At 49.4% G+C, this 57,047-nt stretch overlaps 1 protein-coding gene across 1 annotated transcript; it reads left to right on the forward strand.

Moving 5' to 3' along the window:
* Positions 1–13,573: 13,573 nt before the first annotated feature.
* Positions 13,574–56,604, forward strand: LOC142590804 (prolyl 4-hydroxylase subunit alpha-1-like). Its single transcript, XM_075703210.1, has 2 exons — positions 13,574–14,589; positions 55,691–56,604. Exons 1-2 carry the CDS (start codon positions 13,600–13,602, stop codon positions 56,183–56,185), a joined length of 1,485 nt encoding a protein of 494 aa, XP_075559325.1. The 5' UTR covers positions 13,574–13,599; the 3' UTR covers positions 56,186–56,604.
* The last annotated feature ends 443 nt before the right edge of the window (positions 56,605–57,047 follow it).

A 57,047-nucleotide genomic window follows, 5' to 3' on the forward strand; every position in this document is an offset into this window, starting at 1 on the left:
TTATATGGACACTCGAGGCGCATTCGTTAGGTCGCCGTCTCCTTCATTTCCGTATATTTCCAAGGCTGATAACATCGGGACCGCGCGCGGCATGCTGTATGTGCGAGTAAAAGCGTAAAGGAGGGGGCGGCATGGGTGAGCCGACGGTGGTGGCTCAGCCTTGTGTGCACAAGAGAGAAAAGCTGGGAGGAAACGCACGCCTTCCGCCGCGCGCGATACATCGGGGGGTGTGGAGGGACGGCGGCGGGGGGGGGGGGGGTCGAGAGGAGGAGGGCTGTGATCTCTGAATCTGTGGTTGCGCAACATGTTCATTTGCCTTGTTTGACGCTGTTAGGATCAGCCTGCAGCTATTTCAGCCCGCTGCAGGTGCGTCGATCAATTCGGGGTGGCGGCGTCCTTCGGAGAACGAGCGAGGACGACGACGCTAACCGACCATGCGCCGCCTTGGCAAAAGGGTGCTTTGCAGTACGGGGGCCCCAAGATTCGTCACAGTCTGCCGACACACGAGGCGACCAAGGAGGAAGGCAGCTCTCAAATGTAGAGGCGCCGAATGAGCTCGGCGGGCCAACTATTGTTACCCAACTCCCCAACGCGGACCTGATCTGCTACGGGTGAGGGAGTTGCCGCGGGAACGTCGTCGTAGGCTCCTTCCCACGCGCCGACCAAGACGTAAGACAATGTGCTACTCGGACGCGCTACTCGGGGCGGCTCAGAGTTCTACGAAGCCCCTCTGACGTCGGCTCCGGACCATTGCACCTGTGTGTGTGTGTTTGTGTGCGTGTGTGCGTGTGTGTATGTAACCCGTCCCGGGGAGAGGCGGCCTGTTTACAATAACTGGACGAACGTTTTCTGTCCCCTTGGAATCAAGGGGGGACCAAGTACTTATAAGCAGCGATTGTCGGCTGCTAGTCGTCGTCGTCGGGAGCTCGTCGTCGCGCTCTGTGCTCGTCATTGTACTCGTGAGCTGTGTGCTCGTTTGCTGTATGTTCGTCTTGCGGGCTCCGTTTGGGAGCCACGCTAGAGTGTCGATGTATGTCTTGTTTAAACTGTAAATAATGTAAATAAACCTTGCTCGCCTAAGCCCCGACGAAGAGTCAAGTGCATCCCTACGACTACCACGACTGCCAAATCTTACAAATGGTAGCAGCGGCGAGATCGTCCGACAAATCTAACAACGCATATTATCTACAGTGACGTTTTTTAATATGTAGCTTTATTAGAGCCTTATGGCTATACTTAAATATCTTGTTGTGAGGCTAGTGTATATTCAGTGAACTTTGTTTCCAGTGACACTTTTTTGCCCTTTATCAAGCTATATTTTCGCAATATGTATGCGTTAAGAGACAAAGCCGGCAATATCATTACTAATATCGATGAGATAGTTTAAGTGGCTGATGAGTTCTATAGTGATGTATACAGCATAAGTGGCACCCACGACGATAATGGAAGAGAGAATAGTCTAGAGTAATTTGACATCTCACAAGTAACGCCGGAAGAAGTAAAGAGAGCCTTGGGAGCTATGCAAAAGGGGAAGGCAGATGGGCAGGATCAGGTAACAGCAGATTTGTTGAAGGATGGTGGGCAGATTGTTCTAGAAAAACTGGCCACCCTGTATACGCAATGCCTCATGACCTCGACCGTACCGCAGTTTTGGAAGAACGCCAACATAATCTTAATCCATAAGAAAAAGGACGCCACAGACTTGAAAAATTACAGACCGAAAATCTTACTGTCCGTTGCCTATAAAGTATTTACTAAGGTAATCGCAAATAGGATAAGGAACACCTTAAGCTTCTGTCAATTAAAGGACCAGGCAGGATTTCGTAAAGGCTACTCAACAATAGACCATATTCACACTGTCAATCAGGTGATAGGGAAATGTGCGGAATACAACCCTTATATCTAGCTTTAATTGATTACGAGAAAGCCTTTGATCCATTCGAAATCTCAGAGGTCATGAGGCATTACGGAATCAGGGTGTAGACGAGCCGTATGTAAAAATACTAAAAGATATCTATAGCGGCTCTACAGCCACCGTAGTCCTCCATAAAGAAAGCAACAACATCCCGATAAAGAAGTGCGTCAAGCAGGGAGATACGATCTCTAATGCTATTCACAGCGTGTTTACAGGAGGTATTCAGAGATCTGGATTGGGAAGAATTGGGTATTAGAGTTAATGGAGGATACCTTAGTAACTTACGATTCGCTGATGATATTGCCTTGCTTAGTAAAGCAGGGGACCAATTGCAATGCATGCTCACTTATCTGGAGAGGCAAAGCAGAAGGGTGGGTCTAAAAATTAATCTGCAGAAAACTAAAGTTATGTTTAACAGTCTCGGAAGAGAACAGCAGTTTACGACAGGTAGCGAGGCACTGGAAGTGGTAAGGGAATACATCTACTTAGGGCAGGTAGGGACCGCGGATCCGGATCATGAGACTGAAATAACCAGAAGAATAAGAATGGGCTGGGGGGCGTTTGGCAGGCATTCTCAAATCATGAACAGCAGGTTGCCACTATCCCTCAAGAGAAAAGTGTATAGCAGCTGTGTCTTACCAGTACTCACGTACGAGGCAGAAACCTGGAGGCTTACGAAAAGCGTTCTACTTAAATTGAGGACGACGCAACGAGCTATGGAAAAAAGGAATGATGGGTGTAAAGTTAAGGGATAAGAAAAGAGCAGATTGAGTGAGGGAACAAACGCGAGTTAATGACATCTTAGTTGAAATCAATAAAAAGAAATGGGCATGGGCAGGACATGTAATGACGAGGGAGGATAACCGATGGTCATTAAAGGTTACGGGCTGGATTCCAAGGGAAGGGAAGAGCAGCAGGGGCGGCAGAAAGTTAGGTGGGTGGATGAGATTAACAAGTTTGCAGGGACAACATGGCGATAATTAGCACATGAGTGGGGTAGTTGGATAATTATGGGAGAGGTCTTTGCCCTGCAGTGGGCGTAACCGGGCTGATGATGATTATTATTATGATGATGATGATCATCGCATTTGTATATTCCATTGTATCTTCGCATTTATAATGTGCGAAGGCGAGTCAATTGAAAATGAGGAAACCCACCTTGCGCAGTAATGGTTTGGTTCCTTATCTGCGAGGCATGCGCGTGGCACAGTGGCATCTCTCATTTACATAAGTGACATGCAGGTGTGAGCAAAATGTTCTTTAATGCTCTGATACATTGGGTTGAACTTGGTTGTGAGACATAACGAACACTCCTAAAGTTGAACAGCGTGGTGTCGGGAGGTTTTTGACAGATGGCGACGTTTCCCAAAAGGAAATTGGTCGTCGTATGGTTGCCGTGTTCATTGAACATTGCATTTCATTGGCCACTGTGAAGCGTTGGAGCAAACGGTTCAAAGAAGGACGTGAAAGTTGCAAAGGCGATCTAAGACCGGGCTAAAGCCACCGTGGAATCACCCCCAACACAATTGCAAATGTTGATTAGGCAAGAACAAAGGCTAAGCATAGATTAATTGGCAGGCCGTGTGAACATCAGTCACAGTTCGGGTCTCACCATAATTCATGAACATCTCGATTATCGGCTCGTGTGTACCCAATGGTTGCCCAAGAATTTGAACCACCGCCAGAAGACGGAGAGGTTCGGCGCTGTCTTGACTCATCTAATCTGGCTTCACGATGAGTGTGACGACTTTTTGTCTGCAATTGTGACCGCGGACGAATCATGGTGCCACTACTACGAGCCTGAAACACGACGGCAAAGCTTACAGAGGAAACATTTGAATTCGCCACTCCCAAAGAAAGCAAGGGCCGTCATTTCTGCCGGAAAGGTGTTGAATTTTTTTCGATCGTCAGGGGCCATTATTGATAGAATTTCCTAAACCTGGAGAGACTATCAATCGTTTCCGATATTCTGAAATGTCGGATTGGCTGCGTGTCGTAATCAAGAACAAGCGACGTGGAAAATTGAGGAATGGGGTCATCTTGCTCCACGACAATGCCCGTCCCCACGTCGCTGACGTGGTTAATACAAAACTGGCAAAGTTGGAAACGCTGCAACATCCGCCATATAACCCAGAGATGTCGTCTTGCGACTTCCACATTTTGGAGCATTTGGAAAAAAAAAACAGCTCAAGGGAATCTGATTCGTGTCGGACGATAACGTGAAGCAGACAGTTACAGTCTTTTTAAGCAGCAACCCAATGAGTTTTAAGAGACTGGAATCACGCGACTCGTTAGTCAGTGGGACAAATGTCTAAATGCCCATTGAGGCTACTTTTAAATAAAGTATCCAGTTGGTCACATATTCGCATTGGCTCACTTTCATTTGACTCGCCTTCGTATATTTTGCAGAACTCCCGCTTTTTATATGTGCCCTCTGTTGCTACTATAATTTGGCAGCAATTATTGACAAAACCGGACCGGTGACAGCTGCTCCTGCGCAATAGATTGACAACGTCATTGAGATTTTTCCGTGGTCGTTGCACATGTAAAAAAATGTAAACAAGGTTCTTGACTCACAGATATATATATATATATATATATATATATATATATATATATATATATATATATATATATATATATATATATATATATATTCATTGTTACGGGAAGGAAGAAGCGTTCGTCTATTTACAAGTGGCTTTTAATGGCTGAGCCAACAAGCGTAGAGCAGCGATTATGCTAAACTCTTCTTCGTCGTCTCTAAGACCACCATCAGCGTCGTCTTCTTTCCACATTACCGACTGTGACATCACCCCCGTCGGAAAAAGCACCTGATTGGTGCGGCTCAGCTGTCCGAGAAAGGTAAGGTTTGAGACGGCTGACGTGGATGATGTCAGAGAGAGGTGAAGGCATCGTGGCATCCAACGGAGACACTTCATACCGGACAGGGGTCACCTGGCGAAGGATGCGGTAAGGGCCATGGTATCGCGAGAGGAATTTCTCCGAAAGACCAACATGCCGAATTGGATACCAGGCTAGCAGAAGGGCACCTGGTTCATAATGCACGTCGTGATGGCGCTGGTCGTAACGGCACTTCTGGCGTGTCTGTGAAGCAGAAAGACGAATGCGGGCAATCTGGCGTGCTTGGGTCGCTGTGGTTATGACATCCCGAGTGTACTCTGTCGGCGAATCGAGCGTGGTCGAGAGGAGGGTCTCGAAAGGCAAAGTTGGCTCACGGCCGAAGAGGAGATAGAAGGGGGAATAGCCAGCTGTGTCGTGGCGCGAGGAATTGTAGGCGAACGTGACAAATGGTAGAGCAATGTCCCAGTCGCTATGATCGGAGGAAACATACATTGCGAGCATGTCAGTTAATGTGCGGTTCAGGCGTTCGGTAAGACCGTTAGTTTGAGGATGGTAAGCGGTAGTAAGTTTGTGTTTAGTAGCACATGATCGAAGTAGCTCGCCTATGACTTTGGAAAGAAAGTATCTGCCGCTATCGGTGAGAAGTTGACGAGGTGCACCGTGGTGCAAGATGACGTCGTGAAGCAAGAAATCAGCGACGTCTGTAGCGCAGCTGGTCGGTAGGGCTCTAGTAATGGCATAGCGAGTTGTATAGTCCGTAGCGACGGCAATCCACCTATTTCCGGCAGTCGACATAGGGAATGGTCCGAGAAGATCAACGCCAACGCAAAAAAAAGGGTCGGCCGGTATATCCAAAGGCTGCAGCAGTCCGGCAGGAGGCACAGCTGGTCTTTTCCGGCGTTGGCACGACTCACACGCGGCAACATAGCGGCGAACGGAGCGGTTGAGACGGGGCCAGAAGAACCGTCGCCGAATTCGGTCATAGGTCCGCGTAACGCAAAGGTGTCCAGCGGTGGGAACGTCGTGCAGCTGCTGCAGTACAGTCTGTCGCAGATGAGACGGAATGACGGTCAGGAGCTCGGGCCCGTCGGGGTGCATGTTGCGGCGATACAGGATGCCATTTTGTAGCAGGAACATGTGGAGGGATGGGTCAGACGGATCAGAGAGCAGGCGTTCGATAATTGGGTGTAACGACTCATCTCGTCGTTGTTCAGCGCCAATGTCTTGCAAGGCAGAGAGCGAAAGAACGCAGATCGGTGCGACATCCACTAAGCCGTCCGGTACATCGACGGGATTTCGAGACAGGCAGTCGGCGTCCTGATGTAGACGACCCGACTTGTAGACCACAGTGTATGTGTATTCCTGCAGCCGTAGGGCCGAGCGACCGAGGCGTCCGGTGGGATCCTTAAGGGAAGAAAGCCAACAAAGGGCGTGGTGGTCGGTGGTAATTGTAAATGGCCGACCATATATATAGGGTCTGAACTTGCCCACCGCCCAAATGAGGGCGAGACACTCGAGCTGAGTAATCGAGTAATTGCGCTCTGCGGGAGAGAGGAGGCGGCTGGCGTAGGCGATGACGCGGTCGTGCCCACATTGGCGTTGAGCTAAAACTGCGCCGATGCCGTAGCCACTAGCGTCAGTGCGGATTTCGGTCGGAGCGGAGGCGTCAAAATGGGCGAGAACAGGAGGTGTGGTGAGCAGCGTGATGAGCTGCGAGAAAGCAGACGCTTGTTGAGAGCCCCAAGAGAAAGGAACGTCTTTCTTCAGGAGGTCAGTCAGGGGACGGGCAACATGGGCGAAATTTTCCACAAACCTGCGGAAGTACGAGCATAGGCCAATAAAGCTGCGAACATCTTTGGCACAAGTTGGTACGGGGAAATTCTGCACAGCGTGAACTTTAGCGGGGTCGGGGCGAATGCCTGATGAATCGACGAGGTGTCCGAGCATAGTTATTTGGCGGTGACCGAAGTGACACTTGGACGAGTTGAGCTGCAAGCCAGCGGTGCGAAAAACAGAAAGAACAGATGAAAGTCTTTCAAGATGAGTCGCAAAAGTCGAAGAGAATACGATGACGTCATCCAGGTAGCACAAACAGATGGACCATTTCAAACCACGCCAGTCACGCAGTGCTTTGACGATTCCCGGCCGCTTGTGTCCCTCATTCAGTCGGTCATTCGCCAAGAACTTGTCAATGTAGGTCTTCCATCCATCTGCTCCGCCAGCCGTCCTGACTTTGCTTCGTCTACTGCCTCTGCCCCTGTTCACCGGAGCCAATACGGTCCATATCCGAGCTATCGCAACCCGGCCGAATGGCGCACCCATGACGATAGACCCATCTGCTTTTCCTGTGGACGTGTGGGCCACATCTCTCGCCACTGTCGAAGTTCCTGGCCAGCCCACTCACGACCAAGCTTTCCCGCCTACCGCCGCTCCCCACTGAATCCTCGCCCGCCATCACTCTCCACCGAGGTTGAAGACGCACCTGACAACGCTCGAGCCACCGCGACCAGCCGATCGCCATCACCACATAGTCGCCGCTCCCGTTCGCCCCAGCTGCGTCGCTCTCCATCCCCAGCTTACCGTCGCCGCTCTCCGACGGGAAACTAACTGGGGCAGCTCCTGGAGGTGACGCTGCTCTAGAACACCGGCCTGAAATTCCTCTGCTGACCCTGCCTACTAATCGGAACCTTCTGGACGTGGACGTGGATGGTTTGCCCGTTACAGCACTCATCGACACTGGAGCCCAAATTTCCATCATGAGTGCGGAGCTTCGAACGCGCTTGAAAAAAGTACTTACCCCTGCTCCGACTCGACTGCTCCAGGTCGCCGATGGTGGTACTCCGGCTGTGCTTGGAATGTGTACTGCTCGTGTCAGTGTCGCCGGTCGCCACACGTCCGTTTTGTTTAGTGTGCTTGAACATTGCCCTCATAATGTGATCCTCGGACTCGACTTTTTGTCTGCCGATTCTGCTCTGATTGACTGTTCCGCCGGTGTTGTACAACTTGACCTACCCCTACCTGTTCCCATTGACCTTCCGGCTCAAGCTCCAGCTCAACTTTGTTCCGCGGATTTTATACGCCTGCCATCTCTTGCAGCAACCTTCATCCCTGTTTTAGCCAGCCCACCTGTACCTGACGGAGACTATGTCCTTACTCCCTCGACGTCAGTCCTGCTTTCTTACAATGTCTCCTTCCCACACACCATCGTTTCTGTTACGGCCAATCAGACATGTCTTCCCATCCTAAATTTCGGACAGAGCCCACAAGTAGTTCCTCGAGGCATGTCTCTTGCCACGTTGTCTCCAACGCACGAGTGCCACATTTCTGCTCTATCTGTTGCGCCGTCTTCGACCACTGCTCCTTCTGCGCCTTCTGCATCAGTACCGACCGACGACTTCACAAAGATGATTGCACCGCACCCCTGCACCCCGCACCTCCACCAATGATGTTACGGGAAGGAAGAAGCGTTCGTCTATTTACAAGTGGCTTTTAATGGCTGAGCCAACAAGCGTAGAGCAGCGATTATGCTAAACTCTTCTTCGTCGTCTCTAAGACCACCATCAGCGTCGTCTTCTTTCCACATTACCGACTGTGACAATATATATATATATATATATATATATATATATATATATACTTGTTCTTCTATATGTACTTGTTATATAACTTGTTCATTTCATTTCATGGCCTTTACATTTTTCACATCAGCGACATGCCCTGCTTTGCTGGTTTGAAACTGATCTAGTTCTAAAGTTGGTGTGATATTTGCTTTACTTACTAAATATAGAGAAAACATGGAAGCATTGATATCAGTTATTTCGGGCAGAATTTTTGAGACATACGAGTGTATTCGTTTATGAAAAAGTACATATTTTTTTTGTCTTGGCAGCGCGTAGCGTTCAAAATTTGTTTGCAGCATGTTTGCCAATGGCAACGCAGTTATTATTAAAGTTTAATCTATTTGATTCCTCGGCAATTTCTACAAGGAGGAGGCCGAGCTGCAAAGTGGTTTCCCCCCCTCCCACCCCGAACGAAATTTCTGGCTACGCCACTGGTCCAGGATACTAGAAAAGTGGAGTGACGACGATGGAAGGACCACGATGGCATTCCAACGGCAGTATGGCAACGAAAGTATGATGACTGTATGCCGACGATGACATGACAACAGTATGGAGACAATGGGATGATGACGAAGGTACGAGATCGATGGCGTGACGAGAGTCGAATGACAAAGCTGGGATGAGCATGATGCAAACTCTACGACGGCATAGCCTGGACCACATATCTAGTGGCCCAGGCTATTATACAATTTGCCCAACCTGGTCGGCGTAAAAGGCGCGTAGACGATGCCATGACGACATTCAGACAACGAATCTGAAATGACGATGGTTGAATGACTACGACGGTATCGCTACCACGAACGCAAACCTATTGGCCCAAGCTGATAGACAACTTGCGCCACTGTGTCAGCGTAAGGGGCTAGATAGATAAATACAACTATAAAGCCAGAAGGTATTGATGCGAAGAAAAGCGTAGGATTAGCTGCAGTTGAAATTTAATTTGAAATTTTAAAAAATTTAAACAAATAACGAAGAAAATGGAAATGGAGGAAAAGATAACCTGTCGCCGGTGGGCACCGAACCGACAACTTTCGCATTGACCGTGCGCAGCACAGAGAATTGTGCTACTAGCGGTGGCAATAAATCCGTCCACTAACTTAGGCATTTATGCAAGAGCATCTAGCCTTGGGACTTCGGACTTAGAAGAGCAGACGCGTGAATAATAAACCTTATAATACCTTAATGGCATCGAGGCTGCCAGGTTCGAGACGCTCGCTATGAATGAATCATGCATTCATTCACAGCTAGCGTCTCCTATCTCAATGAATCGATACGTTCATTCATAGCGAAGGTCTATAACATGGTAGCCTCGATGAACTTAGATATCATACGAGGGTTTCTTAGCCACGTGCCTGCTTTGCTAAGTTCGCGTGTTACATGACGCTGTCGGGCAAGAAAGGGTGTTCCACATAGGCCCGCCATGGCTTTGAGTGGCGTTGGCTAACGCTCCTGGGGCTAGATGTAGCACACACAAATACCGAAGTATAGCGACGGATTGATGGCCGTCACTGTAGCACAACTGGCAGTGCATAGCACGTGTAGTGCGAATGTTGTGGTTTCGCTCCCCACCGGTGACAAGTTATCCGAGTCCAATTTCATTTCCCATTTTCTCCATTATTTTTCTACACTTCAAATTCAACCAGCGCTAATTACCCCCATATCCTTTCGTTAGCTGAACTACCTGCTTGCTTTCATCATCATCATCATCAGCCTGGTTACGCCCACTGCAGGGCAAAGGCCTCTCCCATACTTCTCCAACAACCCCGGTCATGTACTAATTGTGGCCATGCCATGCCTGCAAACTTCTTAATCTCATCCGCCCACCTAACTTTCTGCCGCCACCTGCTACGCTTCCCTTCCCTTGGGATCCAGTCCGTAACCCTTAATGACCATCGGTTATCTTCCCTCCTCATTACATGTCCTGCCCATGCGCATTTCTTTTTCTTGATTTCAACTAAGATGTCATTAACTCGCGTTTGTTCCCTCACCCAATCTGCTCTTTTCTTATCCCTTAACGTTACACCTATCATTATTCTTTCTATAGCTCGTTGCGCCGTCCTCAATTTGAGTAGAACCCTTTTCGTAAGCCTCCAGGTTTCTGCCCCGTTGGTGAGTACTGGTAAGACACAGCTATTATATACTTTTCTCTTGAGGGATAATGGCAACCTGCTGTTCATGATCTGAGAATGCCTGCCAAACGCACCCCAGCCCATTCTTATTCTGATTATTTCCGTCTCATTATCCGGATCCGCCGTCACTACCTGCCCTAAGTAGATGTATTCCCTTACGACTTCCAGTCCCTCGCTGCCTATTGTAAATTGCTGTTCTCTTCCGAGACTGTTAAGCATTACTTTAGTTTTCTGCAGATTAATTTTTAGACCCACTCTTCTGCTTTGCCTCTCCAGGTCAGTGAGCATGCATTGCAATTGGTCCCCTGAGTTACAAAGCAAGGCAATATCATCAGCGAATCGCAAGTTACTAAGGTATTCTCCATTAACTTTTATCCCCAATTCTTCCCAATCCAGGTCTCTGAATACCTCCTGTAAACACGCTGTGAATAGCATTGGAGATATCGTATCTCCCTGCCTGACGCCTTTCTTTATTGGGATTTTGTTGCTTGCTTTATGGAGAACTACGGTGGCTGTGGAGCCGCTAGAGATATCTTTCAGTATTTTTACATACGGCTCATCTACACCCCGATTCCGTAATGCCTCCATGACTGCTGAGGTTTCGACAGATTCAAACGCTTTCTCGTAATTAATGAAAGCTATATATAAGGGTTGGTTATATTCCGCTCATTTCTCTATCACCTGATTGATAGTGTGAATATGATCTATTGTTGAGTAGCCTTTACAGAATCCTGCCTGGTCCTTTGCTTGACAGAAGTCTAAGGTGTTCCTGATTCTATTTGCGATTACCTTAGTAAATAGTTTGTAGGCAACGGATAGTAAGCTGATCGGTCTATAATTTTTCAAGTCTTTGGCGTCCCCTTTCTTCTGTCCATCCACCATCTTCTGTCCAACAATCTGTTCACCATCCTTCAACAAATCTGTTGTTACCTGATCCTCCCCAGCTGCCTTCCCCCTTTGCATATCCCCAAGGCTTTCTTTACTTCTTCCGGCGTTACCTTTGGGATTTCGAATTCCTCTGGACTAATTTCTCTTCCATTATCGTCGGTACTGGTATATACTGGTATATCGTATCGTATCGTATATACTGGCATTATCGTCGGTACTGGTATACTGGTACTGTATAAATCTCTATAGACCTCCTCAGCCACTTGAACTATCTCATTCATATTAGTAATGATATTGCCGGCTTTGTCTCTTAACGCATACATCTGATTCTTGCCAATTCCTAGTTTCTTCTTCACTGTTTTTAGGCTTCCTCCGTTCCTGAGAGCATGTTCAATTCTATCCATATTATACTTCCGCCACGTCAGCTGTCTTACGCTTGTTGATTAACTTCGAAAGTTCTGCCAGTTCTATTCTAGCTGTAGGGATAGATGCTTTCATACATTGGCGTTTCTTGATCAGATCTTCCGTCTCCTGCGATAGTTTGCTGGTATCCTGCCTAACGGAGTTACCACCGACTTCCATTGCACACTCCTTAATGATGCCCACAAGATTGTCGTTCATTTCTTCAACACTAAGGTCCTCTTCCGGAGTTAAAGCCGAATACCCGTTCTCTAGCTTGATCTGGAATTCCTCTATTTTCCCTCTTACCGCTAACTCATTAATCGGCTTCTTATGTACCAGTTTCTTCCGTTCCATCCTCAGGTCTGCTTGCTTTATATGGTCGTAATTAAAGAACACCGAGCCCCCTCTGTTTCCCTTACAGCCACAGGCCAGCCACACGCCAGCCAGCCACAGGCCAGCCACAGGCCAGCCAGCCACAGGCCAGCCAGCCACAGGCCAGCCAGCCACAGGCCAGCCAGCCACAGGCCAGCCAGCCACAGGCCAGCCAGCCACAGGCCAGCCAGCCACAGGTCAGCCAGCCACAGGCCAGCCAGCCACAGGTCAGCCAGCCACAGGTCAGCCAGCCACAGGTCAGCCAGCCACAGGTCAGCCAGCCACAGGTCAGCCAGCCACAGGTCAGCCAGCCACAGGTCAGCCAGCCACAGGTCAGCCAGCCACAGGTCAGCCAGCCACAAGTCAGCCAGCCACAGGTCAGCCAGCCACAGGTCAGCCAGCCACAGGTCAGCCAGCCACAGGTCAGCCAGCCACAGGCCAGCCACAGGCCAGCCAGCCACAGGCCAGCCACAGGCCAGCCAGCCAGCCAGTCAGGCTAAATATGCCTGAAGTAGGTGAAGAATTCTAATTGCATTATAACGGTGAGGTCGTTCTAAATTTTTCCTCTCCATCTTCACTGTTAGGGACATGAAATTCAGGGAAATGCTCGTGCATCTTTGAGACGAATTTGAGTACGCCATCGGTCTGCAGCGTTTTCAGATTACTATCAGGTGTTAAGATGGATGCCTGCAGCATATCATATGCATCGTTTTTCAGCAGCAGCGTCAGTCACAACACAAGGTGACGCAGCAGGAAATGTGCATAGGCAAGCGCTGTCAGCGCCAGCAAAATGCTGATGCTATAACCAAATATGGTTGACCAAGGCTGGTAACCCAGGCAAGGTTAACCCTAACCACCATGAGATTCGGCAATTAAGAGAAATAAAAAGGAAGAGGACAGATTGTAAAGGAAATACGAAAGTGGAAGATTGAAGAGTTCGATAAGAAAAAGTGGCTACCGATTTACCCAGGAGTGTCAATCCGGGGCTACGTGAAGCCGAGACCAAAGAAGTGTGCTTACTCCGCCATGGGCAGTAATGGTCCGAAATCTCAGTTATTACTGCCAGAAAGATGCCTAACCCCTGTAGTGCGTTATTTCATTCCATAAAGGGCCAAGCAGCCATTAAGATGATGACCGACATGCACTGTTACATCCAGCTGCCTTAAGGAGTTCAGAGCCGGAGCAATCGTGCAAATCCGTTTATTTTCAACAAATTTTCTGCTCTCTTACAGCAGATTGCTTGTCTAAATCATTCCTTTTCGTAAGACACATCTTTTATATGCATTTGTTTCGCTTTCCCTCTACGACCCGATTTTTTTCTTTTTTTCTTTTTTTACCCATCCCCATAGTGGGCGCATGCCATTTCACGATTCATCATCATCACCAGCTGGGATGGTCAACAACAATAATGTGGTCCACTTTGCGAAGTGTTCTTTCTATCACGTTTGCGTTCAACGTCGCTTCAGGCACCTCGGACCTGTTCACTGCAACGCAAGACATGCAGGAGTCGATTGGAACAGAAAACACAGCTCTTGAAGACGGCTACTTGTACCTGGTGTTGGAACAACGGCGGCTGGAGAAAGCCATAGAACACTATAGAGTACTCCGGACTGCGAAGTCGCTGCGAGATGGCCTCAATACATTGGGAACATTCATCTTCATCAGCCGTCTCGCCAACTCATACCCCAAATTCAGTGCTCCTTGTCCCAGCCTATGTAGCCTTCCTTCGGCTTTCCTGCCGTCTTATTCCCGACGTTGGTGGCCCACGGTCGGCGATCTCAGTGGCGCCGCTGCTGGAATCTGCAAGTTGCAGCAAGTCTACGACATTCCGGTGGATACGATAGCATCCATGCATTCTCGCCTACTGCCAGCCGTTTCGCCCGAAGACTTGGCACACGTTGCCAGGGGTTGCTTTACAGATGGAGAGTTTGGGAACACTTCCGCCTGGAGCCAAGCAGCGCTTGCAATGACGTCGTCCATCACTGGCGGCGCATTCAAGAGGCTTGAGCTTGGCCTCAAAATACTGCGGACAAACGACGAGGTCAGGTGGCAGTTGGGACAGCGAGCGAAATATATGTCGCTAAACCACTACCCTTCCTCGCCGGAGTCAGATGTCAGCCAGTACAAGTCTGTCTGCGTTCGACAGGGCGCCGTGAGATCATCTGGCAGCAGACTCGTTTGCAAGGTGTCTACGAACTTCGGAGATCCGCGCTTGATTCTTCAGCCGCTCAAGTTAGAGGTGCTGTCGCTGAAGCCACGAGTAGTGCTCATCGGCGACTTCCTCTCACCATCGGAAGTGAATTACATCCGATCGGCGGCGCAGAAGGGATTCAAGCGTGCAGGCGTCTACTCCCCGACTGACACTGCAGGGATGCCAAGCTGGAAACGAATCGGCAAGGTATGCGCGCATATGTTCCGTCGTGCTCTGGCCGTGAAATATATATATATATATATATATATATATATATATATCGTCACGTGGTAGTGACGTTGAACACAGTAGCAATACTGTGAAGGACAAAACTAACTTTTATTGGGCAAGCCTGTGCCCACAAAAGCAGGCTACACTTATAGCACAACGATAGCGGCGAACACGGTCGGCGATCGTCGAAAATCTGATCAGCGGGTCAAGCGCGTCGGCTTTTATAGAGCAGTCGTCGAACGTTCCAAACTAATCGTTCGGACCCCCGTGCCTTCCACAAAGTTCTACACCATTCGCCTCGGGTGATGAAATAAGATAACATAAGGTTCGGCGACAACAGACAGCAGATAGAAACATCGATAACTTTCCAGAAATTTCGGATACATGCAGGCGCGTCCCACGCTGTGCGATTACATTTGTTAGGCGGCGAAACGTGGTTGCCCGATAAAGATAAGTACATGCGTCAGTACTCCCCTCTTAAAAAGCATCGTCCCGATACTACAAATATAAGAGAGCGAAACACAAAAGGACACTTATTAAACATAAGTAACAAAACAACGAAAAGAAACAAAGTCCAAAGGTGAGTTACGCGAAGCCCCAAAGTTCATTAACGCTGGCAGTACGGCTTGAGTCGCACAACGCGGACTATTTCAGGTCGTGAGCGGCGCCGCTGTGATAGCGAAATGCCGTCTGGCACGACCTCATAGTCCAGTGCGCCAATACGTCGGATGAACTTGTACGGTCCGAAATGGCGACGAAAAAGCTTCTCGCTCAGTCCTCGTCGGCGTATAAGGGTCCAAACCCAAACACGGTCACCGGTTTGGTACTCGACGAAGCGTCGTCGGAGGTTGTAGTGTCGGCTGTCGGTCCTGTGCTGGTTCTTGATTCGCAGGCGGGCGAGCTGTCGGGCTTCTTCGGCGCGCTGGAGATAGGTAGCGACGTCAAGATTTTCCTCGTCAGTGACGTGTGGCAGCATGGCGTCGAGCGTTGTCGTCGGGTTCCTGCCGTAAACCAGCTTAAATGGCGTGATCTGTGTTGTTTCTTGCACTGCCGTGTTGTAAGCGAGTGTTTCGTACGGCAGGACCGCATCCCACGTCTTGTGCTCGACGTCGACGTACATTGCTAGCATGTCGGCGAGGGTCTTGTTGAGGCGCTCCGTGAGACCATTCGTCTGCGGATGGTAGGCAGTTGTCCTCCTGTGACTTGTCTGGCTGTATTGCAGAATGGCTTGCGTGAGCTCTGCTGTAAAAGCCGTTCCTCTGTCGGTGATGAGGACTTCTGGAGCACCATGTCGCAGCAGGATGTTCTCGACGAAAAATTTTGCCACTTCGGCTGCGCTGCCTTTCGGTAGAGCTTTAGTTTCAGCGAAGCGGGTGAGATAGTCCGTCGCCACGACGATCCACTTATTTCCGGATGTTGATGTCGGAAACGGTCCTAACAAGTTCATCCCGATCTGCTGAAAAGGTCGGTAAGGAGGCTTGATCGGCTGTAGTAATCCCGCTGGCCTCGTCGGTGGTGTCTTGCGTCGCTGACAGTCTCGTCATGTCTTGACGTAACGGGCGACATCGGCGGTTAGGTGCGGCCAGTAATACCTGCCTTGTATCCTCGATAGCGTCCTGGAGAAACCGAGGTTCCCAGTGGGGCGATCGTCATGTAGGGCGTGTAGTACTTCTGGACGCAGCGCCGACGGAACAATAAGAAGGTAGTTGGCGCGGACTGGTGAGAAGTTATTCTTTACAAGCAGGTTGTTTTGTAACGTGAACCAAGACAATCCGCGCTTAAATGTGACCACGCTTAAATAGGCGGCGATGTGTCCTCTCATGACGGAGTAATCGGCCCCTGTGTTGACTAAGGCAGTGACTGCATGGCCGTCGAGAAGCACGTCGAGGTCGGTGGTTCTTTGTCTTGCGTTACAGTTGGGTCTTCACGTCGGATCACGGCTGCGTCGCGTTGAGCTATGGCTGAAACGTCTCGTCGTCAGGTCGTCTTTCATCAGCGTTTTCTTTTCTGCCAGACTTCGTCGTGACGGTGGTGTGTCGTCGTTGTTATGCCGTCGAGATTGTCTTTTCGGCGTCTTCGTCGGCGGCGGAGGATCTTCGTCAACTCGACGAACAGGAACCGCACCTCCATCGGTTGCTGCTTTTAGGTTTCCGGATATGGGCTGACGGACCGGCCCCGGGCTGGGCCAGCGTATGGTCGTCGTTGCGGCGACAGGTAGCGGCCTGGTGACGGCGAACGGGACGGTCGTCGAGAGTTCCACTGAGTGGTGGCTAGGTAGTCCGCGATGTGACGTGGGCGCTCCCCAAGCTCGGGACGCGGCGCGTTGACTGCGAACCCTCTCAGTCCCAAGACGCGGTATGGGCATCGGCGGTACACATGGCCGGCTTCTCCGCAGTGATAGCAGAGCGGGCGGTATTCGGGGGGCTCGCCGAATGTCCGTCTTCCTCGCGTAGGTGCGCTGGGAGACGGTTGGGCACGCTGGCGGCGGCGGACGACGGAACTGCGACGTTACAGGGGCCTGACGCGGTCGCGGAGGGGGGCCTTGGCGTGCGATAACGGCTAGGTCATCGCTTCTGGCTGGGGCTGTAATTCAGGTTGCACCGCAGGAACTCCAAGCGATGGCTGAACTTCATCTTTCACGATGTCGGTGATCGAGGCCACTTGAGGTTGCGACGAAGGCAAGACCTTGCGCAGTTCGCGCACGATGGTCCTGATGGTCTCTTAAAGGTCGTCCGAACCCAGCGCTTGGATGGCGTACTGCGGCGTGAGCACCTGGCGGTTATATTGCCGGGTGCGCATTTCCAGTTTTCTCGATCGTCGATGCCTCTGCAGAAAACTCAGCTACGGTCTTTGGCGGGTTACGAATAAGTCCGGTGAAAAGTTCTTGCTTGACGCCCCGCATCAGGAAGCGGACTTTTTTTCTCTTCCGACATTTCCAGGTCGGCGTGCCGGAAAATACGGGCCATCTCCTCGGTGAAGATCGCGATCGTCTCATTTGCTAGCTGCGCTCTGCTTTCTAGTAGATGTTGGACTCGCTCTTTTCGCACGACGCTTGTAAATGTTTGCAAGAAGCTGCTTCGGAACAGGTCCCACGTCGTTAAGGTGACTTCTCAATTCTCGAACCAGGTCCTGGCGGCGTCTTCCAATGCGAAATAGACGTGGCGCAGGTTGTCGTCGCTGTCCCAACTGTTAAACGTAGCGACCCTCTCATACATCTCCAGCCAGCTTTCCGGGTCCTCAGATGTGGAACCGCGGAACGTCGGTGGCTCCCTGGGCTGCTGCAGAACTATTGGGGCAGCTGTGGCTGCCATTGGGGCTGTCTTCTTGGTCGTCTCTGGACGACCTTCTCTGACGATCTTCTTCGTCGTCTCTGGTAGAATTCTGTGTTCCGGGGGCAGCTGCTGTAGCCGGCGGCTTACTCGATGTTCCGGGACGACGTTGGTGTTGTCTTTACGGTCCGGGCTTGGATTACGGCTTGTAGGGGGCGCACAGTACATGAACGTAAAGCACCTCTACTAGATGTCACGTAGTAGTGACGGTGAAGACGGCATCAAAACTGATTCTAGAAACTAGCGTTTTATTGGGCGAACTTGTGCCCTCAAAAGCAGGCTCTACTCAAAAGAACAACGACAGTGGCGAACACACTCGGCGATCGTCGAAACTGATCGAGCCAAACGCGTCGGCTTTTAAGGCCAGAATACAAGGAGCGAACTTTCACGACGAAGTTCGGCCGGCAGAAAATCTGCCGCGGCGCGACGCCGTATGTTCGTCGGGCTGCGCTACATGGAGCGAAGACAGGCCGGCCGCCGCCGGCGAATCGCTGCGTTGTTAACAGTGTGGCTAGACGAGGCAAATGCGTTGTCGTGAAACACATGACAAAAAAAAAAGAACTTTAAGGACAATTATTATCGCTTTTGAATTACGGAACACTCTAAAAACGCGTAAAATTTTGTTTAGAAATGATTTCTAGTCTTTTTTATGGGTTTGAGACATTCATGTGCCGATGTAGTTTAAAGAAAGCGGCGATGCTATGCGTTGTGGCAACACTGGGCGGGTAAACAACTTTTGGCTCCTTTAACTCCGCGGCTCTGTTCTGTGGCTCAACGCGCGCGCGGCCGGTGCGCGGCCGAAGCAAGCAGACCCGAAAGTAGCGCACGTGAGCTTGTCTAACCATGGCTGTAATTAACTTGTTAAATTCCAGCCGCGCCGCTTTGGATGCCATGAATACGAAAAGCGGGAGACCGGCGTGAACGATAGAGCGGGATCGGGATACACGGACAAGCGGGGAAGCCTAGACGGAAGTCGGGGCGGATAGTGAGACCTGATTGGCTCGCTTCGGGGCGCCGCTCGTTTGCCGCTTCCGGTATCGTCGCCGCCCGACGAACTTTTCTGCGCCAGCTGGATCGGCGGCGAACGACGTTTTCGCCGCCGCCGCGCGTCGCGCGTACGCCGCCGGGCGTCGAACGCCGACTATTCGTCGCATATTCGCTCCATGTATTCTGGCCTTTATACAGCAGTCTTCGAACGTTCCAGACTAATCGCTGGGACACGCGTGTCTTCCGCAAAGTTCTACACCATTCGCGTCACACGATGAAATCAGATAACACAAGGTTCGGCGACAGTAGACAGCGGATAGAAGCATCGATAACGTTCCAGAAACTTCCGATTCAAGCAGGCGGATCCCGCGTTGTGCGATAACATTTGTTAGTCGGCGAAACGTGGTCGCCCGATAAAGATAAACAAGTGCACGTGTCAATATATATATATATATATCGTCGAAATAACTTGGTTGTCTTTGGAATTACGGAGGGGCCGAATGAATTTGAAGAGGTACTTCGGCGCAAAGTTATAAATGAAGTTTTTCTGATAGACTTGGAATAAATTGCGAATCGGTAGCTTGAATTCACCGGCGTGGGGAATCCTCGTCAAACCGCCCTGTTATTCTTGATTTTCAGGACTATCTTGAGAAACAGAAGATGCTCAGCAGATCTGGAAAGTTAAAAGGGACGAAATTTTTTTATCCAAAATGATTACTCAATAGAAACGCTAAGCAAAAGCAAACACTTATGGCAAACTACGAAACACAAGAATACGGGAAAGAAAGTGTCACTCGTAAATGATAAACTTCGCATTGGAAAAACGCTTTACGTATGGGATGATGCATCTTCCACACGTGCTCCAGTTCTAGCTGCTGACAGCAAGGCATCCGAATCATAGCGATCACAGATATCCGAAAAATTTTTGCGTATCCTTCCTTTGAATGCCAGGAGCGTTGTCAACAAAGTAACTCGAGAAGCAGCTGGCAAAGAACGAACGCTTTATTAAAGGTTAGTGTAGGTTTTATAGTCTTTATCTTGTGACGTCACCGCAGCCACTGCCGATTCACAAGAGGCATGGCCGGTGAATCTAACAAAACAAACTCGTGCCAGCGGCGCATGATGATTCACAATAATTCTTCCCCTTTAAGGAGTGAAGCGGTCCGGGGGCCGGTGCTTCTGCTTCGACCTACGCGGTGTCACTTCAGCCCGGTCAGTCACTTGCAGCTCGCTAGTAGCAACCTCGGCTTCGGTCCGCCTGTCTGACGGCGTTCGAATGTCGGTGCCTACTTGAGCCTGACTGTGACTGCTGTCGTGTCCTTGAGACTGCGAGTCTGCCGCGGCGTTCTGGCTGCCTTTAGCCAGAACGCCGTTCTGGCTAAAGTTGGTACTTGCATGGGGGCCTCGGGTTCCACCGCTTCTCCTCCCACGCTGGTCCTCCTGGTTTTTAGCTGGTCGAGGTGGCGGCGATGTTGCTCCCCATCTGCAGTCTTTACCGTTGCCATTCGCGAGCCTTCGGTGGACTCTACTACGCCTGGTTTCCATTTGTCACCCACTCCGTAGTTCTTGAACCAGACGTCTTTGCTCAGCGGTGGGCCACTGTTGCACGCACCTGCAGAAGGGAATGGTCGTGACACGACGTTGTGCAATAAAGAACGTGGCTGATATCCGAGAAGCATAGAAGCTGGGGTTTGCCTATTTGGCAAGGGGGTGCGCCGATAATGCGAAAGAATGTGGTCCAGCCGAGCTTGCAAACTGTCGCGTGTGTTTTTGCTTAACCCCTGTTTGACAATCCGTACTGCTCTTTCCGCCAGGCCATTAGACTGCGGTTTGTAGAGAGCTGTCCGCAAATGAGCGATGCCATTGCGCTTAATAAATGCCCTGAACTCTTCGCTAGTAAACTGCGGCCCGTTGTCCGTCACCAGGGTCCTCGGCAAACCGAACCGGCTGAACATAGTCTGCAGTGCTTGAATTGTCTTTGCCGAACTGGCGGTCTTCATGGCGGTAACCTCGATCCATTTCGTATGGGAATCAACCACGATCAACAACATGTTACCTTCCACAGGACCCGCAAAATCGACATGGACCCTAGACCATGGCTCCTCTGTGTCCGGCCAAGGCACGGCTTGTCGGGCAGGAGGCATGCTGCCCCATTCTATGCGTGTTGGACACCCGTTGACCAGCTTCTCAATGTCCCGATCAAGCCCTGGGTACCAGAAAACAGAACGTGCAAGGTTCTCCATAGCCGTTATCCCTTTATGTGCATCATGCAGCATACGCAGCATTGACTGCCGCGCACTTGTTGGAATAACCGCTCGATGGCCCCAGTACACAATTCCATGGCTGTACGTCAGTTCGTCTTTCCTGTTCATGTACACGCTTAACGGCTCCTGAGCCGGTTGCAAGTACCGTGGCCAGCCATCCTGAATGTAATCGCGGACTTGCGCGAGGTCGCTGTCGTCAACAGTCATTTTAGCTAAGTCACTCGCCGACAGAGGACAGGTATTGAGGTGATCGGTCAGAAGAACATACTCACGAGCGACATCTGCAGCCTCAGTGTTTTTATGCTCCTGCCGCACCGGTAAACGGCTGAGGGTGTCTGCAGGAATCAACGTCTTTCCTGGCTTGAACTGAATTTTGTAGTTGTAGGCGCTTAGCAAGAGGGACCAACGCTGAATCCGGGCAGCGGCCATTGCGGGAACGGGCTTGTCGGGGCTGAAAAGGCTCAGAAGAGGTTTGTGATCTGTAACAAGCGTGAAATGATTCCTGAGCAGATATTCCCGGAACTTTGTAACCCCGAAGACAACTGCCAATGCCTCTCTTTCAATTTGCGCGTAATTACGCTCAGCAGCTGAAAGCGTTCGCGACCGGAACCGAATTGGTCGATCTTGCCCATTTGCTCTGTGATATAGCACTGCGCCGACGCCACACGACGACGCGTCGGTTTCCAAGATAAGCGGCTTACTTGGATCGTATTGCGCCAAGAACTTAGCTTCCTCTAGCAGCCGCTTTGTTGCTCTGAACGCGTTATCTTGTCTCGCTCCCCACGGCCAGCGTGTGTTCTTTCTTAGCAGTTCATGCAGCGGCTCTAGAACAGTAGTCAAGTTTCCCAGAAATGAGTGGTAGTAGGTCACGAAGCCCAAAAACGCCCGTAGTTCCGCAACACCGGTTGGCTTCGGCATTTTCTTTATTGCAGCAATGTTGTCCATCTTAGGTAACAATCCGTTCGTATTTATACGATGTCCCAGAAATTCAACTTCTGCTTGTCGGAACTTGCATTTCTGCGGATTCAGCTTGACACCGTGTTGCCGGAAACGTCTGAAAACTTCACGCAGCGTCTCGCAGTTGCCGCGCTTCTCCGCGACTACCACATCGTCCAAATATACTTGAATGCCCTGAATGCCTTGCAGGATGCCGTCCATACGTCTCTGAAAAATCGCAGGAGCAGAGGCTACACCAAAAGGAAGCCCATTAAAGCAAAACAGGCCTTTCGGAGTGTTTACGACCAATACCTTCTTCGTTTCCTCGTCAAGCGGCAACTGACTGTAAGCATCCTTCAAGTCGATGGTGCTGAATACTTCACCGCCGTTTAGGTTTGCAAAGATATCCCTTATTTTTGGCAATGGGTACTGCTCCGTGACACATGCAGCATTTGCGGTCACCTTAAAATCGCCACACAACCGAATGGGACCATTCTTTTTGATAACGGGAACCAAAGGCGTGGCCCACTCTGCACTGTCGACAGGCGAGAGAATGCCATGCTTAACAAGTCTGTCTATTTCATTTGACACTTGCTCCCGCATTGCATATGGCACAGAACGTGCTTTGCAGAACCGCGGCATCGCATTTTCCCGCAACCGCAAATGGACTGCGGGGCCATCAATTAGCCCTAGACCTGGCGTAAACAAATCGCCGAACTCCTCTAAGAGCGCGCTAACCAAAGTACTGTCAGCGACATTTTGCTCACCGGAGGTTTTCTCGCCGAGAATGCTGAAGACGGGCCTTCCGCTACGCTCAAATGCGCCGATGACATCTCACCCACACAAGTTCGGGCCATCGCATTGCAGTACGGTTAGAGTTGCATCTAGGGTCTTACCCGCGTACGAGACCGGAAGTTTCAGCTGACCCCTCACGGGAAGCTTGCCAAGAAAGCAGGACAACTGCAAGGACGTCTCGCGGAGCGCAGGCCAAGCATGCCGATGCTTCCAGTATGTTTTCCATGTAATGATGGAGACAGGCGATCCGGTGTCCACTTGCATTGTCAGTGGAATTCCGCTCCACAGGAGGGTGCGAACCACAGGCTTGACCAAGTTTACCGACGTTGTGTACAAACTCAGTAGACGAAGTTAGTTGCCGTCGCCCTCTGAAGAATGCTCCTCACAAAGGGCAACCCCTTGTTTCCATACACACATCTTAGCTAGGTGCCCTTTACGTCGGCAGCGAAAACACTCCACCCGGCGAAACTTGCACTTTGCTGCCTTGTGCTTAGTGCTACCACAGCACGGGCAAACGACGTCTTCGCTTGGTCGAGAAGTGCTCGGATGAGTCTTGTGGTAATACGGTTGACCTTGCACCTTGCTCCTCACGGCATGGACGTCGCCATAATCCTGTGTCCTCTCCATGTGATCAACGTTCAGAGCTGCCATCTCTGCTGCTAACGCTATATCTTCGGCTTCTTTCAGCGTCAGCGAAGGTCTGGCCGAAAGCTTCCGACGAACGCCGGCATCACGTAGACCACAAACAAGTCTGTCTCGTAGCATCCTGTCCCGTGCCTCGCCAAAGTTGCAACTGCAGGCCTTCTACCGAATTTCCACAATGAAGTCCTTCGTTTCCTCGTCGGGACGCTGGCATCTGGTGAAGAACTTGTAGGACTCCGCTATTTCGTTGCCCTGTGGCGGAAAGTGTTCTGCCAGCAGGTCAAGCAGCTTCTCGTAGGTAAGCTCTTGAATCTTCGCCGGCGCGCACCGTACCGTTATTATGCCGACTGTGGCCGTGCTTAAGGCTGCCGTTAGCAGGGCTCGTCGTTTCTTCGAGTCGACGATATCGTAAGTTTCAAAGTAGGACTGCAGGCGCACCTGGTAGGCGTCCCAACTGTCTTCCGTTTCGTCGAAAGCCGGTGGTCCGGCGTGGGCCGCCATGGAGCAGGCACGGCCCGGTGGTGGGCAGCCTTGTCGCCACTGAAGTAACTCGAGAAGCAGTTGGCAAAGAACGAATGCTTTATTAAAGGTTAGTGTAGCTTTTATAGTCTTGATCTTGTGACTTCACCGCAGCCACTGCCGATTCACAAGAGGCATGGCCGGTGAATCTAACAAAACAAACACGTGTCAGCGGCGCATGCTGATTCACAACAATAAACATGAAATTTTGTTACTTACTTACGGCCCTCACTTGGTGGGGGGTTCGTGATCGTGGTTCACGTGGTGGGGGAATTGGAATGATTGCTAAGTCTGGTATAAATGTTCATGTCATGGAACAGATCGAAGATCATAAGAGCTTGTTTCTAAACATCACAACAAATGAGTTGTCGTTTGTACTCTGTGCGGTTTACAGGGCACCTGATGCTGATGTGTCTTTTCTTCCTAGATTGTGTGGTCAATTGGTTAAGTTTTGCAAACGAAATATCATAATAACAGGAGACTTCAACTTGCCATCCATAAACAGGAAAGATTTGGCGTATGGTGAATGCACTAATACGGATACTATTCTTGATATAACGCTTGCTTTGAATGTTGAACAAATTGTATGTGATTTTACTACAGAGCAAGCACTCCTGGACCTTTTTTTGTCAGTGAATCGTTCTCTAACTGTACATTGCCGTTGAGCCGGGTATTTCAGACCATAAATTATTGTTCTTCAACTGGTCGTGCTCAAGGTACGCCAGATGCAGTCGGTTTAGTGCGACAAATCATAGAGATATTGATGAAGTGATGGTACCTCAATAATTGATTATTTAGAAAAAAAAACTCTAGTTATTGATACTCATTCTGGGAATGTTCATGACCTATCGTGTCATCTTAAACAAGTAGTGTCATTCTGTACTAAAAACTTTGTACCTATGAGCAAGGCTGCTAAAAATCACAAGAATCCGTGGGTTAGTCGTGAAATCATCCACATTAAACGTAAACTAAAACGATTAAGAAAGAAACAAAATATGTGCAAGAAGACCTTCATGGAACTGGGGAATAAAGTGGCAATTAAGGTTCAACAAGCAAAGCATAATTATTTCATTTTTTCACCTCCAGAATTTCTTAGAACTGATCCATCAAAATGTGGGCATTACCTCGGAAAGACAAATGAGTCTATTCAAAAGGTTTCAGTAAATGATCACCTTGTCGAAAACGCAGCTGATATAGCTCACGCATTTAATCTATATTTTCATAGTGTTTTTCCCCCAATGAAAACTACAGCATGCATAAGGAGCTTTCGAAGACAGATGTACCAGTGATAGCAAGCGAGGGTGTTCTATCTATGCTACGTAAATTGAACGAGAAAAAAAGCGCCGGTAAGGATGGCATCCCTACTGCGTTCATTAAACGCTTTGCAGCGCAGATTGCAGACTACTTGGCAAATCATTTTCAGCTTTCTTTAAGCACTAGTGAGCTTCCTGATGACTGGTAGATAGCACGCGTTGTGCCAATTTTTAAGAAGGGGGACAAGCTTAACAAAACGAATTATAGGCCCGATTATATCTACTTGTTCGAAACTTATGGAACATGTCATAGCTGGATATATAAGGTCTTTCTTGTCTAATATTAAAGTTCTGTCTCCTTATCAACACGGATTTACCAAGGGAAGATCTACTACGACTCAGTTACTCACCACTGTACATGATTTTATAATGGCATTGGACCACTCGGAGCAAATAGATGCATTCTTTATAGACTTTAGCTAGGCGTTTGACAAGGTGTCGCATACGAAACTAATAGACAAGCTGAAATTAACCGGCCTTCCCATCTACTTAGTGAATTGGGTTGAAGCATATTTGCACAGCAGAAAACAATTTGTTGTAGTGGATGAGTGTGAGTCTGATATGCTCCGTTTCTTCTGGTGTGCCTCTGGGCAGTGTACTCGGACCATTGCTTTTCTTGGTTCTTGTAAATGATCTCATTGAATGTTTGTCTGATACAGTGTGTATAAAATTATTCGCTGATGACTATACTATATACAAGGAGATATTGTGTGAGAGTGATCACGTTGTATTGCAGGACCAATTATTCCAGATTGAGCAGTGGTGTCGAACTTGCGATATGAAAATTAATGTGCAGAAAACAGTCTTATTTACAGTTAAGGCCAGAATACATGGAGCGAATATGCGACGAATAGTCGGCGTTTGACGCCCGGCGGCGTACGCGCGATGCGCGGCGGCGGAGAAAACGTCGTTCGCCGCCGATCTAGCTGGCGCAGAAAAGTTCGTCGGGCGTCGGCGATACCGGAAGCGGCAAACGAGCGGCGCCCCAAAGCGAGCCAATCAGGTCTTACTATCCGCCCCGACTTCCGACGAGGCTTCCCCGCTTGTCCGTGTATCCCGATCCCGCTCTATCGTTCACGCCGGTCTCCCGCTTTTCGTAGTCATGGCTTCCAAAGCGGCGCGGCTGGAATTTAACGACAAGTTAATTTCGGCTGTTAAGAAGCGTGCCGCGCGCGCGTTGAGCCACAGAACAGAGCCGCGGAGTTGGAGGAGCCGAAAGTTGTTTACCCGCCCAGTGTTGCCACAATGCATAGCATCGCCGCTTTCTTTAAACTACATCGGCACATGAATGTCTGAAACACATAAAAAACGCTAGAAATTATTTCTAAACAAAATTTTACGCGTATTTAGAGTGTTCCACAATCCAAAAGCGGTAACAGTTGTCGTTAACGTTTTTTTTTGTGTCATGTGTTTCACTACAGCGCATTTGCCCCGTCTAGCCACACTGATAACAACGCAGCGACTCGTCGGCGGCGGCCGCCGTGTCTTCGCTCCATGTAGCGCAGCCCGACGAACATACGGCGTCGCGCCGCGGCAGATTTTCTGCCGCCCGAACTTCGTCGTGAAAGTTCGCTCCATGTATTCTGGCCTTTACACGTAAATTACAGCCTAGTTATTATTACTATAGTCTCTGTAGCCAAGAAGTAGCAAGGGTCACAAGCCATAAGTATTTAGGCGTTACACTTACTTCTAATTTATGCTGATCAGGTCACGTTTCAGATATATGTGCATCAGCATTTAAGAAGTTGTGTTTCCTAAGAAGGAAACTAAACAAAGCTCCAGCAAAGTCAAAGTTACTAGCGTACAATACTTACATAAGGTCAAAATTAGAATACGCTTCCGTAATTTTGGATCCCGAAACTAAGAAGGATATATATAAACTTGAGATCTTGCAAAGAAAAGCAATCCGATTCATTTTTGGTAAATATAAAAGGTGTTACTCCCCTACTAAACTTATGCAAGAACACGAGATCACAACATTACAAGTACGTCAAAAATATGCTCGGATAGTGTTCTTGCATAACATGCTGAAAGGTAAATTTGACATGTCCATACCTTCATATGTATAACCCTTAGACACCAGAAAGACTCGACACAATCATGACCATGCACTGAAACCAATATTTGCTAAGACCAATGCATTTAAACACAGTTTCTTTCCCCAGGCAATTTCAGACTGAAACGCTATTCCTAAAACCATTTTTGAGGAGGCTGATTTTCAAACGGCACTGAAAAAATTGTTGTTCTAATTTTTTTCTTTTGTTACCAAGTACGTATTATATGTGTAGTGATGTAACCATGTTTCATTGTTAATGGCGTTATTCATTTGTAATCCCGATTTACACTAATTATGTTTTGATTTCCCACTCCTGCTTGGGCCTGTGATGGCCTGCAGTATTGTGAAAAAAAATAAATAAGTAAATAAAATATATGTTGAGCACAGCCACCTGCGGAGCAATTGTTTACGACAGCGAATCAACGGTCAACTCGTGAAATGTTCTACATCACATGATTTTTTTGAAACAATATATGTGCGGCGCGAGACATTTTCTGAGCGTGCAGAGTTTTTCTCAACCTCCCCGCGCCGTTGGTGCCAGCGGAACGACCCTTGGCTTCGAGGGACGCTGTGCTGAGGGAGCGGCGGCCATCCTATTCGGTTCTGTGGTTCGTGGCTCGGACTCGGGACCTCACTCGGAGGGTCGCTTGCTTGAGCTGCGGGAGTGCCTAAATCATGGTAGCACGGCCTGCCCTATACCGGGGCGTCGCACTAAAATATTTTTCCGATGTGGGAGCACAGTCCATACATGTGTGCTCTCACTACATGACTGAGCATACACGTGTCAGCACACACAGTGCACCAAAGGTGTCCTGTGTTAAAAAGGACATATTCCTTAGGTACATCGACGAGGGAATTTGATGACCGTGTCTCGGCCTATCATAAGTCTAACTGTTCGCGAAATTTGACCCGTCACGCCGCGCACCATTCCGCCGCACTCTGCCTCCGACGTAGCGCGATCTTCCCCAGATACGTCGCAATGACGCGGAAATTGGGAACCTAAGGTCGACGCTGTTCGCACGGAACTTCTTCGATGTTGGCCCCTTGCATCAATTGGTGGGCTCTCCATGACGGCCAACTTGTAGGGAGCTGAAGCCTGGCCTTGACGGTCGTTACGGCTTCCAGAGAAGGCGGCGGTCGCTGTCACATCGAACGGAGCTTCTTTGCCGGCCCGTCAACAGTCGGTTGGGGCTCCGTCGTCATCTAGGGGGTGTTGCATCTGGGTCGCAAGCCCCAAGGGTAGCGTTACCCTGGCGGCCTGGGGCACAGCTGGAAACATCCGAAGGTCCTGGCAAAGCATGAGTCGACTGCTAACAGAACAACTTGTTTATTCTAGCATCGCAAAAGAGCGGCCGGTCAGGTCGACCGAAGTGGAGAGACTAGAGAGCACGTTACTCGACGGAAGAAATCGGAGCCTCCCTAGGCGTCCGGGGCAGCTGCTTTTATACTCTCGGAGTCGAGGGCAAGAAGGAACGGCTTGCGAGAGGCGCCCGTGACGGCGGGGCACGGACACGTTGAGAGACACGTTGAGACAAGAAGTGACGCATCCGCCGGGCCGGCGCCGGTCAGACCTCCTCGCTGCACAGTTGGGGAGCTCCTCTCCCCGGCTGCCGCGTATTGACAAGCGTGGGCACCAACATGCACGCACACTGACACACACACACGAAGACACGTGGCATTGAAACATGCCTGGACGCGCTTGGCAGGAAGCGTTACGGCAGCGCTCAACGGGCCAAAATGTCCGCCGCTTTGAATGAAGCCCCGGCGTCCGTTGCATCCGCGCCGGCTATACCGCGCGTCGTAGGCGAAACGTAACAGACCGCCCCGCCGGGAGAAGGAGATCCCGATGGTCAGGGGACTACATACGCTGTCCGGAGGGATGTCGCTCGATGATGCTCATAACCGAAGTCGGTCGTCCTTCCGCGTTTCTTGAGGGCAGCGCACAGAGAAGGCCTCGTTCTCACGTTCAGGTTCACACAGGACACTGTAAACTGACTTCGGGAGAGTTGCCATTTTTGTACTCGTTCCCAGCAAGCGTTAGAACTACGCCGAAACTCCACCGCTCAGTCAGCAAGCACGACACAACCCTCACTAAGCCCTGCCCGGCTCTTTCCCCTTTTATACTACTGCCTAGTTCCTAACAGTCTAGCAGCACTCAGAACGCGTCCACAAATTGAAAAATTGCACTAGAAAGCACGTCATCACTTTGAAACACTAAACAAAAGCAATATGTTAAAAATCCTGCCTCAGGAAGAAAACATCAGTAACAAACAACTTTGAGGCTGATTCCTACATAAGGGCCTCGACTTAAGCCATCGGCATTACCGTTGAGACTCCCCTTTTTGTAACGCACCTCAAAGGAATATTGTTGCAAAGCGAGGCTCCAGCGCAGGAGGCGGCCATTTGTGGAAGAGATGGTCTGCAGCCATTGGAGAGGGCAGTGATCCGTCTCGAAGCATGCGAAGAGGAGACCGCAGCGAGCGACAGTACACCAGCTCAGCTGGCGAAAACCCTGTAGCCGCATGCGGCGCGGTCCTTAATGCAAACATGACCCCAGGCAGACACAGCTCCCAGTCAGTTTGTTCTTCAAAACACAATGCTCTCAACACGCGCTTCATGACGGAGTGGAGCTTCCCAACGGAATTCGACTGTGGGTGGTACACTGAGCTGTGTAACAGCTTTACCCCGCACCTTTCGAGAAAGGCTGTCGTCAAAGCGCTAGTAAACACTGTGCCCTGATCTGATTGGATTCCCGCAGGAAAACCAACTCGCGCAAATATGGACAGTACTGCATTGACTATCTCAACTGAGCTGAGTTCTTTAAGTGGCACTGCTTCAGGGAACTTTGTCGCTGGGCAGATCACAGTCAAAATGTGTCTGTACCCCGTGGTTGTTACTGGCAGAGGTCCCACTGTATCAATATGGACAGTACTGCATTGACTATCTCAACTGAGCTGAGTTCTTTAAGTGGCACTGCTTCAGGGAACTTTGTCGCTGGGCAGATCACAGTCAAAATGTGTCTGTACCCCGTGGTTGTTACTGGCAGAGGTCCCACTGTATCAATAACGAGCCGTCTAAAAGGCTCCGTAATGATAGGTACCAACTTCAATGGCGCCCTCGATTTGTCCCCTGGTTTGCCAACCCGCTGACAGGTGTCACATGTCCTCACAAAGTGTTCTGCGTCACGAAAACACCCTGGCCAATAGTACTCTTGTAAGAGACGGTCCTTAGTCTTCTTAACTTCTAGGTGTCCGGACCACGAACCCCCATGCGACAAGCGCAACAGATCCTGACGGTAGCACTGAGGCACGATCAGCTGATCGTACTCCACTCCCCTGCGGTCTAGATGCTTCCGGTACAGGACCCCACCTCTTTCCACAAAACGAGCATTTTTCTTGGCGATACCTTCCTTGACATTGCAGCGCATGTTCTGTAGGCTGCCATCCTTTTTTTGCTCGGCTATAAAAGCCGACCGGCTGACTTTTAGCAACCTATTAAGTCCATCTGACGTAGGCGCGATGAGCAAATCTGCAGATAGCTCTTCTAACTTTCCCGTGTCGGGCATTTCCTCTCCAGTATCTGGTGCCTTCAATGCTACAGGCTCCATTTTATTTAGTTCGGACGTGCTCTGAATATCAGCTTGCTGCGCCTCCGACCCTTTCTCATTGTTCGACAACGTCGGCCCCGCAACTACCGCCTTTGCAGCGAGCTCCCGAACTCTCGATATGGTTAAGGCCTGAACGCTAGCCTCACCAAACAAAAGCCCCTTCTCGCGCACGCGGTGATCGGACCTGTTCGAAAATGGGTACGGGTACTGGGGGGGGGGGCAGCATAGATGACACTGCGGCCTCCGTCTCAAGTGCTCCGAAAGGTCCTTCAATAAGCACTTTTGCTACAGGCAGACACACGCTATGAGCTTCCACAGCTTGCTTGATCCATGCGCACTCGCCCGTGAACATATCGGGTTCTACGTAAGAGGGGTGAACTACATCCATTGTAGCTGCGGAATCACGAAGCACTCGGCACTCTTTCCCGTTCACGAGGAGGTCTCGCATGTAAGGCTCGAGAAGCTTCATGCTCTCGTCAATGCTGCATAATGACAAAAACACGACTTTTGTTTTTGTTTCTGGACACTGCGCCGAAAAGTGACCCAGCTTCTGGCACGTATAACACACGCGCGCTTGCCTCGTCTCGAACCGCTTTCTGCGTTCGGCTTCGGCTGCCGCCGTCTCCTTACGTTCGGTCGGACTGCTTTCACTCGCATCCGCACTACGTGTGTCCCCCCTTGCTCTCATGGGCGTGAACTTCGGCCTCTCAAACTTGGAGTCAAATTCACCCTTTTGACCGTCCTTAGCTCCGCGAGCCCGACGCGTCACAAACTCCTCGGCTAGCTCGGCGGCTTTAGCCAGCGTACTAATGTCTGGCCTATCCAAGACCCAGTACCGCACGTTCTCAGGTAACCGACCATAGAACTGTTCCAGCCCGAAACAATGCAGGACTTTCTCGTGGTCACCAAACGCTTTCTCTTCTTTGAGCCACTCCTGCATGTTTGACATAAGCATGTAGGCAAACTGTGTGTGACCACGGTGTAAGAATTATTCCTACACCGTGGTGTGACTAACTTCTGCCTTTCTCATTTTTCCCGAAACTTCCGACGGAACGCCTCCGCTGAAAGCCTGTACTTCTTTAGCAGACTCGATTTCACTTGGTCGAAATCCTCTGCCTCCTCTCTTTTCAAGCGAGCGACTACGTCGGCCGCCTCGCCGGGTAACAAAGTGAGCAAGCGCTGTGGCCACGTTTCCCGAGATAACCCCTGCTTCTCGCACGTTCGCTCAAAGTTAACCAGGAACAAACCAATGTCCTCTCCAAGCTTAAACGGCCGCATCAGGTCAGTCATTTTGAACTATACTCGTCCTCCTGCACCGTGTGCCTGACTTCCATTACGAGCGCGTTCCATCTCCACGTCGAGAGGCTTCATTTCCAAAGCGTGTTGACGGTCGCGCTCCTCTTCTTTCTCTTGTTGCTCTCGCTCTTTCTCTTTCTGTTCTTTACGTTCGCGCTCCTGTCTTTCTCTTTTTGCCGTCTCCCTCTCCTCAATGGTCTCAAGGCATTCCGACAGCTCGTCATCCTCAGCGTCTAACGCAAGCATAGCCCGTAGCAGTTCTGGTTTTCTGAGTTTGTCTGAAACATCCAGGCCCAACTCTATTGCAAGCTCCAGCAATTTCGGTTTGCGCAACGACTTGAAATCTATGGCTGCTCTGAATGCTGCTTTCTCTACTGCCTACTATTGTCTTGCCGCAAACTAACCCGGCAGCAACGACAACCACAATTACCAGCTCTGTTTCTGACACTAACAAAAGCCTGGCAAAACTCAGAAGAAGAAAGTCCCGCACTCACCAAAGCTCGCAGCCAAGAACTCAGCGCAGTCGTTCCGCTGCAGGCAACCAGTCATCACACAGGGCTCGTTGCACTGCTCCCGGATGGTCGTTGTGCTGCTCAGCATACAGTCGACCGCATATCTTCGCTGCTGGCCTCCGTTGCCGCGATCTCACCGCTAGCAGCCAGTTGTTGCAGATGGGTCGCAAGCCCCCAGGGTAGCGTTGGCCTGGCGGCCTGGGGCACAGCTGGAAGCATCCGAAGGGCCTGGCAAAGCATGAGTCGACTGCTAACAGAACTGGTTTATTCTAGCATCGCAAAAGAGCGGCCGGTCAGGTCGACCGAAGTGGAGAGACGGGAGAGCACGTTACTCGACGGAAGAAATCGGAGCCTCCCTCGGCGTCCGGGGCAGCTGCTTTTATACTCTCGGAGTCGAGGGCAAGAAGGAACGGCTTGCGAGAGGCGCCCGTGACGGCGGGGCACGGACACGTTGAGAGGCACGTTGAGACAAGAAGTGACGCATCCGCCGGGCCGGCGCCGTCAGACCTCCTCGCTTCACAGTTGGGGAGCTCCTCTCCCCGGCTGCCGCGCTTTGACAAGCATGGGCACCAACATGCACACACACTCACACACACACACACACGAAGACACGTGACATTGAAACATGCCTGGACGCGCTTGGCAGGAAGCGTTACGGCAGCGCTGAACGGGCCAAAATGTCCGCCGCTTTGAATGAAGCCCCAGCGTCCGTTGCATCCGCGCCGGCTATACCGCGCGTCGAAGGCGAAACGTAACAGTGGGCGCTGGTCAAGTCTTCGCTCCGTGGGAAGCATTCGAGGAAAGCCCATTGCCGTTTTAATACGTAACAGGACTACTGAAACGGCTGGAACAAACGTGCGCCGATGCGATTTTGGAAGATACGGACAGACCGTAGCAGCAGCTATCCGTAAAATGGAATATTTAGGCAAGAAAATGTTCCGCATGGATACGTGCGCCAAAATCTGAGTGATTCTCAAAAATTGTTATTTGTAATGGGACAGCGCGTTTACACAGCCCCATAAGGATACCCTTATTACCCCATTGTCGCTGAGCTGCCGCGGAGGAGGCACGCTGTGGATGTTCAGCGGTTATGGCGGCCTGCTGACAAGCACCACCTCGTGGCTACAATACCGAGCTGTGGCCACCGAATTTCAGTTAGGGAAAATAAAAAAAATAGAATACTAAGGCGGCAGACTTCAGCGATTTCTTCCTCTCTGAACTCATTATAAAGCATTCTATCGCAGTGAATATCACCCTGTTATTTTCGCTTGCCTGCTCTTTCCGCAAATTATTACGCTCAGCCAGGACGGGGGAATTAACGGGCAATTAGTCTCCGGCTGTAGTGTTGTCGGCTCAGTGGACGTGTAATCGTGGAATGCAGTCTATTAATTGAAAATAAGAATTGGTAAGAAGACGCAATATTGAATATTATGCTTAAGCCGTGATTATGAATTCTGTATCATTAAAAAAAGTGTCGTTTAGATAACTAGGGCGCGGCTTCAGAAGTAAGTAAAATGCTCATCTGACCACATCCATTCTGGAGCCCCAGGCGCTAGAAACCATTCTGGATTTTGCCTAGAATGTCATTTTTATTTATTTATTTATTTATTTAAAATACCTTACAGGCCCTATGCGGGCATTGTGTAAGGGGGGTACAAAATCAAGGGGGAAAAGAAAGAGTAAACAGCCTTCTAAAGTGTAATACAAAAGATACGCCTCAATGCAGGGCTCATTACTACCAAAAACATGTAAAAGGAACAACTGAAGTAATGAAGGGCCACAAAGGTACGCTTAAGGAAATAACACGAGTAAAACTCAACGTAACGTACTAATACTATAAAGTAAAATACACGAAAAATGAACATATCAGGGAGTACAATTTTTGACTGGATATTTAGGGAAATAGACGCAAGAAAGCTATAATATATACAAGGCATACAAGTGAACACGTGGCGCAGCATAAAATAGCAATTCATAGGAGCGAGATAGCAATGCATCAATTTAAAAAAAAAATCACAAGAAGTTCGAAGCACATTGCCAAGGTTAAGAAACAAGATAAAGTGATTTGTAAGTGCTATTATGAAAAATGCTCGTGTAGGAGATGACGAAATTTTTCTTGATCTGACTCGGAAGCAATGTGATCAGGCAGATTGTTCCACAAGCGAATGGCCTTAGGGAGCGCGGAAAAGTTAAAAGCATGTGTCGTACCGTACATGCGCGCAAAACTAAAGTGGTTATTTAATCGGCGAGACGTGTTCGAGGCGATCTGGATATGTAGTGTGGATTGTGCGGCATTGTAAACATATTTGTGAAACAGGGATAACAGAGCGATATTACGGCGAAGAACTAAAGGCTGTATGGAATGATCGAGTTTCATTTGCGTTACGCTGGAGTGATGGCTATAATTACGTGTAATGAAACGGGCAGCTCGGTTTTGGACTGATTCAAGCATGTCGATTAAGTATGTAGGATGCGGGGACCAAATGGATGATGCATACTCGAGCTGTGGACGAACAAATGTCTGATAAGCCAATTTGCGAATGTTGGAAGGTGAATTACCCAGATTACGACGTAGGTAACCTAAAGTCCTTGAAGCTTTTGCGCAAACGGCTGCAATGTGGTCTGTCCAGGAGAGGTTTTCGGTTAGGTGAACACCCAAATATTTATACGATACTGTATGTAACAATTGTTTATTATTGACGCTGTATAAAAAATGTGAGTTGTCACGCTTACGACTAAAAGAAATTACCTGACATTTTGATACATTTAAAGCCATTAACCAGGTATTACACCAATTATGAATTAGGCTAAGGTCATTTTGAAGGGCCAGGTGGTCGTCAGTACTATTAATTGATCTGTAAATAATGCAGTCGTCAGCGAAAATACGTAAGTGAGAAGAAACATTAAGTGGCAAATCATTTATGTAGATTAGGAAGAGTAAAGGGCCCAAAACGCTGCCCTGAGGCACACCAGAAGTAACGTAAGTAGGAGACGAAGCGATATTGTTAACTACTGTGAACTGTTGACGATTCGAAAGAAAATTACGAAGCCATGTTAGAGTGAAGGAGTCAATTCCAAGTGCAGTTAATTTTGCAATAAGGCGACAATGAGCTACACGATCAAATGCTTTGGAAAAGTCAAGAAAAATGCAATCGGTCTGCTGGTTATTGTTCATGTTAAGGTGCAGGTCAGTCGTGAATTCGAGTAACTGTGTCTCACATGATAATCCTTTCCTGAAACCATGTTGATGGCGAAAAAAGAAATTATTGGACTCTAGGTGATTATAAATATGAGAAGCAATTATATGCTCGAGCATCTTGCAGCAAATGCAGGTCAATGAAATTGGACGGTAATTTTCCGGGGAGTTTTTATTCCCAGTTTTAAATATGGGTATAATTTTGGCCATCTTGCAGTCATTGGGCAGCTGTCCCGATGACAAAGACTGCTTGAATATATGGTACAGAATGTTACTGGATATAGAAATGGTATTTTTTAATATCTTGGAACTAATATTATGAATACCAGATGAAGTAGATAACTTTAAATTATTAATAAGACATGCAACTCCCTCCACCGAGATTTCAATACCTTCCATGAATTGCCGGTCATAATCAGCAACATCAGGTACATTGGTATGATCCTCGCGGCTGAAAATCGATGAAAAAAACGTATTAAAGGCAGAGGGGCATTCATTGTCAGAGAGAGGAGTATTTGTATCGCTATGTAAGGCTATCCGGTTTGAGTCACGGTCAGGTGATATAACTCGCCAAAACTTTTTCGGATTCGAATGTAAGAGAGAAGGTAAATCTGTGGCGAAATATTTATCTTTAGCTGCAGCTAAGGCGGAACAGTACGTTTTTAAGCAAATCCTGTACCTTTCCCACGAAGGAGCATTATTGACGCGTTTAGCGGTATTGTACAGACGTTTCTTTTTATTCCTGAGCTTACGTAGGGCCTTAGTAAACCAAGGATTTGTTTTGTCATTTGTTATTGAGATCAACGGGATATATTTGTTCATTAGAGCAGACATTTTATTCTTGAAACATACCCAGTTATCTTCCACCGAGCGACTATAAAAAGAAGGAAGTAGCGTACGGTTGAAAAATACTTCAAGTTCATCGTTTATTTTAGAGTAGTTTGCTTTGTTATAATCACGTATATTTTTCTTTGAGATCCCTGAAAAGGGTAGTGGAACACTGATTGTTACCTGAAGTAGATCGTGATCACTAAAGCCGTTTAGATGAATTACGGATTCAATCGTTTCAGGAGTGTTGGTGAGTATAAGGTCTAGAATGTTAGTACCACGGGTAGGTTTGTTAACGACCTGAAATAGGTTAAGATCTAAAGTTAAGTTAAGAAAATCCACTGATGTTCGACAGGATGATGATAGATTACTCCAATTTATGAGCGGAAAGTTAAAATCACCGAATAAGTAAACAGAATGCGCTGGACAGAGCTGGAGGGCCATGTTTATGCTATTGCGTAGTTCTGTAACGAAAGAAGTGCTGTAGTCAGGTGGACGGTAACAGGCACCTACCAGTAGTTTGGTCGTACTTATGATTACTTCAACCCACACAATTTCAAGAGATGAGTTCGAGTCGATAATACGAGAAGATAATGATTTTTTAACACCGAGCAGAACGCCACCGCCTCTCTTGCTAGTTCGATCTTTGCAGTAAATATTATAAGAATGGTTATCAGGAAGAATTTCGTCGTCTGTAATGTCAGGATTTAGCCAAGTTTCGGTAAGAACAAGAATATTAGATTCGTTATCGTCAAGCAGGGAGCAAACTAATTCGCGCTTGGGCATGATGCTTCGTATGTTTGCGTAAGATAGTATCAACAAAGACCCAGTGAGAGGTAGCTTTGACTGTGGAAGAGCCCGTGGGCAAGTGCTTATGTCTAGCTATCTTTGCGACATGACAACGGTATCAGTGACTTTGTCGTACGTGTAAGTCTGGTTATTTATAAGCAGCCGATCTACTGACAGCTTAAAAGACACATTTTGAGGTTTCGCGAAGTCAAGCAGCTTCCTTCTAGCTTGTCGTGTAGCTGGCGAGAAATCTTCAGCGATTGAATATTCTAAGCCTTTTAATTTTTATGCAGATGACAAGATGCGTTGCTTGTCTTTAAAAAAAGTTAGTTTAGCTATTATAGGTCTGTTCTTTCCTTCTTGGTATTTCCCAAGCCTATGTACGCGTTCAAATTGCGAACTGATTGTTGCAATTTGCAGTTTTTCAGAGCACAGTTTTATGACTTTCTTTTCAGGGGTAGCCCTGTCTTCTTTAGGGTCATCTTTTATCCCGAAAAACAGCAAATTACTTCGACTGAGCCTGTTTTCTGCGTCCTCACATCTTGAAGTTATTCTTTGCAGCTGATCTGAGACATCACGTAAAGTCTTACTCCCTTTTTCCTTCACGCCTGAGTCTGCAACGCTTTCTGAGGAAGTGGCTAACTCAAGCGCCGCAACCCTGGCTGTTAGATTGACGAGTTCATTATCAGTGGCAGCTTGTTTGTCCTTTGCGCTTTTTAATTCCGCCAAAAGCGCCTCTTGTGCGGCCTCTAGTTTCTGTATCGCCTCAAGAGCGGAGGCAAACGCATCTGCCTCAGCTTTTGACATTGGACCTGGGTTCGACTCAACGTCGCCAGAAAGCAAGAGGAGCAACTCAAACATTGCAGAGTAGAGCGAACACAGAAGTAAATTAGAACGCTTTAAAACATCAATCCACTCAACTGGGCACGACACCGCGATCAAACAGCAGTTGTTACTCCTAATGCATGAAGCACACCGCACGTAACTAACCTGCAATAGCAGTAGCTCAGTACGCTGCATACTCGATGCGGTGCCGTGCCCGAAGTGGACGCTTGCTGGCTGGCTTTTAAGTCCTCTTCCGGTGGTGTCCGTCGTAGTACCCAATCGCCGTTGCCAGATGTGCGCGAAGGTCTTGTCTGGATTCGGCGCTGCGATTACCAAGGCAAGCCGAGGTGGTGTCGCGTCATCGATGCGCAGTCTGGACGTACCGGGAAGTGCTGAGCAAACGGCCCAAGTGACGGTCACCTGCAATAGCAGTAGCTCAGTACGCTGCATACTCGATGCGGTGCCGTGCCCGAAGTGGACGCTTGCTGGCTGGCTTTTAAGTCCTCTTCCGGTGGTGTCCGTCGTAGTACCCAATCGCCGTTGCCAGATGTGCGCGAAGGACTTGTCTGGATTCGGCGCTGCGATTACCAAGGCAAGCCGAGGTGGTGTCGCGTCATCGATGCGCAGTCTGCACGTGCCGGGAAGTGCTGAGCAAACGGCCCAAGTGACGGTCACCTGCAATAGCAGTAGCTCAGTACGCTGCATACTCGATGCGGTGCCGTGCCCTAACGCTGGAAAAGACATTTCAGCGCGAGCATTGCGAAATCGGGCTGGATTTCACGGCACCCATGCACCGGGAGTCACATAACGTAAGGAGCCCCATCCGAGCACAAACTTTCAAGGGCGTTTTGATGACGAGCGAGCTCGTCGCGGCATCTCGCGGAGGCCGCGGAATCTACGGCGCGCATGGATTTCAATTCCGACACTTTATGGGCATAAAGTTCTCATAAACTTTTGATGCGAAAGGTGTACTGACATTTCCAAAGTCGTGCTTTAGATTTTCAATTCCGAAACTTTGAGGTTCTAATGTTGTTATAGACGTTTGATGTCAACGGTGCATTGAGTTTTTTAAAGTCGTACATCGGACCATACAACGAGACAAGTCAAATCAACACACTATCAGACAAGTTGACAAAGCATGCAACGAGGTTCGATGAAACAAAGCGTTGTGGCAGTTCGTTGTTGCCGTCATGTCACAGAAAATAATATCAACATTTTTTTACCTGCGCCAAAGCAGCCATATCGAGACACTAAAGGCAGCAATGCTTACTATACTCCTATTTTCATGCTTTGACTTTTATTCGCGAGGACACATTGAGCCTCTGGCGGGCAGCCGGAGCCCTCCAGAGCACATGTGTTTTCTTCGTGTTGCCCGGACCATCGCGCGGCGCACTTCGATGCGCGTTCGTTTTTCTCTGGCCGAGTGGATTTTCGCCTGGCAAAGCTTTGGACGCTTTCTGGCTAGCAAGCGAGAAAAAGAAACTATACATGGTCACTCGCCGCCATGACTGCGTGGCCGGGTTGACAAACTTAGCGATTTCTCGTCAAATTGGCGACCTTTAGAAGCTCCTGGCGACCGAAAATCGTGTTTAGGGACTTGGCTACTTTATGGCTCCTTTTGGATATGGTAATTAGCATACGTACTGGCCGAATAACACTCCCCCCGACGGCCCCCTCGAAACAACAGCCCCAAACGTCTGATCTAAGGTCGCGCTTTTGTGTCTTGCAAGCTCCGGAAGCAAATTCAGGAGCTGAAAATACATGATAGCCACCACATGCTCAGTGGACCTCTTCGACTTGTCCCCTTATGCTACCCAGGACTGCCCGAGATGCTTCATATGAACGCTCATTGGCTGAAATCAACGCCTCGAGCACTTCGGGACTGTCACTGACGGATAATTGAACGGGCCCAAGCAGCTCCCTTCGAGTAACAGGAATTAACCAAGCTTACGGGCAATGCTTTTGCGTCCTTCGAAGGACGGAAGCAATAAGTGATGTCCTAATATCACCCCAGCGACGGTTAGCTCTGTAGAGAATCTCGAACACCACGGTACTTTGCGTCAGAGACGACTGCAAAACCAAAAGCACGTCATGGCTGCCATGACATTACAGGGGCCAATGTCTACGTCACTATATGTGACTGCGTACCAGGAGCGGAGAACGTGTGTGACGTCATAGAGTTCGCACGGGAACGTTTAAACTGAAGTCATAGTGGCATAGAGTTAACATAACCATCTGTGCAAGGACCGCGTTCAGCAAGTTTATTCTATGAAACTGGCGATACAACTTCGGCTATGAGAAAGCGCACAAGTGTGTGGCAGAAATTATAAATAACATCAGTTGGCCATATATAATGCTAAATCACGATACAATATTGTTACGTGTAGCTGAAGCCGAATGCTGAGAAGAAGTCCAGCGGCTGCGGCAGTGGCGGGCGACATGTCCAATGCGTCGGCTGTTAAAACAGATCGGCTTGTCGTCCACGGGTCGCCATTCGGAGGGGTTGCGCTGTCCATAAAATGAGTAAGGAGAGCGGGGTGGGGAGGTGCGTGGAGAAAGAGGTTCCGAGCGTACGGAACGAATTGATTGCAGGCCGACGTTGGACAACTCTTGACGGACGACGGCCTGGATCAAGGAGATTGTCACCGTAGAATGATCAGGTAACGGGAATGAAGGGGCCGCCGGTTGTGCCGCTTCAACCTCACTCCGAATGATGCAGGTCAAGTTGTCATATCGCGACGGCTGGTGGAAGAGGTCGTCACAGAATCACGTAGCAGCTGTGTTGGGAAGTCGCGTGATATGCTGGGATACCCGGCGGCTTTTAGCATGCTCGAGACGGCAGCAATCCTTGAGAATAGTATCGATGCTGGTGACGTTCGTAAACACCAGTAAATTGAAGGCATCGTCAGCAATGCCTTTGAGGACGTGATTAACCTTATCGTCCTCAGACATGGTCGGGTCAGCCTTGGCACAAAGGGCCAAGACGTCGAGAATGTACGACACGTAGGACTCGGTCGACGTCTGTACACGTGTGGCAAGGGCTTTCTCGGCATTGACTTGGCGACCGAACGGATTGCCAAAAAGGTCGCGGAGCTTCTCCTTGAAGAGATCCCAGCTCGAGATCTCCTCTTCGTGAGTCTGGAACCACGCCAATGGAGCTTCGTCGAGGTAGAAAAGTACGTTGGCAAGCATAATAGTCGGATCCCACCTTTGACTGGTGCTGACAGGTTCGTATAAGCGGAGCCAGTCGTCAACATCAGGACTGCCGACACCGTTGAAAGCACCAGGATCCCGAGGTGGGGAAACGGCGACATAGGCCGGGGCTGCAGGCGGAGACGTTTGCGTAGATGAAGTGCCGCCTGCAGGAGCCGAAGGTTCATTGTCGCCGTTGCGACCGCTGCGAAGCTCCATGACGGGCACGGGGAACGTCCACCTCCACCAAATTAATGTTACGTGTCATCATCATCATCATCATCATCATCATCATCATCATCATCATCATCATCATCATCAGCCTGGTTAGGCCCACTTCAGGGCAAAGGCCTCCCCCATACGTCTCCAACAACCCCGGTCATGTACTAATTGTGGCCATGCCATGCCTGCAAACTTCTTAATCTCATACGCCCACCTAACTTTCTGCCGCCCCCTGCTACGCTTCCCTTCCCTTGGGATCCAGTCCGTAACCCTTAATGACCATCGGTTATCTTCCCTCCTCATTAAATGTCCTGCCCATGCCTATTTCTTTTTCTTGATTTCAACTAAGATGTCATTAACTCGCGTTTGTTCCCTCACCCAATCTGCCCTTTTGTTATCCCTTAACGTTACACCTATCATTCTTCTTTCCATAGCTCGTTGCGCCGTCCTCAATTTGAGTAGAACCCTTTTCGTAAGCCTCCAGGTTTCTGCCCCGTAGGTGAGTACTGATAAGACACAGCTATTATATACTTTTCTCTTGAGGGATAATGGCAACCTGCTGTTCATGATCTGAATATGCCTGCCAAACGCACCCCAGCCCATTCTTATTCTTCTGATTATTTCCGTCTCATGATCCGGATCCGCCGTCACTACCTGCCCTAAGTAGATGTATTCCCTTACGACTTCCAGTGCCTCGCTGCCTATTGTAAATTGCTGTTCTCTTCCGAGACTGTTAAGCATTACTTTAGTTTTCTGCAGATTAATTTTTAGACCCACTCTTCTGCTTTGCCTCTCCAGGTCAGTGAGCATGCATTGCAATTGGTCCCCTGAGTTACTAAGAAAAGGCAATATCATGAGCGAATCGCAAGTTACTAAGGTATTCTCCATTAACTTTTATCCCCAATTCTTCCCAATCCAGGTCTCTGAATACCTCCTGTAAACACGCTGTGAATAGCATCGGAGATATCGTATCTCCCTGCCTGACGCCTTTCTTTATTGGGATTTTGTTGCTTGCTTTATGGAGGACTACGGTGGCTGTGGAGCCGCTATAGATATCTTTCAGTATTTTTACATACGGCTCGTCTACACCCTGATTCCGTAATGCCTCTATGACTGCTGAGGTTTCGACAGAATCAAACGCTTTCTCATAATCAATGAAAGCTATATATAAGGGTTGGTTATATTCCGCACATTTCTCTATCACCTGATTGATAGTGTTAATATGATCTATTGTTGAGTAGCCTTTACGGAATCCTGCCTGGTCCTTTGCTTGACAGAAGTCTAAGGTGGTCCTGATTCTATTTGCGATTACCTTAGTAAATAGTTTGTAGGCAACGCATAGTAAGCTGATCGGTCTATAATTTTTCAAGTCTTTGGCGTCCCCTTTCTTATGGATTAGGATTATGTTAGCGTTCTTGCAAGATTCCGGTACGCTCGACGTCATGAGGCATTGCGTATACAGGGTAGCCAGTTTCTCTAGAACAATCTGTCCACCATCCTTCAACAAATCTGTTGTTACCTGATCCTCCCCAGCTGCCTTCCCCCTTTGCATATCTCCCAAGGCTTTCTTTACCTCTTCCGGCGTTACTTGTGGGATTTCGAATTCCTCTGGACTAATTTCTCTTCCATTATCGTCGAGGGTGCCACTGGTGCTGTATAAATCTCTATAGAAATCCTCAGCCACTTGAACTATCTCATCCATATTAGTAATGATATTGCCGGCTTTGTCTCTTAACGCATACATCTGATTCATGCCAATTCCTAGTTTCTTCTTCACTGTGTTTAGGCTTCCTCCGTTCCTGAGAGCATGTTCAATTCTATCCATATTATACTTCCTTATGTCAGCTGTCTTACGCTTGTTGATTAACTTCGAAAGTTATGCCAGTTCTATTCTAGCTGTAGAGTTAGATGCTTTCATACATTGGCGTTTCTTGATCAGATCTTTCGTCTCCTGCGATAGTTTGCTGGTATACTGCCTAACGGAGTTACCACTGACTTCCATTGCACACTCCTTAATGATGCCCACAAGATTGTCGTTCATTGCTTCAACACTAAGGTCCTCTTCCGGAGTTAAAGCCGAATATATGTTTTGTAGCTTGATCTGGAATTCCTCTAGTTTCCCTCTTGATCGGCTTCTTATGTACCAGTTTCTTCCGTTCCCTCCTCAGGTCTAGGCTAATTCGAGTTCTTACCATCCTGTGGTCACTGCAGCGCACCTTGCCGAGCACGTCCACATCTTGTATGATGCCAGGGTTAGCGCAGAGTATGAGGTCTATTTCATTTCCAGTCTCGCCGTTCGGGCTCCTCCAGGTCCACTTTCGGCTGTCCCGCTTGCGGAAGAAGGTATTCATTATCCTCATATTATTGTGTTCCGCAAACTCTACTAATAACTCTCCCCTGCTATTCCTAGTGCCTATGCCATATTCCCCCACTGCCTTGTCTCCAGCCTGCTTCTTGCCTACCTTGGCATTAAAGTCGCCCATTAGTATAGTGTATTTAGTTTTCACTCTACCCATCGCCGATTCCACGTCTTCATAGAAGCTTTCGACTTCCTCGTCATCATGACTGGATGTAGGGGCGTAGACCTGTACAATCTTCATTTTGTACCTCTTATTAAGTTTCACAACAAGACCTGCCACCCTCTCGTTAATGTTATAGAATTCCTGTATGTTACCAGCTATATTCTTATTAATCAGGAATCTGACTCCTAGTTCTCTCCGCTAAGCCCCGGTAGCACAGGACGTGCCCGCTCTGAAGCCGAAGCTGAAGCCGAATGCTATTTACAATTTATTTACACGGAAACTAACGGAGGCCAAAAATGGCGACGCTATATCAAGCCGGCACACACGTCGTCTTCGTCCTCCTCAGTGCAGCCACACTGTGGCGGCTGTTCCGTAGCTGTATTATGTGACATCTACTGTTCTGTTATTTTCGTGTGTCATGAGTGCAGCAGGAAACTACAGGTCTTTCTCGCTTGTTTTTCTTTATTTTCGCGCCAAAAATGGGCAAATGTTCTTTGTCGCATGGTGGATAGATTTTTCGCTACCAATTAATTTTGCCGTAGCTGGCGACTTCTTTAGTTACTTTTCGGAACTTTTCGGCTACTTTTTCTTCCGAAGAACTGGCAACCCTGCTGCGGGGACTCGACGGTTTGCAACGCGTTCTCCTGAGTGCAACATCTCCGGAAAATGTTGTGTACGATACCCAGCAGTATGCGTATGCTTTTTTGTGGACCAAGCGTCTCATGTTTTCTTCAGTATTCCTTCGGTAGCCACATTAGCTGCCCAAAGTAGGCATTCGATTGTGGCCAACATGCTTTCCTTTGCGTTTTCTCATTTCCGTGACCCCGCCCCACAATTAAAGAAAAAAGTCATTGTCGCGGGGCAGTAAATTGTATGGTGAAAGTTCGATTTTGTTACTACTTTTCCCTTTGTGTAAAGTAATGGGCCACGGGACGCTTCCGTTGCCGGATACTCTTAATATATTATTGCGGTAGCAATTATATGGACAGTCCAGGCACACAACTGGCATCGTCGTCGCCCTCATGTTTCGTATAACTGCCAAGGGCGATAACATCGTGAACGCGCGCCGCGTCCTGTATGTGCGAGTGAAAGCGTAGGTGGGGGGGGGGGGGAGGTGGCGACGATGGTGGCTCAGTATTGTGTGCTCAAGAGAGAAAAGCGGGGAGGAAGCGCGCCACCTCCTGTCGCGCGTTACACGAGAGGGAGTGGAGGGAAGGGGGGGGGGGCTCTGATCTGCGAATCTATGGTTGCGCAACATGTTTATTTGCCTTGTTTGGCGCATTATATACAGTGACATCGATTCGTATATTCGATTTGTATATTCCATTGTATCTTCACATTTCTGTGTACGAGGGTAAGTCAAATGAAAGTGTGTAACCAATACCGCGCAATAATGGTTCTGTTCGTTATCTGTGAGGCATCTCAGCCATCTCTCATTTACAAGTGACACGCAGGTGTGAGGATAAATGTTCTTTAATGCTCGCATACACTGGGTCGAACATGGTTGCGTGACATAATGGACGCTTCAAAAGTTGTGCAGCGTGGTGTCGTCAGGTTTTTGACAGCTGGAGGTGTTTCCACAAAAGGAATTAGTCGCCGTATGGCTGCCGTGTACGTTGAACATTGTATTTCATTGGCCACTTTGAAGCGTTGGAGCAAACGGTTCAAATAAGGACATGAAAGTTGCAAAGGCGATCAAAGACCGGGCCTAAGCCACCATCAATCACCCCCTGCACAACTGCAAAGGCTGATGAGCTGATTAGACAAGAACGGAGGATAAGCATCGATGAATTGGCAGGGCGTGTGAACATCAGTAACGGTTCGGGTCACACTATAATTCATCTCGGTTATCGGCTATTGTGTGCGCAATGGATGCCCAATATTTTGAACCACCGCCAGAAGACGGAGAGGTTCGGCACTGCCTTGGCTCACCTAATCCGGTATTACAATAACGCTGACGACATTTGGTCTGCAATTGTGACCAGAGACGAATCATGGTGCCACTATTACGAGCCTGAAATGCGACGGCAAAGCTTACAGTGAAATATTTGAATTCACCAGCCCTAAAGAAAGCAAAGGCCGTCATTTCTGCCGGAAAGATGTTGCTGACTTTATTTTTTCGATCATCAGGGGCCGTTATTGATCGAGTTTGCTAAACCTGGAGAGGCTATATCGTTTCCGACATTGTGAAACGCCGGATCGGCTGCGCGTCGCAATCAAAAACAATCGACGTGGAAAATTGAGGAATGGGGTCATCTTGCTCAAGAACAATGCCCGTACCCGCGTCGGTGATGTGGTTGATACAAAACTGGCAAAGTTCAAGTGGTAAACGCTACAACATCCGCCATACAGCGCAGACAAGCCCTGAATTGTCGTCCATGCGACTCATCTCCTTGGCCCATTCGGCGAAGCTCTGGGAGGCCAGCGATTCGACGTCGACGATTCAGTGGTACTGAGTGCATGCGCAACTGGCTTTGAGGCAACAACAACTGGCTGCCGATAGTTTACTTCATTTACGATGATGGGATCAAAATATCTACCCATTCGTTAGAGACAAGGCATTTCAAATGGGAGTAGATTACTATATACATTCGTGTAATAGCTGAAGTTTTGTTCCCGAGGTTTGGGGTGAAAATCCGGTGTGCGGCCATTACAGGGAGAAAAAAAATTCGTCAATATTTTGTGTGGTACTTGCCTTTATTAAGCTACAGTACTCCCTTGTGCTGGCTCTCGCTATTCTTGGTTATTCCCGTAGCGCGTAACCTGCCGAGTCGAATAAATGGTGACTCCCGCAGACCAGCTAGAGCAGCGTATCGGAGGCAGCCGTTAAATCTCGGACGCTATGCTTCTGCTACCTGGAGGCGTCGAAAACTCGGCATGGCTGCCTTGTTGTGCCACCGATTAAAAAAGCCGCAGTTTCGCCCGAAAGGCGAAGCATCGATTGTAATAGCAAATTAGCTGACAGCTGTGTGAAGTAAGGATAGTACTTTTATCGGCTCCATATATTTGTAAACATAGTCGTACTAACAAGCGTCGTACTAACGTACGAACACGCATTAACAAGCATCGTGTAACGCGCGCACAAGCCAATATGAACACATCTCACTCGATGACCGCGGAAACTCGCTGTCAAAACGCTGAAGTGAGGAAACGCGGCAGCAGCATCGAGCGAATTGACCTTCGCGCAGTCACTCGCATCAGCGCGAAGTACGCCGCGGAAACACAGCGCAGCGCTGGCCCGTCGCGGATGACTGCCAAGATAAAGCGGCCCGGCCTAGGCTGGCGCGCGCGGCCGCCGGAGCCGTTTGAGTGAACCTCCCCCCTCCGCCCACCCCGTCTCCCTCTCCTCCCACGCATGCCTGGTGCGCAACGGAAAGCGGCACGCTTCGTCCCCGCTTTCCGCCGTTGGATGCGCGAGATACAACCGCGACCACCTGCTCACCTTCGTACGCTATCACTTGCACCTACAGCACACGGCGCGTGGCGACGATATTATGGCCCTTGGACTTTTAGGGACTGATGCACTAAAGCGCCAAACAGACGACACAAGAAGAGACACGGACGAGCGCTCGTCCGTGTCTCTTCTTGTGTCGTCTGCTTGACGCTTGAGTACATCAGGAAGATGCACCAACTAGCCCAACAAAAGGTTCTACTGGAATAACTTTTAGGGAACCTCACGGCGACGATGACGCCCACGCCAACGCCGAGGGCACTAATGCGCCTAGAGTGTTCATATTGACACGTGTACTTGTCTTTATCGGGCGACACGTTTTGCCGCCTAACAAATGTTATCGCACAGCGCGGGACGCACCTGCATCTATCCGAAGTTTCTGGAAAGTTATCGATGCTTCTATCCGCTGTCTGTTGTCGCCGAACCTTGTGTTATCTGATTTCATCGCTTGACACGAATGGTGTAGAACTTTGTAGAAGGCATGCGGGTCCCAACGGTTAATCTGGAACATTCGATGACTGATCTATAAAAGCCGACGCGCTTGACCCGCTGATCAGATTTTCGACGATCGCCGAGCGTGTTCGCCGCTGTCGTTGTGCTATAAGTGTAGCCTGTTTTGTGGGCACAGGTTCGCCCAATAAAAGTTAGTTTTGTCGTTCACAGTATTGCTACTGTGTTACTCAACGTCACCACCACGTGACATCTGGTGGAGGTGCTTTACGTTCATGTACCGGACGCCCCCGACAAGCCGTAATTCAAGCCCGGACCGCAAAGACAACACCAGCGCCGTCCCGGAACATCGAGCAAGCCGTCGTCTTCAACAGCTGCCCCCGGAGCACGAACTCCTACCTGAGACCAAGAAGAAGTTCAGCGATCGCTCGGAGTTTCCGAGTTACAACCACAATCATCACAGCCCCAGCCAGAAGCGATGACCTACGCCGCCGTCAAGGTCCCCCTCCACGACCGCGCCAGGGCCCTGCAACGCCGCAATTCCGTCGACCACCGCCACCGCCGTCAGCACGCCCACCCGTCGCCCAGCGCAGCTGCCCGAGGAAGACAGACATTTGGCGAGCCCCTGACCACCACCCGCTCTGCTATCACTGCGGAGAAGCCGGCCATGGGTATCGCCGATGCCCATACCGCGACTTGGGACTGAGAGGGTTCGCCGTCAACGTGCCGCGTCCACAGCTTGGAGAGCGCCCACGTGACATCGCCGACTACCTCGCCGCTACTCAGTGGAGCTCTCGACGACCGTCCGGTTCGCCGTCACCAGGCCGCTACCTGTCGCCGCAGCGCCGACCATGCACCGGCCCAGCCCGGGGCCGCTCTGCGAGCCCATGTCCGGAAAACTAAAAGCAGCAACCGATGGAGGTGCGGTTGCTGTTCGTCGAACTGACGAAGATCCTCCGCCGCCGACGAAGACGACGAAGAAACCATCTCGACGACATAATAACGACACGCCGCCGTCCCGAAGAAGTCGGGAAGCCAAGACTACACCGACAAAAGACGACTTGACGACGTGACGTTCCAGCTTTAGTTCAACACGACGCAGCCGTGATCCGACGCCAAGGCCCAACTGCAACGCCAGACAAAGAACCACCGACCTCGACGCGTTTCTCGACGGCCACGCAGTCACTGCCTTAGTCGACACAGGGGCCGATTACTCCGTAATGAGTGGACACATAGCCGCCCAGTTGAAGAAGGTTAAGACTGCATGGGAGGGTCCCCAAATTCGGACCTCTGCAGGACACCTCATTACGCCGACTGGAATCTGCACGGCAAGAATAACCGTTCATGACCGGACTTACCCTGCCACCTTCGTTATCCTCCAACAGTGTTCACGGGACGTCATTCTCGGCATGGACTTCCCGAACCAACACGGCGCAATCATAGACCTGAAGTCAAAATCGATAACGCTGTCGGAAGATCAAGCGATACCGCCGGAGAGCTTTCGTAGTCACCATGCCTTAAGTATGCTCGAAAGTCAAGTCAGCATCCCGCCTCGCTCCAGCATTGTCATATCCGTAGGGACCAAAACGCCTGCCTACGTAGAAGGCGTCATCGAGGGTGACCAACGTCTACTACTAGACCATGAAATTTGCGTCGCAAGAGGGATCGCTCGTATGCATGGAGGGAAAACTGAAGTGTTGCTCACAAACTTCAGCCAGGAGTTCAAGCACATCAACAAGGGCACAACGATCGCGTACATCGAGGAAATTCTGTAAACCAGTGATGCGTTTGTCCTCTCGGATTCTGCCGCATCTACCCCGACGACCACGGTTCCCGAACCAGACTACGACATTAGTCTAAGTCTCCCCGTGATTAAGCAACAGCAGCTCAAAAGTCTGCTCCAACGATACAAAGGCTGCTTTTTGACGTCATCGAGGATTCGACAAACAACAGTCGCCAAGCATCGCATAACAACCGAGGAGAGCGCTCGACCACTCCGCCAGAGCCCTTACCGAGTTTCGCCGCGAGGACGTGAAGCTATAAGACAACAAGTCGACGGAATGCTGCGCGACGACATCATCCAGCCGTCGAAAAGCCCATGGGCATCCCCTGTTGTCTTGGTGAAGAAAAATGACGGCACCTTACGTTTCTTCGTCGATTATCGTCGAGTGAACAAAATCGCAAAGAAGGATGTATACCCCCTGCCACGGATAGACGGCGCATTAGATCGGCTCTGCAACGCAAAATACTTCTCGTCGATGGATCTCAAGTCTGGCTACTGGCAAATAGAAGTCGACGAGAGAGATCGTGAAAAGACCGCCTTCATCACGCTAGACGGCCTCTACGAGTTCAAGGTCATGTCATTCGGACTCTGCTCGGCGCCTGCAACATTCCAGCGCGTCATGGACGCGGTGTTAGCAGGATTGAAGTGGCGGACCTGTCTTGTTTACTTGGATGACGTCGTCGTCTTCGCCGAAAATTTCGACGATCACCTTAGGCGGCTTGCGACAGTACTAGAGACCATCAAGTCATCAGGGCTCACTCTGAAGCCAGAAAAGTGCCGCTTCGCTTACGATGAGCTTCTGTTCCTAGGCCATGTCATCAGCAAGTCAGGAGTTCGCCCCGACCCGCAGAAGACAGCTGCCATTCCAATGTTCCCGCAGCCCATCGACAAGAAGGCAGTGCGTAGATTTCTTGGCATGTGTGCCTACTACAGGCGATTTGTCAAGGACTTTTCACGTATCGCTGAGCCGCTGACACAGCTAACTAAATGTGACGTCGAATTCAAGTGGGAAGCGCCGCAGGCCGACGCATTTCAAGAACTCAAACGACGCATGCAGTCGCCGCCCGTACTTGCGCACTTCGACGAGCACGCCGATACCGAAATCCACACTGACGCCAGTAGCCTAGGCCTCGGTGCCGTGCTAGTCCAGAGAAAATATGGTCATGAACACGTGATAGCCTACGCTAGCCGGTCGTTGTCAAAAGCGGAAGGCAATTATTCTACAACCGCAAAGGAATGCCTCGCCATCGCTTGGGCTACAGCGAAGTTTCGCCCATACCTATATGGCAGGCCATTCACAGTCGTCAGCGACCATCACGCTTTGTGTTGGCTAGCAAATTTAAAGGATCCTTCAGGACGGCTGGCGCGGTGGAGCCTACGACTGCAAGAATATGATTCGCCGCCGCGAGATGACGAAGATGACGACGCCTTCCTCGGTATTTTAAGCGCAGAAGACTTCGCTGAACAGCAGCGAGGAGACCTGGAGTTGAAAAACCTCACCAAATATTTGGAAGGGCACACCGACGTGGTCCCTAGGGCATTTAAGCGAGGATTATCTTCGTTCTCGCTTCAAGACAACCTACTCGTAAAGGAGAACTTCTCACCAGTGCGCGCTAACTACCTTCTTGTTGTCCCGTCAGGACTGCGTCCAGAAGTATTGCACGCCTTACACGACGATGCAACCGCTGGGCACCTTGGATTCTCCCGGACGCTGTCGAGGACACAGGAAAGGTATTATTGGCCGCGCCTGACTGCCGACGTCGCCCGTTATGTCAGAACATGCCGGGACTGTCAGCGACGCAAGACGCCACCGACAAGACCAGCCGGATTACTACAGCCAATCGAGCCTCTTTGCCGACCATTCCAGCAGATCGGGATGGACTTGCTGGGACCCTTTCCGATGTCAGCAACCGGAAATAAGTGGATCGTCGTGGCGACGGACTACCTCACCCGCTTCGCTGAAGCTAAAGCACTGCCGAACGGTAGCGCCGCCGAAGTAGCGAAATTCTTTGTCGAAAACATCCTGCTGCGACATGGCGCCCCAGAAGTCCTCATCACGTACAGAGGAACGGCCTTTACAGCGGAGCTCACCCAGGCCATTCTGCAATACAGTCAAAGAAGGCACAGGAGGACAACTGCCTACCACCCACCGATGAATGGTCTTACGGAGCGGCTGAATAAGACCCTCGCCGACATGCTAGCAATATGGGGGCGAAATGCGAAAACACCCGTGTGCTTAGATTTAGGTGCACGTTAAAGAACCCCAGGTGGTCAAAATTTCCGGAGTCCTCCACTACGGCGTGCCTCATAATCAGAAAGTGGTTTTGGCACGTAAAACCCCAAATATTATTATTATATGCTAGCAATGCACGTCGACGTCGAACACAAGACCTGGGATGCCATCCTGCCGTACGTAACATTCGCTTACAAAACGGCGGTGCAAGAAACAACGCAGATCACGCCGTTCAAGTTGGTTTACGGCAGGAACCCGACGACGACGCTCGACGCCATGCTGCCTCACGTAACTGACGAAGAGAATCTTGACGTCGCTACCTATCTCCAGCGCGCCGAAGAAGCCCGACAGCTCGCCCGCCTACGGATCAAAAACCAGCAGCGTACCGACAGCCGACACTACAACCTCCGACGACGCTTCGTCGATTACCAGCCCGGCGACCGTGTTTTGGTATGGACACCGATACGCCTACGAGGACTGAGTGAGAGACTATTGTGACGCTATTTCGGACCCTACAAGGTCACCCGACGTATTGGTGCACTGGACTATGAGGTCGTGCCAGACGGCATTTCGCATTCACAGCGACGTCGCGCACGACCTGAAGTGGTCCACGTGGTGCGTCTTAAACCGTTTAACGGACGCTAACGAACTTTCCTTACTTTATTTTTTTTTTCTTTGCTACGATTGTTTATTTATTACTACCGTTTGTTTGCAGCATCGGGTCGATGCTTTTTAAGAGGGGTGTATTGACACGTGTACTTGTCTTTATCGGGCGACACGTTTTGCCGCCTAACAAAGGTTATCCCACAGCGCGGGACGCGCCTGCATCTATCCGAAGTTTCTGGAAAGTTATCGATGCTTCTATCCGCTGTCTGGTGTAGAACTTTGTAGAAGGCATGCGGGTCCCAACGGTTAATCTGGAGCATTCGATGACTGATCTATAAAAGCCGACGCGCTTGACCCGCTGATCATATTTTCGACGATCTCCGAGCGTGTTCGCCGCTATCGTTGTGCTATAAGTGTAGCCTGTTTTGTGGGCACAGGTTCGCCCAATAAAAGTTAGTTTTGTCGTTCACAGTATTGCTACTGTGTTATTCAACGTCACCACCACGTGGCAATATAATTCCTATCGCAGTAAGCAAGAAAGCTCCGGAATTATCGTATCACACAACAGATCACACTGTCAGCCAATCAAGGGTGTGGCTTATAGATAGGTAATCTTTAAATATATATTTGGGGGAGTCCTTTTACAAAGTTCTGGGTGCGGGTTTTACACAAATGCGGCCATTATGCGAGTATATATATCTCTAGAAAAATACTATGAACTTGCTTTTTTATATTGGTAATATTGTTAACGTTCGAGCAGCGAAACGGCACTTTTTGATGTTAAGTTGGAGGCCAGCAGAGGTGAGGCAGGTCAGTATCTCACGCAAGCGAACGAGGTGCGTCGGGAAATCTGGCGAAAACACCACGATATCGTCAAGGTAGGACAGACATGTTTTCCACTTGTAGTTGCGAAGGATGGTGTCCATCATACGCTCGAAAGTAGCGGGCGCGTTGCAGAGCCCGTATGGCATTACGGTAAATTCGTACAAGCCATCGGGCGTGATGAAAGCTGTCTTCTCACAGTCATCATCTGCCATCGGCACTTGCCAATAGCCGGAGCGAAGATCCAAAGATGAGAAGTACTCCGCGCCTTGCAAGGAGTCGAGGGCGTCATCTATCCGAGGCAGCGGATTGACATCTTTGCGAGTGATCTTATTGAGTCGACGGTAATCCACACAGAAGCGTATGGACCCGTCCTTCTTGCGTAGTAATACTACAGGAGACGCCCAAGGACTGTGGGAAGGGCGAATGACGCCACGGTGTAGCATGTCATCGACCTGCTCGTTAATGATCTGTCGCTCGGCTGCCGACACGCGGTATGGTCGCTGGCGTAAAGGAGGATGTGAACCAGTATGTACGCTGTGAGTGACGGTTGCCCTACGCCCCAGAGATAGTTGTTCACAGTCAAAAGACGAGCGAAAATTCTGAAGAAGTGCGAGGACTTGCTGGCGATACGGAGGCGGCAGATCGGCGTCTACGACAGATTCAAGAACGTCTGACGACAACGACTACAATGACGATGATGACGTGCACAGCACGGGAGAAGTGAGGGCGTCGAGTTCATTACAGGCCGTGTCGTCGGAAGCATCGAGAATGTGAAGCGGGTCAAGGGGCTGCACACGACCTAGTGATTCGCCGCGCAGTAACGTCACAGGGTAGTGAGGCGGGTTACACACAAGCATTGAGGATAATCCAGACACAGTGGTGTCTTATAACAAATAAACATATAACTTATTAGAAATAAACATATATAAAATGAAAATTTATTTTACATTTGATGCACACTCCCATATCTTTTTTTTATTTGTAAGATACCTTACAAGGCCCCTGCATGGGGCATTGAGTAAAGGTGTCATCGAATCATGTAAGCACATACAATCTCGTAACAATATGAAGGTAGAGAAAAAAAGCAACACTACCTAAATGCGCAGCCTAAAAATGAGAGAAACATATTAGGCATGTGCAGCTGTGCGTGAGTATAATAAAAAGGAACTCGACAAGATTATAACAAACGTATTGCAGTGCAAGAAAATGGTAGAAAAAAGAATAAAACCAAACAGTGAGTAGGATAGCAATGGTTAACAAGGGTTAAGCGAGTTGAGTGAGTGCCTGAATTTTTCACAGTCAGTTTCCGCAGCTATGTTACCGGGGTGACTATTCCAGAGACGAATGGCACGTGCAATTGTAGACGAGTTAAATGGTACGGTTTTACCGTAGGTGCGCGTGAACCTAAGAGGATTGTGTAACTTGTGAGACGTGTGCGATGACGTTTCTAGGCAACGATTACTTAGCAGCTGAAGTGAAAGGTGAAGCTTTATTTGAGTTGCGCTAGAACGGTAGTCATAATTCTGGGAAATGAAACGTGCTGCTCTATTTTGGATTGATTCCAGCATGTTAATTAAGTCATTTTGGTGGGGAGACCGGACCGGAGCGGCGAAATCAAGTCGTGGGCGAACAAATGTTTGGAATGCCAGTTTGCGCATATGTGTAGGCGAGTTTCGAAGGTTGCGTCGCAGGTAACGCAGTGACCGAGAAGCACTGGCACAGACGGTGGTAATGTGAGAAGTCCAGGAGAGGTTTGTTGAAAGATTTACGCCTATATATTTCAATGATGAGGTCCGAGGTAATGGCACATTTTTGGTACACTAGAAAAATATAGTCCAAGTTAGTGAACAAATGCATGGCATCTGTTCTCCTAGCGTACTTATTTTAAACTGCCTGCAGGTATCCTGGCTTTGGGATCACGAACACGGTCCTCTACAGCGTCTGACCCGCCGCATAGGAGCTGCAACGGGCCTCTCGGTGGAAACGGCAGAGGCATACCAGGTAGCCAACTACGGCCTCGGTGGACACTACACACCTCACCTGGACGCGCATGGATTCGGCGAAGTTGCTCACAGCGTTGATACCGAGGACGGCAACAGACTGGCCACCACACTGATGTACCTGACCGACGTGGCCGCGGGAGGCGCCACTGCCTTTGTAAAGCTGGGAATCGCGGTGAAGCCTCGCGTCGGTGACGCCCTCTTCTGGTACGACTTGGAGCCGTACGCTGGGGACGATACCCCACAGCACTTCTCTTTCTGGCACCAAAAGAGGAGGGCGGACGACCTCTCCCTGCACGTCGGCTGCCCCGTACTGTGGGGCTCCAAGTGGATCGTGACTAAGTGGATTCGTGAGCGGACTAACGCCGTCGTGCGTTACGACACACCCGGCTGACGCCCGCGGATATGCGAGGAAGACGGCGTGTGTCTAAATGAAGTCCGTCTTCTGTGTAAACTAGCAATTTTTTTTTAAATTTTGACTGTATGGAAGCGGCTTCGAATTAGAATGAGTTTATTTACAGGCAGGGCCGAGATGTTGACATGAGCACGTGCGATCTAGCCAGCTACTGCAAACCGTAAAAGCGGCAAGAAAATAAGTTGTCAATGGTGGGGAAGAGCAGGGAGAAAAAGAAGTTGTTCATTACATAACATATATTGCACTTATACTTATTAATGCCTCGGATTTTTTCCTTCGGTGCGCAAAAAAGCTGTAATTATTAAAAAAACAAACCCCATGACCTCAGGGAGCACCTAGTATAGTTGTGCAGCCCTCGATGATCGTACCCCAAAGGCAGTATTATTTTAAACCTACTAGGACCGACTGGCGCAGCTAGCGCTCCGCGCACAGGTCCGGCGAGCAGCAAGGACCAGCAAGGATATATATATATATATATATATATATATATATATATATATATATATATATATATATATATATATATATATATATATATATATATATGGCTTGCTTAGTAACTCAGGGGACCACTTGCAATGCATGCTCACTGACTTGGACTAGCGAAGCAAAAGGATGGGTCTAAAAAAACCTGCAGAAAACTAAAGTAATGTTTAACAGTCTCGGAAGAGAACGACAGTTTACGATATGTAGTGAGGCACTGGAAGTGGTAAGGGAATACATCTACTTAGGGCAGGAAGTGACCGCAGATCCGGATCATGAGACTGAAATAATCAGAATAAGAATGGGCTGGGATGCGTTTGGCAGGCATTCTCAGATCATGAACAGCAGGTTGCCATTA

Source organism: Dermacentor variabilis, chromosome 8 (assembly GCF_050947875.1).
Source record: "Dermacentor variabilis isolate Ectoservices chromosome 8, ASM5094787v1, whole genome shotgun sequence".
Classification (NCBI taxonomy): Eukaryota; Metazoa; Arthropoda; class Arachnida; order Ixodida; family Ixodidae; genus Dermacentor; species Dermacentor variabilis.

Coding starts and splice junctions, on each gene's coding strand:
- LOC142590804 (XM_075703210.1), top strand. CDS start 13,600: ATGTGGTCCACTTTGCGAAGTGTTCTTTCTATCACGTTTGCGTTCAAC. Junction 14,590..55,690: donor GCTGGAAACGAATCGGCAAG/GTATGCGCGCAT, acceptor AACTGCCTGCAG/GTATCCTGGCTTTGGGATCA.